This window comes from Rhodamnia argentea, chromosome 1 (assembly GCF_020921035.1).
Source record: "Rhodamnia argentea isolate NSW1041297 chromosome 1, ASM2092103v1, whole genome shotgun sequence".
Lineage (NCBI taxonomy): Eukaryota > Viridiplantae > Streptophyta > Magnoliopsida > Myrtales > Myrtaceae > Rhodamnia > Rhodamnia argentea.
This window is the reverse complement of record NC_063150.1, coordinates 33171417-33232588: the sequence shown is the minus strand read 5'-3', so window position 1 is coordinate 33232588 and position 61172 is coordinate 33171417. Positions and strand designations below refer to the sequence as shown.

The 61172-nt window shown below is 43.2% G+C and overlaps 6 protein-coding genes and 1 pseudogene across 12 annotated transcripts; 4 read left to right on the top strand and 3 right to left on the bottom strand.

Moving 5' to 3' along the window:
• Positions 1–1672: 1672 nt before the first annotated feature.
• Positions 1673–24132, bottom strand: LOC115738987 (GEM-like protein 5). The gene is made up of 5 exons (XM_030671823.2): positions 24108–24132; positions 7628–7636; positions 2845–3270; positions 2239–2513; positions 1673–2111 (listed from the first exon to the last, which is right to left on the bottom strand). Exons 3-5 carry the CDS (start codon positions 3227–3229, stop codon positions 1899–1901), a joined length of 873 nt encoding a protein of 290 aa, XP_030527683.1. The 5' UTR covers positions 3230–3270; positions 7628–7636; positions 24108–24132; the 3' UTR covers positions 1673–1898.
• On the top strand, positions 5241–6965 carry LOC115738925 (uncharacterized proline-rich protein-like). 2 transcript variants are annotated; one of them, XM_048281320.1, is made up of 3 exons: positions 5241–5390; positions 5812–6013; positions 6576–6965. In XM_048281320.1, exons 1-3 carry the CDS (start codon positions 5246–5248, stop codon positions 6622–6624), a joined length of 396 nt encoding a protein of 131 aa, XP_048137277.1. In that variant the 5' UTR covers positions 5241–5245; the 3' UTR covers positions 6625–6965. The 2 variants fall into 2 exon arrangements, with proteins under 2 accessions (XP_048137277.1, XP_030527596.1); XM_030671736.2 differs by lacking the exon at positions 5241–5390 and adding an exon at positions 5439–5636.
• On the top strand, positions 15339–17413 carry LOC115739027. Its single transcript, XM_030671883.2, has one exon. It carries the CDS (start codon positions 15397–15399, stop codon positions 17341–17343), a length of 1947 nt encoding a protein of 648 aa, XP_030527743.2. The 5' UTR covers positions 15339–15396; the 3' UTR covers positions 17344–17413.
• A 467-nt stretch (positions 24133–24599) lies between the features above and the next one.
• On the top strand, positions 24600–26531 carry LOC115739026. 2 transcript variants are annotated; one of them, XM_048281315.1, is made up of 2 exons: positions 24600–26141; positions 26208–26531. In XM_048281315.1, exons 1-2 carry the CDS (start codon positions 24600–24602, stop codon positions 26529–26531), a joined length of 1866 nt encoding a protein of 621 aa, XP_048137272.1. The 2 variants fall into 2 exon arrangements, with proteins under 2 accessions (XP_048137272.1, XP_048137270.1); XM_048281313.1 differs by having other exon boundaries at positions 24600–26531.
• Positions 26532–31437: 4906 nt separating this feature from the next.
• LOC115739004 lies at positions 31438–35086 on the top strand. Of its 5 annotated transcripts, none has more exons than XM_048285835.1 (12): positions 31438–31642; positions 32168–32398; positions 32656–32730; positions 32821–32879; positions 32965–33100; positions 33188–33284; positions 33369–33435; positions 33628–33726; positions 33867–33956; positions 34062–34216; positions 34317–34418; positions 34519–35086. In XM_048285835.1, the coding sequence occupies exons 2-12, from the start codon at positions 32197–32199 to the stop codon at positions 34682–34684; spliced, it is 1248 nt and encodes a 415-aa protein (XP_048141792.1). In that variant the 5' UTR covers positions 31438–31642; positions 32168–32196; the 3' UTR covers positions 34685–35086. The 5 variants fall into 5 exon arrangements, with proteins under 5 accessions (XP_048141792.1, XP_030527706.1, XP_030527703.1 ...); XM_030671846.2 differs by having other exon boundaries at positions 31438–31661; XM_030671843.2 differs by lacking the exon at positions 31438–31642 and adding an exon at positions 31662–31816.
• Positions 35087–37481: 2395 nt separating this feature from the next.
• Positions 37482–38022, bottom strand: LOC115738804 (zinc finger protein 2-like). Its single transcript, XM_030671533.2, has one exon. It carries the CDS (start codon positions 37986–37988, stop codon positions 37482–37484), a length of 507 nt encoding a protein of 168 aa, XP_030527393.1. The 5' UTR covers positions 37989–38022.
• A 14387-nt stretch (positions 38023–52409) lies between these two features.
• LOC115739008 lies at positions 52410–55045 on the bottom strand (annotated as a pseudogene).
• Between the last annotated feature and the right edge of the window lie 6127 nt (positions 55046–61172).

The window sequence follows — 61172 nt, the reverse complement described above, 5'->3', positions numbered from 1 at the left end:
GAGTCTCTGTCAGACAAGGCAAGTGCTCTGTTCTTGTGTGCTGTTTGGGAGGTCAATCGGTCTGTTTAAGAACATTCCTCCCAAGTCCTAAGTCCTAAATATTCGCTGTCCCGGTGACTCTCATCTGCTCTCAGTTGACATCTCACTGAGACATTACAGATCATGTTCAAGCTCAAGACTTAACCATTACCCATGTTTAATCCCAGCTCCAAGCTTCGGTTCACATTCACCGGGTGCATCCATCCAAGTTCAGACAAGACAGAAACATGGAATCCATCATATTTGACAGGGGATTGATGGTTTAAATGGGTTTTGGTACATAAACCCTGTGGTGAATTTTAGCAAGATTTCACCTTTTTTGTTTCTTTTGCAGAACAAAAAAGGAGAATGCCGCGTTGGGCTTTTTCAATGGGTAGAGGTGTCAATATGGGTCACAAATCCATTTTTTTAACTCGGGCCAGGTCGAATATGGGTAATTTAAAATTTTAAAACACATCAAAAATGTGTTCAAAACACTGGAGCCCAACTTTATATGGATTGAAATTGAATATGGGTCTATTATAGACCCAAATTCAACCCTTTTAAGTTGTTAACTTAAACCCACATGTAACACTGTGGAACGAATCTTTGACAAGGAACGTGAAGCTCAGGTCAAGGGACTCCACTCGCTGTTGTTGCTCATTCCTCGAGCATCGCCATCGTCGCCCATCGCTCGTAGCTTGTCACTCGGACACAGTCACCTTCCTCAATCGCTCGTTGCTGTTATTGCTCGATCCTTAAGCATTGCGGCCATTGTCTGTTCTGTTTTACATCTCTCTCCCAGACTCAACTCTCGGATCTAATGCCGGCAAAAGGTTTGCGACCTCGGATTAGAGTTTTTGGACCTCCAGATCAGCAAAGATGGAGGTTCACGATGTCCGATTTGAGGTCGAGGTCCTCCACCGGTTTCAAATGATAGGCCGAGGACCTCCATCTTCTTCGGCTATGGCGTTGGGCTCGGTTTTCCAAGGGTCCTTTAACACGGGTTGGAAAAAAGGCGACCACTTGAGGAGGTGGTGTGCATATGCTAGTTGGGGGAGAAGACAACATTCTGCAACAACCATGCCGTGGAGTTGTCTTCACTGTTTCAAACTTCGCTCACCTGGCTAGGCCGGCGAGCTATGGGGATGCGGCTGGTGGCCTGGCTACCGGCCGTTGCCAAGACCTTGCAACCGGCAAAGGGAGGGAGGAGGAGTAAAAGAAAAAAGGAAAAAAGAAAAGAAATAAAAGATACCTTTTAAAAAATTTTAAATGAAAAAACTCACTAAATTTGTATTACATAAAAGTATTTTAACAATATCATTTTTTTAATCAAATTATAAGAAACAAGTATTGTATTATTTGATTAAATATAGCAATGTTTAAGAAATATGGATGGGTATGTGTTGGGTATGGGTCGGGGAATTTTGTATTATATGAAAATGGATCAAAACGGATTAAATGGGTTAATATGAGTCGGATCATATTTGACTCGACTCAAATCCAATCCAACCCGACCCACTCCGTTTGACACCTCTACCTATGCATTCTATCAAACGTCAGCCCAATAAAGCTCAGAAACTAGGAGGATTCCTTGGGCTAAGCTTTTGCATTTATTAGAATCATGCATCTGCAAGCAAGTTCTGTAGCCTTAGACAAAAACTGCATAGGTCTAATCCACTGTTCTATTACCAACAAGATTTACAACAAACATGAATATCTCTGTAGTATAGACTGAACAAACAGGGGGAAGAAAAAGAGTAGCAACACACAAACAATGAAGCACCGTCACACCCTCAAGACTGCTGTACACCATGTCGAAATTTCTCTGCTTACAAGAACCGCAGAAGACGCAACAAAACTGATTGACGAGCTCAAAATCAAGGTGCATTCGATGGGTGCGTAACTGGTGGGACAGTCCTGAATTCCGAGAGGCTGTTTAGAAGGTGGTGTGATGCCTTGTCGAAATTAACGAATCCCATGAACCAGAAGTCGTGACCATCGGCCGTGACGATCTGAATGTACTTCTCAGGGGGGTTCTCCTTCATGACAACCGGATTCACCGTCCCAATGTTCGCTAAAGGAATCATGACCTGTTCGAAACATAACCAATTAGACAGTCAGTGAGTATGAAAACATTCAGATCAGGATCTGTTATGGCATAACGATTCGTCTGAATGTTTGATGATTTCCATCTTTTAGAATTTGTACGAATTTTATCTTGTAGTAGCTCCAAGCCTCCTGACCCGATGGTGCAGTGAAGGACAGGGGACGGTCGCTGCAGAACGCTGCGCGAGCGGTAGACAGGTACAACGTTCCCGCGACTGGGCCTGTTGATGTCGAGAGGTAACAAGCGAACATCTTCTTCAGCTTCTCATTTGGATCGGTCGTGAAAATCTGCTTGAAAAGCGACTCGAATCCTCCTTCCGATATCGCTTTCGCCGTCAGGTTCACCTTGCCCCACGCAGCTCCGGACACCGATTGCCCAGTTTTCACTGCAGATTTATGCGCACAGCAATTATCAATATCGATGAAGCAAAAGAACATTGAACTTAGTTCATCGATGGCGTAGTGGATCTTCTGCTGGTTAATGTCCAAAATTTTCATACGAGAATCAACATACGATTGTGCGAGAAGTCGCAGACTCTAGTCTCCACACCTTCCTAAATTGTAATCCTCACAACAGCATCTTAAGCTTCAACTAGGTCATAATTCAGCTCAGTTCTAGTATCTTGGCATAATTAGATTCTAAATTCAAGACCTACCCATCAGTATGTAAATATGTTGGAAGAATTTAAGTACCGGGGTGAGAACTTAGGTACTTACAATTGTGCCAGACGTTGCGGGCAATGGTCTCGGCCCTCTTGCTCCAGGTATTGAACATGTTGATCACGGATTCGAGCGGGCTGCTGTTCGACCTATCGATGGGCTCGTACTGGACGTAGGGCTGGTGGCTGATCTGCTGGTGGTCGGCGGCGTTCCAGGAGGCAGCCTTCTGGTTGTCCGGGTGGACGGTGGGGACGGCGGGCGTGCCCATGACGTGGGTGCCCCATTTCTTGGCCTCCTCTTCACTCAGCGGCTGTGCCTGAGAGGAGGAGGAGGAGGAGGAGGATGGCGCCGGCTCGGTCGGAGCGAACGGAGAAGAGGGCTGCTGTGGCACTGGCGCAGCTGCCTTGGGAGACGACGGTTTCTCAGGAGTGCTGCCTGTCATGGCTGGTCGCGACGAGGAAAGCAGAAGCGATTCGGCTAAGGTCCAAAGATGGTATGCTTTTGTCTGAACAAGAAGACTTCGTTTGCTCTATTGCAGGAAGAAGACACAGTCGATTTTATAGAGGAGGCGATTTGTGGACTCCTGTGATGCAATCTGCAGCTTTTTTTTCGGCTCACACGGTTCTCTCGATTTCTTTGCGATTAAGAATGAAATGGGAACCTTCATAAAAGCTTAAAACGTAAGGATTTAAGATAGATAAGATCAAACTTGGCATACAGTTCTTTTCCTTCGAGAAGGGGCGTTTGAGCAAACGGATTGGCCAAAAGAAGAAGCGTTTCTTCGACGTGGCCCGTTGACCCGCGGCTGCTTTCGTCTTACCAAAGCCATAGAAAGGAAGCTTCCACGCGCCTCGTGAAATCAAGATCAGCAACAGCAGCCAATCTTGTATAGAGCCATCTCAGCTTACATGGGTTTTTGCCTCGTGGTCGGTTACATTGACAAGGTGGGTCCGTGTGTCTCGAGCTACCATATGAAAATAATAATAACAACAATAGTCAAAAGCTAAGAACACGGAGCTAATTACAGGTGTCAAAATGAAAATATGGTCGCACAAGCTGCTGTAGAAAGTCTCGGAAAATACTGTGTTCCTGGAAAATTAGACCTGATCTTGGGCCTGCGCAGGCCCGGCCTGTATCACAAGGGCCCGAAGACTTTTGGGTGTGGATAACGGTGTTTTGATCAGAAAGCCCAGCCCAAATATTTGCCTATAAAGAAATTTACAGTGGGCAATAATTTAGAGTTGCTTGGACCGGCCCGACCTCACCCATGATCACCTCTATTGGAAAATTGAGGTTGGGGTGAATTAGGAGTTGAAAGGCACGCGGTATCCACGTGTCCGTAATTGGGTAACCACCTCAGCCGGTAAAAAGAACCCGTTAAAAGCACGTTCGGAGCAAGTATACTCCACGCCCAGTGCGAGTCTGCGATTCCTAGGAGGCATGGCATGGCGTGTCGTGTGCTTCTCACCGTTGGATCGAAATGCCCCCCCCCAATTAAAAAAGGGCCTCTCACTAATTAATTAGAGGCATTTTTGTCATTTACTTTTTTGAATTTTTGAATTTCTTTCTTTGTTTATTCATCTTATAGTTTTCTAAAAATTAAAATAAAAAAAAAACATACAAGCGAGAGGGGTTGTCTCTCACCCGTGGGGCGGCGTAGGTTGTTGTCTAGGTCACGGATGCCTCGGCGAGGCCGGCAACCCCGTCGATCGGCCCTCGCCACAACCGCAAGAGAGTCGTGAGAGGGAGAGGGTCGTCGGCTCTCGCCTAGGTCCAAGGAAGGGCCGCCGCCCTAGCCCAGATCTAGAAGAGGGTCACGACCCTCTTGCAATAGCGGCGAGGGCCTGCCGGCCCTCAATACCGGTAGGCGGGGTTGCCGGCCCCTACCGAGAGGCCGGCGACTCCCACGACAACCTTTGCCACCCCACCACCGATGGGGCGACGCCACGGGTGGGAGGCGACCCCTCCCGCCCATGTATGTGTGTGTGTTTTTTTAATTTAATTTAACTAAAATATTAATTAAAATCGTATTTTGATGAAAATATCCCTAGCCGGCTTGAATATTTAGTCGGGCGGCTTGCCGACGAGGAGAGACCCTTATTTGAAACATGCATAATCACTTTATGCCCTTGGTTAGGAGGGCACTTCAGGCTTTTATTTGAAACAAAAATCACTTCAAGCCCTTATTTGAAAAAAAAAAGGTATTTCGGGCCTTTAATTGAAATTTTCTCTAAAATATTATGTGATATCGTAGTCGGGTTCTGCCCAGGTTATTCCGCATGTTCGCCCCGGTCTGTCAACTTTCATGCGTCGTTCCGAATTCGGCTTGCACATGAGAGGGAGTGTTAAATATTTCAGGATTTATGTATAGTCCTCCTTCAACTAATAACTTAAATTCTTGGATTGGACTTTTCTTTTTTTTTTTTTACAAAATTAATGAGTACACTTAGAACAGATCATGGGCGTGCCGCGGGTAGCTGGGTTGAATGTTTGTTGCGCTCAACCACCGAGAGACATCGTTGAGACATGTGTACCGCGGCGTCTTTATGCCGCTCAGAGGAAAAGCAGAGTCAGCCACGAACTTTCCTGCAACCTTCCTACTGATAAGTACGTTACGACAGTTTCACTAACCTCGTTATTTATGCGGTGAATCGATTGTTTGTTTGTTCCTTCCCAGGGCTTGATCCCATTTCTTGCCCGCGTTCATAAAAAAATTGAATCTTTTGTCATTCGATTGCTCACTCAGCTCTCCGGACGCTCGCTAGTCTCGTCCCCTGAAGCTCCTCGGCAAATGAGTTATCACCCGGTTCCTCCCGATCCATACGGCCCGCCGCCTCCGCCCCCTCCGGGTACGCCTGCTAGTTGTGTTCTACGTTTGTTATTAGCGCTGTGATCGCTAGGAATTTTCTTAGTTCGAGTTTAGGAAGTACGAGTGTGGCTGTGGTTGAGAAGTTAGTTAGAGAAGCTGGGGCTTCACCTTCATGCGATTGCTGAAGATTTTGACATCTGGTCATCGGAAATCAGGTCTCGAAGAGCCCTATCCACCGCCACCTGGGTACCCGCCTCCGCCACCACCTCCGGGATACCCGCCTCCGCCGCTGCCTTCTGGTGGGTACCAAGGATACTTTGATCCCCCACCTCCTCTGCCTCCACCGCCGCCGGCGCCTCCACAAGAGGATGAGCGAGATGATTTCTACTGCGGCTGTACTAATCTCATTAAAGGATGGTATGCATAATCTGTCTCTAAAAAAATATAAAGATTACAATGCATAGATCTATCCAATCAATCATGTTTCCTTCCGAGATTGAATGTGGCATGGGGGTGTTGTGGTTTCTCCATCTTATTGGCTTGAGCTAGGCAGAATAGTCTCGACAATAATCAAATCATCTGCATCTGTTTTTCCACTTGCACACGACAGAATTGGTGTTTGAGCAAACGGTGTGGGCAAGGGAGTACATACATAGCAGTAGCTGCTTGATTTCACCGCCCTGTATCCACGTTATTCAGGAGTAGATGATAAATGTAGAAGCAAATTGTACTTGTCAGTTCGTTTTTGAGAACCAAGGTTTCCGAAAAGGGCCACCTTAAACTGAATCAAATCATGAAAAACTGTGCTTGGTTCAATTTGGTTCGGCCTTTTTAAGTATTTGTTGGCTCGAGTCCAAGGTTCAACTTGAAGAACCCGTGTGTCACAATGTACTAGGACTGTTTGCTTCTTAGCGTCATTCTGGTTATGGATAGGTCCTGGAGTCTCCAATTTCTCATAGCGGGCGTTTTGTATTTGCAGCTTGGCTGCAATCTGTTGCTGCTGTGTACTGGAGGAGTGCTGCTTTTAGGCGAAATTTGCCTATCTTTCGCAGTTGAGACCACCTCTTTTAGATTGATTTCCTTAAAATCTGGACTCGTTAGACTTTTCCGGGCTGTTGATGGGGAGCGGCGATAAAGGCCAAGATCGGTTAGTGTATTTTCATCTACTGTCGAAGCAGCACAGCCATCTGGGCAAGAAGATGATGTCCAGGGCTTGTTCATGAGAGTATATCTTCCAATATTGATCTGAACTGGCTTCAATCTGCAGAAGAAAACAACAGAACCTGCATTTTAGTCTCGTTTGTGATTGCATTGTGGGATAGAAGAGTTTATTGGATGCTCAAATAGATTAACGCTCGGCTCTTAAAAAGCCGTTAATCTTCGCTTAACGATCGGCCGCGGCTGCGTAGGTTCTCATTCGACGAGCTTCAATCCAATCAGTGCCTCTTCCTAATCTATGTTGAAATAAGCCTAATCAAAGGAAAGGGTCTTTCCTTGGGTTCTCTATATTGACTTGAGGAATGAGTCCATATTTACCGGTGCTGGGCTGGGCAATAATACTTTTCTCAGCATTGCCGCACACCCCACTTCTAGAAAACTGTCCTCTTCTAGATAACTTAATGGTCGAGATCGATCGCTTGATATGATTCGTACGGTCATGTCCCCTCTTCCGCTTCCACCTTAACCCTTTTTTGTTTTTTTTAAGGGAAGACTTTCGTTTGAATCCTCAATTTCTCGTGTCCATACGTCTCTCCAGATTCTTGTTAAACATGCAAAATAAAAAAGGGTCTAATATCCTAAAGAAACCTTAAACTTTAGTTCTTATCCTAACTTGATCTTTTGTCTCATAAAATATCTTCAACTTTAGGTCCAGTCCCACATTTACTATGAATTTTTTGTTGTCCCATAAAAAATCCTCGGTTTTAGGTTATGCCCCAATTTTACCATGAGCTTTTTTCATCCAGTGAAATACTCTCTTCTTTAGGTCTTGTCTCAATTTTACTGTCTGTTGCAACCTCTCCTTTCCCCTCCCGAGGATCATTTAGATTTAGAGGCATTACCTATCGGTTTAGGTGTATATTCTTCCAAATCTTACCTCGCACGACATTTGACTTCATTTTTATGAACTAACATTCCAAACCATTAAGAGTCGCCACTAGCCTTTGGGATCGACTAGAAACCAATCGAGACACGAGAGTATTATTTCAATTTCTACGCAACCAAAGCATCTAGGTTCGGGGACTTATTTACGCTAATTATTTTAACGAACGCCCTTTCGGTACCTAACGAATTGGTATTCCTAAAATGACCATGCATTTTACCCATTACATCGAAACTTAAAGACGTTTAACCAGAACTAGGTGACTAAGCATGATTTTTTTTTTTTTTGTCATTTTCATGTAATTATCTATTTAGTTCTCGGGCTAACATTCATAAGAAGGAGTTTTAATAGAAAGGAAACCTCAATGCAATTTTACTGAGATGCTGGACGTTAACTAAAAGGAAAAAAGAAAATGACTATTCATTAACGAAAAAGTAAACATGCGGATCAATCTAAATGAAATGCAAATTCAAATAATCTGACACGCAAAATGGTATATAACGAACCGGACCGGAATGGACATCGGTCAACTCTCATTGCAAAATAATGACAAAAGAAACTAATTCGGCGGAAATGCAAAAGCAAAGATTGTTTGGTTCTTCCAAATTTTTTTTTTTTTTCGAAATTTTTTTACTTTTCTTCTATAAAAAAAAAGTTTCCGATTCTACGCTAAAAAAGGGCTTCGTATTAGAAGAGTGTGAAAAGGGATGTAAAACCTAAGTCAGGTATGAAAATAAAAAAAAAAGGGCAAGATTGCACAAAAAAAGAAAAGGTTCCGTCTCTCCCTTTTTGGACATTTGCTCAACACTTGTTAATCACCAATTACTTAAAGATGGTCTGCAGGATGTTTTTCATGGCCATGTACTTTGAACCTTGAGGACCAAATACAGTAAGTTCAAGTATGCAAGCAAATTAGTATGTACACAGAATGGTGCGGGCTAAGTAGCTGTAATTATATCGAACGAAGTCGGAACAAAAAGTCATCTTTATGCGGTGAGTTCAACAGGTTTTAAGAATGCTGAGTTTGAAATCGGACAAATGAACAGGTTTAAAAGGTTTGATTCAAGTTAAAAATCTTTCATATGTGCATCACAAAAAATAGAACGTTTGGTCCGAATGAAACTAGGTAACTTGTAGTTTCCAATGCATCAATCGGTTTGGGAAAGAATTGGACAGACGCACGTAAAAAGCATTGTGAAGGCGACAATGCGAGAGACCTCTACATCGGGCCATATAACTACTGATCTACATATTTGCAACAGCAAAAATCACACGCAACAATCAAAAACAGAACATTACCAAGAGAAAATGAAGCAATACGCAATCACATCACAACATGAACAAATTCCACCTTACAAGAACTATGGTATCAACTTGAGTACAAGTTCGTCGAATCGAGAAAAATAGGGGTCTCGACCCGGCGAACCCGAGTAATAAAAAAAATAAAAAGACCCAACAACGAGTATACTACCTGTTGAAAATTGGAACAAGCGTAAACGATGGCGAACTCGACCTCGGGAATCGTAGGGACCTTCCTTGTCTTTTGTTATATTCGGGTCTCCCTCATTCTCTCTTTGTTTTTTCCATTTGTTACCGTCCTCTTTTGTTGCCGAGGGAGAGTCAATTAGAGAGAGCCCCCCTTTTTTACATTTTGTCTCCTCTTTTATAGTCTCCTTCAGCTAGAAATATATTGTTCTCATCATTTCGGGAATCACCTTTCTCGCATTGCAAGAGCCGACGCCCTCCAAATCCTCTGCTCCTATGTCATTTCAACCGAAAAAATCCTGCAGCTCATTCTTTGTAGATTTTTTTTTGAAACAGTTGCCTCAATCTGGCTCCAAAAGTAGCCCACCTCAGCTCCACATCATCTCCAAATCTCGCTACTTGTGTGGTTGGTCATCACTCTGTCTTGCTGAAGGTGTTCTGCATCTAGTCTTGAGCCGAAATTTTCTGCTCCTCGTTCTCCGAGAAGTACCCCAAGCTAACCTCTAAGAGCCATCCACATCAGCTTCACGTCGGTTCCATATCAATCCCGACTTGCTTGCTGATCTAAATCATCATTCCTTTTGCTGCAACGGATATTCTCCAGCTCCAAGTCCCATTCACCTCTCTCAAGAACCAACTGGGTGGTTTGCAGCTTCTTGGGAACAAGCTAAACTCCTAGCCACTCGCCTCCGTAATTTGCTTCAACCATTTGTTGCGACCCTCCTCGATTCGAAGAGGAAGAGGGCTAATGGGTCGCCCTTCCGGTCCAGTTGCGTGTGGACCTTCAGACGCAGGCCTCTCCCAAGACCCATTACCCAAATCGCAACGGAAGATAAAATTGGGTCGACCTTTCAGTGTGGTCTAATGATATGTATTACATGTGCATGCCAATGAGTCGCCACCAATCGTTTCGTGGAAGGTACGATTGGAAACCCTATCAAATAGTCGGGAGTTTCTATTTGATTCTCACGAGAACCGAGAAGTGGGTTTGGGGAGTTAGTTACGCCGATTACCTTAATTGATGTCCTTTCGGTACCTGAGTTGAATGAATTTTTCTAATCTCGGATTTCATACAGACGAGTGGAGTACGAATTCTAAATCTAGGAATTCATGTAGATGAGAGTGACTATCCTAGCAATCACAATCAATTAAAGTAAATACGCAAATCAAAGAATCCATAACATGCGGATAAATCGCATCAAATCGACATGGCATTTCTAGTATAACCCTATTGGCTTAGGGAAAGGACAGTTAAAGCATAAGAGGAAGTCGGGAGTGATTTGGAAGCGATTCGCCCATGAGGGGCAAAATCGTAATTTTGAAAAAATATGGTGACGATTTGCCGAAAGGGAAAAAATCGTCATTTTGGAAAAGATATGGAGTGAGAAATATTGAAAATAGGATTGGCCGTCTAAACTAACCCATTTCCTAATTTTCGAGTTTTTTTAGAAACTCGCGGGAAATTTTTGGAGACAAATTACCCCTAAAGGATAAAATTGTCATTTTTGAAAAGATCGGGAAAATAAATCTCAAAAATAGGATTGGCCAGTTGATTGTAGCCATTCCTCAATTTTTAAGAATTTCTAGAATTTTTTTTAGGAATTTTCTACAATTTTTCCTAATTTTTTTTTGGATTTTCTATTATTATTATTTATTCCAAGTTGGACCGGGTCAACCCGGTCAACAGACCGGTCAACCAGATCCAAACCCGCGCTCGGCCCGACTCCCCTTCCAAAACGGCATCGCTTCTGCATATTATATTCGGATTTTCAAAAATCCCGCCCAAAGTTGAACAATGCTCTAGATTGTGCCACGTGGTGCACGCCCGTCGGTCCGATTTCCCGACTAAAATTGACCGTCCATATCAAAAGGAGACTCAATTGCCACCGCACGATCTGATTACCGAGATCAACGGTTGAGATCAAATAGCGCGACCAAATGTGACCGTTCGATCTCAAGCGACGATGAACGGTTCGGATCGAAAGGGTTTGATTAAATCTCAACCGTTCGATCCGAGAATTTTTTTTATTTTCTGAAAATGAATTTTATTTATTATTTGAATTTCCGAAAATTTGATCCAACGATCGCAATAGTGACATGTTGCCAAACCCGATCAAAAAAATAGGATTTTTTATTTTTCGAAAAATGAATAATCTCGAAAAATCATTTTATTTTCCAAAAATCTAGGATCGTGACACGTGGCATTATTTCAACCGTCGGATCTAAATTCTATTTTTCATTCTGTTATAACAACTTGCCGACGTGGCTGCCACGTCGGCGACACATGGACGTTGACCAGGTCAACTTTCGTTGATCGGTCAACATCTTCGCTCGAGAAGACGACCGGCGCCGATAGATCTTGCCGGTGCCTCGTCGGAAGGCCATTTCCAACGTCCAAACTCGCGTGAAATCGTTCGATTTTTACGTCAATCTAAACCTCTTCTATTCTATATCAACATATGTCATAACTTGAAGAAACTAACAATAGAATCGCTATGAACAAAGCTCGAGAAAGCTCTCGGCCATGGCGGATATACAGTGAACCATTAGTCTAAAATCAAGCTAACAAACATCAATAATAGATCTATGAAGGTCTAGAGAGTTTACCTACGGGCCGGATTGGCCCCCGGAAGTCTGTGAAGACCGAGAGACCGAGTTGCAAGTTTGGGCATGCCGATGAAATGGAGGTTGACTCGATACATTTTTGTGTAGAGATCATGCAAATCAAGCACCGAAATGCAAATAGAAGAACATAAGAACCAACAAGAACCAATAATCTCGAAGAAACAATAGCACGTTTGAGCTAGGTTGTCGGAAATCGAAGCTTCGAAAAAACAATGAAGCTTACCTGTTTCGGAAGTTGCAGAAGAGTTGGTCGTGCTCGGCCTATTCCTAGGGTTGAGGTGGAGCTAAAGGAGGCAGCGACGTCGCCTAGCGTTGTTTGGATCGTCGTGAACTGAAGCTCCAAGCCCCCCAGGTTGCGGAGCTCCAATGGCCTAAAAAAAATGATTCCCTCTCTCTCTCCCTCTTCGGTTCTTTTCGTCCTTCCTCCTCCCCCTTTTTCATTTGTGAGCCCCCCCTATATCTCGTTAACCTCTCCTCTAACCGCCCGCTCCTAACCTTCTCGAAGCTTCTTTTTGTTGAGAAAAACCTTTCGAGCAACCGACCTCCTCCCTCTATCTTGCGCTCATGGAATTTTGGGGAAGACGATGAACAGTGCCGGGTTGTCGGGTCGGATCCACCCAACCCGACCGACCTAGTTCGTGCGAAGGAATGTCAAATTGACATAGTAATTAGCATTTTTTTCACAAAATTGAAGTCAAAAAATGTTTTCCCAACATGGATTACCTCTAAAAACATGATTTTCATGAGAAATACCCTAGGAATTGAGTGAAATCCCCAAATGTTGGGTAGGATCCGAAAGTGATTTTTACAAAATCGAAGTCCTTAGTGAAAGAATTAGCGTCAATTGAGCCCGTCATTAGATTCAAAAGGTCGAAAACTATAGGATAGGAGTCTTAGGGTTCCATGGGTATCTCTTGAGAAGATTTAATTTCGGATTTGGTGTGATAGGGACTAAAATGAAAGAATTTTTTGTGCAATTAAGTCCCTAGTGCTGAAATTGAGCAAATTGAAGTGCAATTGGATCAGAAGGTGACATGGAATGTTGAAGAAACATGTCACTATTCATAAGAAGTAAAAAAAAGAAATGAAATGACTCGGATGGTGTTTTTTATGTCCAATTCGAAGGGTGCGTTTGTAAAAGAACATACAAATCCGAATTGAAATTTTCAGATTTTGAGAGATCAAGATGAAAAGGGAATTAAAAGAAAAATGATGGCTATTTTTCTGTATTTTTGAGACCTCGAATGGTATTTTTCTTGATTTTTTGAGAATTTTCCTATTCTTTGAAAAATATCAAAAAATGTGAAAAATATGAAAAATTAATTTTTTGATAAAAAAAAAAATGGTTCCTTGAGCTTGGCCAGGGCTACCAAAGTTGATTTTGCAATTTTCCAATTTTTTATGAATTTTTTATGAATTTCCCAAAAATAAATTGAAAAAAAGGTTAATTAAAAACCAGGTGTCAACACCATCATTTCATTTTTTTTTTGTTTTCTTCCTCTAGCAAGCGCGAAGGGGGGAAGAAATGAATGATTCAACTACAATTTGTTCTTATCTTTTGTTGGAAATCTTATCCACTATTGAAGCGGACATTCTTTGCTGCAAGCATTCTTCCTTTCTAGTCCTTCAACCGAACTTGGCAATCAATCTTCATGCCAACTTGCTTTGCAATTTCCTTATGTAGCAGATATTTTGCTGTAAATCCTTCTGCTCTAGCTTGCTTCTCTGCTCTAGCTTGATCCTCAATAATCATTCCTCTCTGCCACGGATATATATATTTTTTTGCGGCAACTTGCTTTGTAACTTGGCTTTGCAACTTGCTCTTTATCCATGCTATGCAACCGATATTCGTATTCAATATTATACGCTACAAATATTATCTCATGATGTAGATAATATTTTCATATATTCTCGGTAGATGATATTCTCACCTGTAGATACGGATCTCTCTCTCTCTCTCTCTCTCTCTCTCTCTCTCTCTCTCTCTCTCTCTTAACCGTGGCATCATCTTTTCTTTTCCGACTTTGTCTTTGTCTCACTCAATGACTCGATCCGACAACCTTCTTCTTTTTTCCATTGTTCTCTTTCTCTTTTTCACTTTCTCTTTTTCTTTTTAAAAGCACAATGGGTGTATTTACATGAATTGACTTATTCTATTTTGCAGTGAAAAATAAAATACAAGACCGATAAAATTAGCATTCAACACCATCCAATCCCAATTTTACTTTAATTTTTTTACAGTCTCGTAAAAAACTACAAACTTTTACTTGAGTAACAAATTTGCCCTTATTAACCCTCCATCCAAAATTTCTCATTGACAATTGAGAAACGGAACATTCCGAAGCACGAGAGATTGATGATCGAGTGCAAAATTACTAAGGGCGATTTTGGTAGAAGGTTAATGGAGGCAGATTAAAACTCAGGCAAAAATTGATGATCTTTTGTGAGACAAAAAAAATAGCGTTAAATTGAAACTGGACATAAAATTGAGATTTTTTATGAGACAAAAAAAAAGTTTAGGGTAGAATTGGTACCGGACCTGAAGTTGAGAGTTTTTTATGAGACCCAAAAAAAAAAAAAAAACTTTGGGATAGAATTGATATTGAGCCTAAAGTTGCGGTGCTTTTTATAAGACAAACATAAAGTTTATGGTAGAATTGAAATTGAACCTAAAGTTGAAAGTTTTTAATGGGACCCAAAAACAAAAAAAGTTTAGGGTGAAATTTGGATTGCACTTGAAATTGAATTTTTTTTTTATAAGATAAAAGGTGAAATTGAGACTAAGAGTTAAAATTAAAGGTTTTTCAGGGTATCAGACAGGCAAAGAAGTGCTCGACTTTTAAAAGCATTAGTTGTGCGTGTCGTGGAGAAGGCTTATGCACTAAAAGTTGCAACATATTTATTTATAGAGATGACTTATGCACTAAGTTGTCACAAAGATCCGACAACATAGGCTGATGGAGAACGCCAACCCCGAATCATCAAAAACTTCGAATGCCCAACTAGTTGATACCAAGTCATCACCACTCATCAAACAAAGGGTGACGGGTGCGGCCATTCTCTCAAAAGAAAATCAAAAGGCCTTTGGGAAGAAGAAATTAACGAATCTTTATCCATAATTATGACTTAATCGATTACAAAATTTTACCATAATAAAAAGCTCAAAGCATGTGGGATTATTACAAAACCTTTATTTGGAAACAATATTCAGCTAATGTTATTCTTTGGTTGAAGAATAATATCCGTCATTTCAAAAATTACAACTAAATTGTAGATAATATCTCTTATCGTTTAAATATTTTGATTAGTTTCTTTAAATAAGGCAAGTAAATCGTTCCCTCTCTTTTCCATCAACAAAAATTTCGTGGCTGAATTTTGACCGTCCCTTTCTAATATTAGGGGGGCACGGTTACGCAAGCAATTTTCTTTGAAGTCAATCCCAAAGGAAATTCCCAAAACGCACTCTCCTTTCGCGGCTTCGCTCTTAAGTCAGTCCAAATCCTTGGCCTCCAAGGAAACCAGTCCACTATAAAACGTAACCACCGAAGCCAAACCCACCAATCCAATCCCCTCAATTTATTCCTCATCAATGGCTCCTCCTCCTCCTTATTCTCCATCGTCTCCCCACCCCCTCCTCGGCCCCCCCGAATGCCGCAACCCGCCGCCGCCTCCCGAAGCCCGGCCCGCTCCCACCGACCCCTTCACCGACCTGATGGTCGCCAACTTCAACCACGACGGCCACGGCAACTGGCCTCGGAAGGGCTACACAGAGAACAACTCGGCCACGTTCTACTCGACCGGCAACCCGTGCCTCGACTTCTTCTTCCACGTGGTCCCCGACACCCAGCCCGAGTCCCTGACCCAGAGGCTCGAGTCAGCCTGGGCCCACGACCCGCTTACCGCCCTCAAGCTCGTCTGCAACCTCCGGGGCGTGCGCGGGACCGGGAAGTCGGACAAGGAAGGCTTCCATGCTGTGGCAAGGTGGCTATTCAAGAACCACCCCCGCACCCTGGCCTGCAACGTTGGGGCATTCGCGGGGTTTGGATACTTCAAGGACTTGCCGGAGATCCTCTACCGCCTCCTCGAGGGCCCTGACATCAGGGCGAGGCAGAAGCGCGAGTGGCAACAGCGGAAAGGCACCAAAATTGGGAGGCGATTCCGATGCCACAATAAATCCAGAAGAAAGAAAGGGAGAAATAGCTCGAGGGCGGCCACAACTTCGGTGCCAAAGGAAGTGAGGGTCGCAAACTCGGCAGCGCGTGACCGGGAGCTGAAGCAGAAGGCAAGCGAGATGAGGAACGAGAAAAGGATCGCCATGTCAATGAAGCTCCTGGAGCGGTACAAGCGTGACGGAGACTTTCGGTTCCTCCACGACGCGGTGTCTGGGCACTTCGCGCATTGCCTGACGGCTGACATGGAGTTCCTGAAATCCGGTGAGACCAACAAGATCAGCCTCGCAGCCAAGTGGTGCCCGTCGCTCGACTCGTCCTTCGACCTAGCGACGCTGCTCTGCGAGAGCATTGCGAAACGGGTCTTCCCGCGGGACCGGTTCCCTGAGTATGAGGGCCTCGAGGAGGCGCACTACGCGTATAGGGTCCGGGACCGGCTCCGGAAGGACGCCCTCGTCCCACTCCGGAGGGTCCTGGAGCTGCCGGAGGTGTACATGAGTGCGGGGCGGTGGGGCGACGTCCCGTACAACCGGGTCCCCTCCGTGGCCATGAAACTCCACAAGAACAAGTTCATGAAGCACGACGGAGAGCGGTTCCAGAGCTACCTGGCCGACGTGAAGTCCGGGAAGGCGACGATCGCTGCCGGCGCACTGCTCCCTCACGAGATTGTAGCCTCACTCAACGACCCAGACGGGGGCGAGGTCGCGGAGCTTCAGTGGAGGAGGATGGTGGAGGATCTATCCAAGGAGGGGAAGTTGGAGAACTGCATCGCTGTGTGCGACGTTTCGGGGAGCATGTCAGGTACGCCGATGGAGGTGTCAGTGGCGCTCGGGCTGTTGGTGTCGGAGCTCAGCCAAGAGCCGTGGAGGGGCAAGGTGATCACATTCAGCGAGTGCCCTCAGCTCCACGCCATACGAGGCGACGGCTTGCGCTCCAAGACCGAATTCATCAGGAGGATGGAATGGGGCATGAACACCGACTTCCAGAGGGTGTTCGATAGGATACTAGAGGTGGCCACCGCGGGGAAGCTGAGGGCTGAGGAGATGGTGCAGAAGGTGTTTGTGTTCAGCGACATGGAGTTCGACCAGGCGTCCTCGAACCCGTGGGAGACGGACTACGAGGCGATCGCGAGGAAGTTCAGGGAGCGCGGGTACGGGGCGGCGGTGCCGCAGATCGTGTTCTGGAACCTGAGGGACTCGAGGTCGACGCCGGTGGGGGCGAAGCAGGCGGGGGTGGCGCTGGTGAGCGGGTTCTCGAAGAACCTGATGAAGATGTTCCTGGACAAGGCGGGGGACATAAGCCCCGTGGCCGTCATGGAGGCCGCCATCTCGGGCGAGGAGTACCGAGAACTGGTCGTGGTTGATTGATTCAGTCCTTTCTTTTGTTTACTTAGGAGTCTTGGGAAAGAACGACAAAAGCCAGCGAAGACCGGGCTGCCGCTGCCATGTGGTTAAAATCGTATTTTTCCTTGGTCAGATTGATGAGGTCACGAGCGATGAACCCCAAGAGCTAAGCTTTGTGTGGATTTTTCACCGTTGCTAATTTATGATCAGACCGTGAAGTGATCCGATTTCCTCGGTTTCAGAAACAATGCTTTCACGTTAATTCCTGATCACGAGCTTTCTAAATCCCTGAAGATCGGGGTAGATCTTGAGTCTAATTTGGGCCATAAGAACGGTCACGTAATCTTTTTTGGATTTGCTAAAATTCAGCGAAAGCATCGACCTTGGAACTGGTAAACCGGGAAGCCGTTGAAAAGAAGGATTCGTCGTATTTTGAGGAGGCCTTGTGCACGTTGCAAGCAAAGACTACTTTCAATTCGGTTACTCAAATGAAGTTCAACCAATTTCAGGTTCCTTAATTTACTTCAATTTCATCCATTCACATCGATGGAGTTTCAAATATATTTAATCCGGTGCTGAAATGAACCTTGTCGCCTCACGTAAAAGGAAAAAAACGGGGTCTAGCATGGATGACAAGAGCTCGGCAACTTAGGAAAGAACACTGTACCGCAAAACAAGCATCGAGTTTTTTCCCGACCTACCTACCTTGAAGATCTTATTGCTAGAGAAGCCAAGTGATCACCGGCCGCCAAATGAAACTTATCCTCAGAACAATCTACCTCTAATACCACCGCGGAAGATAGAGCCCAACATGAAAGAGAAGAGCCCGTCTAGCTTAGCCAAGGAGACTGCCTGAAACCAAGCCCCCAAAACATTTCCAAAAAGGGTTTTCTCCGTTTGTGTTGGCAACATTTCTCACGTTGGAGCAGGCAAAGCCATGCTTGGCTACCAAACAGAGACTCTTTATCTTCATGTCGAGGCCTCTCTTCCCAATCAAATCCGAACTTCTTGCTGTTCATAGGCCTTTGACTCCTGCATAGTTCATATAGACAATCAGAGAATAAAGATCAGATCCAAATTGCTGCATCAATTTGCCCAGAATTTTCTCTCCCTCCTATTTTCAAAGGTGACGAATTTAATGATTGGAATATATATATATATATATTCAGCATAGAGAGAAAAAGTGAGGGAGTTCTTGCATGACTACTTGTCCCTCCAAAATTGATATGCCTCTTCTAAAAAAGTATCAGCCCGCTGATTTGATCAGAGGAATTTTTGTACATTAGAACCACAATTCTCCGTAAATAATACTTCCAGCTTGAAGTAAAATAAGATAAAGGGGAAATTTTCAAATAAGAACCAGAAATACTTTCATTTTCTCAAATAAGGGTCCGAAATGGATTTTGTTTCAAATAAGCGCATAAAATGGCATAGCAAATTTCAAATAAGGGTATAAATTGGCCATCTAGCCTCAAAAAGTGGCCATGTATTTTTTTTTTTTTAACTTTTATCCTTTTAAATTATAAAAAAAAATAAAAAAGATAAATGATGAAAATGCCTTTTTTTAATTTTTTTATCCTTTTTTAATTTTTTAACTCTTTTACTTAAAAAATAAAAAAGGAAAAAATTTAAATTTTAAATTTTAAAAATAAAATGATGAAAATGCCCTTGAGGTCAACCTCTTTTTTGAGATTACATGGTCACTTCAGTCTTTTATTTGATACAAGGTTCATCTTAGGCCCTTATTTGAGCCAAAGACCATTTCAGGTTCTTATTTGAAAAAATAAGGGTATTTTAGGATCTCATCTGTAATTTTCCGTAACATACATACACGTGAAGAAACTTTTGGCTATTAATTGTTTTGTTGATGGATTGTAGTCATTTCCATTTATGCTGGTGTTAGTTTTCATGTCATTAAAAAAAAAAAAAGAGAGAGTCAAAGTTTGGTTCAATATGATGAAATGATTTTCATCATTAAAAGGCCCAAAATTGTAAAGTCATATCACTGTCAAGTTATTTATGTTTATGCTATGTCCGGTTGGGAATCGGGATTCTCTCCATAAGGTTGTCCTGTCGAAGTTTGTTACCCCTACTATATCGTCACACTCTCAAATTAAGTCACGAGTGTTAAGCCAAAATTAAAGAAATGTTTTTTGAATGATCGGTGAGATTAGCTCATGGGCTCGAGAAATATATGTGAAGTGCGTTAGAGGCCTAAGGCATCCCGAAAAGAGAAGCCTAGATGGCCTCACCTCCTTCGTAACCAAACGAATATGCAGCCTTACTTGAGCATAGTCAAGCGTCGGGGAGACTGCGTGCCTATTTGGGAGAAAATTACTAAAGAAGTCATAATATACCTGTTACACTTGTGCCAGTTTACTCCTAAGCCCTTTGACGACTTTTCAATATTGTCCTTTCGGCCTATTTTGACCAGAAAATACCGACATGGTGATCCAATCGGCTTCGGCCGAGTAGTGTGGCGTAACGACGCTTACATGGATAGCTTTGAATATTTGTTTTTATTTATTTATTCCTTTCTTTTTTCCTTTTTTTCTTTCCTTTTTTGGTTGATGCTCGATTGATTGAGTGAGGGAGGGCCTCACTTAGGCAAGGCGACCATTGGGTACCCAGGCGAGGCCGGCCTCCATGACCACGAGCAAGGGTCACCCTTGCCAGATCTGGGAGAGCGTCATGACCCTCACGGCGGCCGGTGTGGGTCACGGGCCCTTGCAACAACGGAATAATAAAGAAAAGAGAAAAATAAAAAATAAATGATTTAAAATGTAAAAGAAATTCAATTTTTTTTAAACTACAAAAATAGTCCATGTCGGCATCGACGATTTTAGGATGGTCGATGCCTATGTCATCGATTTCCAGTCAAAATTGGCCGAATAAACTAAATTAACAAATTATCAAAAGGTCTAGGACTAAATTTGTCAAATTAAAGAGTTTAAGACTAAATTGACGCAAATGCCATAATTGGTAATTTTTCCACCTATTGAGAGGCCTCTTTTTTTTCACTTGTGCACACTCAATCAATGTGGGCGCTCCGTCCCAACCTAGAGTGATTTTGATAATTGATAAACTAGTACCAAGTTTGAGAGAGTTATTGAGACTAGCTCGCGGGCTTGAAAAACGCATGTAAACATGCTTATGGAAGTTTAATGCACGCTAAAAGGAGATTTTTAGACGGTACTACCTTTTGTAATTTAAATGTATATGGGAGCGGCTACGATGATAGTAGAGTGAGGGCTGACAGCATAACGGTGAAATTCCAGCCACATAATCAGAAAAGGGCTCTGCTTTGACTTTTATTTTTTCTTTTCCATAATTGCAATTAGTTGTTGAGATTTGACCATGCCGCTTTCTAAGCAAACATCATGATCATGCAAGCATTTCCCTATATATTATTTGTGCACAGTCAAGCCACGAGGCTACTGGCCTTGCGGCGTCGTGGAGATCGAAATTCTCAATAGGCCGAAAATGATTGGTTGACTTCTGATTTTTGCGAAATGAAAGGCAGAATGAAATCTCGTGAAAGGCTTGGTGGGTATTATGCTTAAAAGGAGCTTTTTTAACGACTTCACGATGATCGGGTTACTACGTTTCATAATCTCTAGGTACTCAAAAACTAAATCTTTTGTCGTTTCATAATTGCACACGTGGCTCGCTGGTCCCTCGCCAGTCTCGTGCCGTGAAAATCCTCAGCCTACAAGTTACCACCCGATTCCTCCTGATCCATACGGCTTGCCACCACCGCCTCCTTTGCCGCTCGTTGTGTTTTACATTAATAAGTAGGGGTGAGTATGGTCAAGATGGGTAAGTTCTAGACTTAGAACCTATACCCGGACCGATTTGAACATGAACTGATTCCCGGATCTGTTTTTCAGATGATCCGATCCGGTTTCCGAGTAAACCCGGTCCGGTTGTACAGTAATACCATGATTGCTAGTGATTCAAGTTCAAGAAGTACAATTGTGATTATGTGGTCGAGAACTTAGTTAGAGAAGCAGGGGGCTTCATGCAATAGCCAAAGATTTTGACTTCCGATCATCGAAATTCAAGTGTCCAAGCGCCTTATCCACTGCTGCCGCCGCCGCCGCCATCTGGATGCCTGCCTCAGCCACCGCTTCCTGGTGGCTGCAAATGATACTTCTATCCTCCACCTGCTCTGCCTCCGCCCCCACTGGCGCCTTCACAAAGAGGATGAACGAGATGATTTCTACTGCAATTGTGCTAATCTCATGAAAGGATGGTACGCATAACATGTCCTTCAAAAAGGGGAAAAAAAGGAAAAGAGATTACTACGAATAGATCGATCCAATCAATTATGTTTGCTTCCGAGATTCATCTGCTGTCTAAGCACTAAGCAGTCCTACCATCTGGGAAAAATTATAATTTCATGATAATAGATCCTTCAATATTCATCTGAACTAGCTTCAATCGGCAGAAGAGAACGAGACCCGCATTTTAACCTCAGATACTGCGATGCACGAGACGACAGTTCTTGAGCCGCGTCAAAGGTGATTGGCGTTCAGTCTCATTTGTGATCGCATTGTGTGATAGAAGACTTCATTGGATGCTCAAGCTCGGTTCTTAAAAGCTTAACCTTCTCTTAAGGATCGGCCGAGGCTGCGTAGGTTCTCACTCGATGAGCTTGGGTGCGGGGCGGCAGTGCCGCAGATCGTATTCTGGAACCTGAGGGCCTCGAGCTTGACACCGGTGGTGGCGAAGCAGGCGGGGGTGGCCCTGGTGAGCGGGTTCTCGAAGAACTTGATGAAGTTGTTCCTGGACGAGGAGGGGCACATAAGCACCGTGGCTGCCATGGAGGCTGCCGCCATCTCAGGCGAGGAGTTCCGGGGACAAGGGGCACGTAAGCCCTGTGGCCATCTTAGAGGCTGCCATCTCGGGCGAGGAGTAGCGGGACCTCATCTTGGTTGATTGATTGATTCGGCTCCTTCCTTTGTTTATTTAGGAGTCTTAGGAAAGAACGAAGAAAATGTAAAAAAATAAAAATAAAAAGAGATGATTAGGTTACAAGCTCTTATATTTATGAGGAAATAATGTAAATATCTTCATGAAAAGTTGAACCAAACGCACCAAGCCAAGCTTGCAAGGATTTTTAATCATACTAAGTCGATTTCCCCAGTTTCACATTATTTTCTGATCACGAGCTTTCTCATTCCCTGAAGATCAGGGTTAAGAGTCTAATTTGGTCATAAGAAAAGTCATATGTTCCCTAGTTTTTTTTCCCAATTTTAAAGCAAATATTTAGTTATGCGACCGTTTAGGATCTCTAAAATTCAGGAAAAGCATCAACAGTTGTCGCCTCTGAATCCGGACTTGCGTCGGACAAATGAGATTTTCAAATATTTTTAATGTTGTCTTGGATTGCAGCAAACATACGATGGGATATTCGAACCACGACAAATGAGAATTTCAAGTACTTTTAATTCTGTCTTGGATATCATGGGGAGATTGCCTTGGGCAAATGCGAATTTCAAACATTTTCAAATATTTTTAAACCTCTTGGGAATTACACCAAATAGATGATGGGATTTTTTTACAATCCAGAGGATATTAGGAAGAATCCTAATTCTATCTTATCCCGACTATTGTCAAATACGTTCAATGAGGAAATACTCGATACCCAAAAAATATTGATCGCACACAATGATCAACAGAGATTTTTTTTTTTTTTTTCGGGGTCGGGGATCAAGAGAGTTTATACATTGAAAATTGTATTGTTTTCTTGCATAAGTGCTTAACAATTCGTTGAGCCGGAGTCCTTTCCATCCAAATCCTATAAATATTGAGAAATATTGGGTGCTCCTGGAGTGCCACGTCATCTCTAAGACACCCCATTTAATGATCGACACGTGTCCAGCGAAGCCCACATTTCAGATTTTTTAAAATCTGTTTTTCTCTCACATTTTTCTTTCCGTAAACGCCCCCACAGCCAGCCCCCTCTCTCTCCAAGTTTCTGCAAAACGTAGGACGGCATTTCTGGGCGGTGAAATCATAGGCGCCGCCGTCGACCGGAGAGGGGGGCAACCACCGCCTACGGCGGGCCACCCAGGACACCCTCCGGGAGCAAAGCCTCCTTCACACTAATCAGTCCCCTCACCTTCATCTTCACATCTTCAACCAACAGCCGGCCGCAAGGGAGCCGCGGGCTGAGCCGCCGAAATCGCGGGCGGCGAGGACACGGCGGCGGCGAGGCCGAGGTGGAGGCGGCGGCGAGGCCGAGGTGGAGGCGGCGGCGGGGGTCAAGATGTGGTTGAGGGCGAGCTTCGCGTTCGAGATCGCTGCTCATCGCGGCTGAAGCGACCTTGCACCCGTCTGCGGCGGGCGACGAGAGAGCCGCGAGCCGAGCGGCCGAGATCGCGGGGCGGAGAGGCCGAGGCGGGGGTCCTCGCGCCCGTTTGCAGCTCACGGCCCACTTTCTCTCTCCAAGTTTTTGCAAAATCTCTTCTCGCCGCCCCCGATATCTCTCTTCTAATCTCTGTTCAAGTACTCGGCCTTGCCTCCCGCGATCTCAGTGGCTCAGCCCGCGGCTCCCTTGCCACCGGCTCCCTCGCCGCCCACTCCCTCGCTGCCGGCTCCCTTGCCGCTGGCCACAGATTCGGGCACGAAAAAAAAAAAAAAAAGATGAAGGTGAGGGATCCTGTCACTTGAAGAGGGAGAGAGTGGGCCGTCGCCATCGTTGGAAATGCTTCTGGTTTTGCTTATGCTTCGCATTCATTTTCCTCGCAATCTTCATCATCTTCTTCTTTTTGCAGATACTTGGAGAGAGAGAGAGAGAGAGAGAGAGAGTGTGGGCCGTGGGGGTGTTTAAAAAATGTGAGAGAAAAACAGATTTTAAAAAAATCAGAAATGTGGGCCCCGCGGAACAAGTGTCGTTCATTGAATGAGGTGTCTTAGAGATGACGTGGCACTCTAGGATCACCTAATATTTTCTCCTATAAATATTACTCTCGAAAGCCAAAACCCTCGGTGGTCAAATCCTTGACCTCCAAGGAAGCCATTCCCTATAAATAAACTCTACCAAAACCCTAAATCCGATTTCGAAGATGTCTCTTAGAGGCATATCAAACACCTTTTCTAGGAGACGACCTAAGATACTCCAGAATTCCTTGATCCCCCTCATGTATTCTCCATCTATGGCTCCTCCTCCTCCGTATACCCAGTCATCCCTCCACACCCTCCTCGGTCCGCCGGAATGCCAAAACCCACCCCCTCCCCGAGCCACGCCTGCTTGCGCCGCCTTCACGGACCTGATGGTTGCCAACTTCAATAACGACGGCCAATTGCCTCAGAAGGGCTACACAGAGAACAACTCGGCCACGTTCCAGTCCACCGGCAACCCATGCCTCGACTTCTTCTTCCACGTGGTCCCTGACACCCCGCCCGAGTCCCTGACCCGGAGGCTCGAGTCAGCCTGGGCCCACGACCCGCTTACCGCCCTCAAGCTCGTGTGCAACCTCCGGGGCGTGCGCGGGACCGGGAAGTCGGACAAGGAAGGGTTCCACGCAGCGGCCAGGTGGCTATTCAAGAACCACCCCCGCACCCTGGCCTGCAACGCTGGGGCCCTCGCGGGGTTCGGGTACTTCAAGGACTTGCCAGAGATCCTCTACCGCCTCCTCGAGGGCCCTGACATCAGGGCAAGGCAGAAGTGCGAGTGGCTACAGCGGAAAGGCCCCAAAATTGTTAGGTGGCGATTGCAATCGCGACTTAGATGCCGCAATCAGTCCAGAAGAAAGAAGGGGAGAAAGACGTTGAGGGCAGCGCCCCAGGAAGTGAGGGTTGCAAACGCGGCAGCGCATGACCAGGAGCTGAAGCAGAAGGCAAGCGAGCTGAGGAAGAAGAGGAGGATCGCCATGGCAGGGAAGCTCCTGGAGCGGTACAAGTGCGATGGGGACTTCCGGTTCCTCCACGATGCAGTGTCTAGGCACTTTGCGCATTGCCTGACGGCTGACCTGGAGTTTCTGAAATCCGGGGAGATCAACAAGATCAGCCTCGCAGCCAAGTGGTGCCCATCGCTCGACTCGTCCTTCGACCTCGCTACACTGCTCTGTGAGAGCATTGCGAAGCGGGTCTTCCCGCAGGACCGGTTTCCTGAGTATGAGGGGCTCGAGGAGGCGCATTACGTGTACAGGGTCCGGGACCGGCTCCGGAAGAAAGCCCTCGTCCCACTCCGGAGGGTCCTGGAGTTGCCGGAGGTGTACATGAGTGCGGGGCAGTGGGGTGACATTCCATACAACCGGGTGGCCTCCGTGGCCATGAAACTCAACAAGAACAAGTTCCTGAAGCATGATGGCGAGCGGTTCCAGAGCTACCTGGCCGACGTGAAGTCTGGCAAAGCCACGATGGCCGCTGGCGCACTGCTCCCTCACGAGATTGTAGCCTCACTTGAGGACCCCGACGGGGGCGAGGTCGCGGAGCTCCAGTGGAAGCGGATGGTGGAGGATCTATCCAAGGAGGGGAAGTTGGAGAGTTGCATCGCTGTGTGCGACGTCTCAGGGAGCATGTCAGGTACGCCGATGGATGTGTCGGTGGCGCTCGGGCTGTTGGTGTCAGAGCTCAGCCGAGAGCCATGGAAGGGTAAGGTGATCACATTCAGCGAGCGCCCTCAGCTCCACGCAATACAAGGCAACTGCTTGCGCTCCAAGACCGAATTCATCCGGAGGATGGAATGTGGTATGAACACCGACTTCCAGAGAGTGTTCGATAGGATACTTGAGGTGGCCACCGCGGGGAAACTGAGTGCGGAGGAGATGGTCAAAAAGGTGTTTGTGTTCAGCGACATGGAGTTCGACCAGGCGTCCTCGAAACCGAGGGGAATGTACTACTGGGGGAACCCGTACCCGTGGCAACCGTACTACGAGGCGTCCTCCTCGAACCCGAGCCCGTGGCAACCGTACTACGGGGCGTCCTCCTCGGACCCATGGGAAACAGACTACGAGGTGATCACGAGGAAGTTCAGAGAGCACGGTTATGGGGCGGCGGTGCCGCAGATCGTGTTCTGGAACCTGAGGGACTCGAGCTCGACCCCGGTGGTGGCGAAGCAGGTGGGGGTGGCGCTGGTTAGCGGGTTCTCGAAGAACCTGATGAAGGTTTTCCTGGACGACGAGGGGGTCATAAGCCCCGAAGCCCTCATGGAGGCCGCCATCTCAGGGGAGGAGTACCGGGATCTCGTGGTGGTTGATTGATTGATTCACTTCTTTCCTTCTTTATTTAAATCAAATATTCATTTTCACATTATCATGACTAGCTGTGAGAGAGAGAGATCCGGTTATGTAAATCTTTTAGGATCTCTAAATGTTGGAACTGGTTAATGGCGAAGCAAATAGGGATATGTTGTCAGCAAGCTGGTTACAAGCACTATAGACAGGTCAACAACAACAACGAGGAACCAAAGTTCCGATACTCATTCAGGCGCGACTCACTACTATATGAGCCTATCAGTAACCATCCGAAGCATGGAGTCTCCCTTCTCTACCGTCATCCCCAAGTTGAAAGAAAATATTTTTCTTCCGGAGTAGCGTCGAATTTTACATATCCCAAAGTTTAGATGAAATAGTTTAAAGACTTGTTCGGGTCCAAAATTCAAGAAACTAGTGAATCGGGAAGCCTTTGAAGAGAAGGATTCGTTTATAGTCAAGCTGGGACTAGCGTAGTTGGTAATTTGAGACCATAATCTACTGCAATGAAATTCAAGCAAAGAGTACTTTCAATTAGGTTTTTTGTTACCACAATCAACTTCAAGCGATCCATCAAAATCGATGTAGTTTCAAGAAAAATCTTTAATTTGGTGCTGAAATGAACCTTGTTGCCCTACGACATACGTGCGAGGTAGCGAAACCCCATTTTGGGACCATTGGATAAAAAAAAAAAAAAAAAAACAGGGTCTAGCATAAGAGCTCAGAAACTTAGCAAGGAACAACATACCCCCAAAACAGTCCTCAAGTTTTCCCCGACGCAGGAGCCGAATCATCGCCAGCCGCCAAACGAAACTCGTCATTTCACAAATGGACATCTTTTCCTTAGACGGACAATTCCGTTCCTCGACGAACTATTTTTCTTGATGAACAATCTCGTAACGATTTCGACGAAACCTCTAATTCTGGCGCGAGGAGAATGGATTTTTCTCCCTCATCAATTTGCCCCCAATTTCCTCTCCATCATTTTCAAGTTATTCATGTTTATGCTATGTCTGGTTGAGATTCTACTCATAAGTTTGTCTTGTAGAAGTCTGTGTTATTGACCGCTGCCTGGTTACCAGCCTCTGCCACCACCACCTGGATACCCGCCGCCGATCCTCCATCTCCTCTGCCTCCGCCGCCACCAATGCCTCCACAAGTGGATGAGCGAGGTGCGCCAAATTGCGACGCATGAGACGCGAGTTCCTGAGCCGTGTCAAATGCGATTGATGTTTGGTCCCATTTGTCACCGCATTGTGTGATAGAAGAGTTCATTGGATGCTCAAATAGATAAACGTTATGTTCCTAAATTCTTAATCTTCTCTTAAGGATTGCCCCTAAGTGTGTGGGTTCTCATTCGACGATCTTCCAAGAGTCGAGCTTCACAACAATTCAGTGCTTCTTCTTAATCTATGTCGAAATAAGCTACTCAAGGAACATGAAAAACCAGGACGATGAGTTTATGCAATATTTGGCAGGAAAACATAGAAGAAAACGGGAAAAGATTGTGATCACGTGGCTCGGACGTATGCGACTCATCCGCCTTGTAATTTCTCCTTTTCAACCTCGGTTTTTTAACTTTTCTTTAAGGGAGGTGGTTTTTTTTTTTTTTGGTCGATTTGAGGGAGGTGTTGACCTGCTTAGTTTTTTTTGTGGTCCGTGTTTTGTAGTCCGAATAAAACAACAAAATATTATATCCGATATTCAGCAGCATCATTTGGACAGGATAAATCCATATTTATCTTGATAAATTCACGGATAAAAAATTCAGACTAGGAGGTGGGATAAATCGGAATTGTACTAAATAGTTACAAAATAATAATTAGGGCGAGGCAGAAGTGCGAGTGGCCAGAGCGGAAACGCACCAAAAGTAGGCGGCGGCGATTGCAATCGTTTCCAATGTCCAGCCGTCCTAATAAATTCAGAAGAAAGAAGGGGAGAAATAGCTTGTCTTCGTTGCCCGAGGAAGTGAGGGTTCGGTCGCGGCAGCGCGTGGCCGGGAGCTGAAGCGGAAAGGCACCATAGTTGGGCGGGGATTGCTATCAATTTCAGTGTTCAGCTGCCGCAATAAATCGAGAAGAAAAAAGGGGAGAAATAGCTCGGGGGCGGCGACGTCTTCGTTGCCCAAGCAAGTGAGGGTTGCGATCGCGGCGGCGCGTGACCGGGAGCTGAAGCAGCGTGACCAGGAGCAGAAGCGGAAGGCAAGCGAGCTGGGGAACAAGAAGAGGATCGCCATGGCCGCGAAGCTCCTGGAGCGATACAAGCACGATGGGGACTTCCGGTTCCTCCACGACAAGGTGTCTGGGCACTTCGCGAATTGCCTGACTGCCGATCTGGAGTTCCTGAAATCCGGTGAGATCAACAAGATCAGCCTCGCACCCAAGTGGTGCCCGTCACTAGACTCTTCTTTTGACCTGGCTACGCTGCTATTTGAGAGCATTGCGAAGCTGGTCTTCCCGCGAAACCGGTTCCCTGAGTACGAGGGCCTCAAGGAGGCGCACTACCCGTACAGGGTTCGGGACTGGCTCCGGAAGGACGCCCTTGTCCCACTCCGGAGGATCCTGGAGCTGCCGGAGGTGTACATGAGTGCAGGGCAGTGGGGAGACATCCCGTGCAACCGGGTCCCCTCCGTGGCCATGAAACTCCATAAGAACAAGTTCCTGAAGCACGACCACGAGAGGTTCCAGAGCTACCTGGTTGACGTGAAGTATGGGAAGGCCACGATCGCCGCCGGCGCACTGCTCCCTCATGAGATTGTAGCCTCACTCGAGGACCCCGACGGGGGAGAGGTCGTGGAGCTTCAGTGGAAGCGGATGGTGAGGATCTATCCAGGGAGGGGAAATTGGAGAACTGCATCGCTGTGTGCGACGTGTCGGGGAGTATGGAGGGCACTCTGATGGAGGTGTCGGTGGCGCTCGGGCTGTTGGTGTCGGAGCTCAGCCGAGAGCTGTGGAAGGGCAGGGGGATCACATTCAGCTCGCGCCCTCAGCTCCATGCGATACAAGGTGACGGCTTGAGCTCCAAGACCGAATTCATCAGGAGGATGGAATGGGGCACGGACACTGACTTCCAGAGGGCGTTCGATAGGATACTAGAGGTGGCCACCGCAGGGAAGCTGAGGGCTGAGGAGATGGTGCAGAAGGTGTTTGTGTTCAGCGACATGGAGCTCAACCAGGCGTCCTCGAACCCGTGGGAGACGGACTATGAGGCTATCACGAGGAAGTTCGGGGAGCGTGGGTACGGGGCAGCGGTGCCACAGATCGTGTTCTGGAAACTGAGGGACTCGAGGTTGACGCCAGTGGCGGCGAAGCAGGCGGGGGTGGCGCTGGTGAGCGGGCTCTCGAAGAACCTGATGAAGATGTTCCTGGATGACGAGGGGGACATAAGCCCCGTGGCCGTCATGGAGGCTGCCATCTCAGGCGAGGAGTACCGGGACCTCGCCGTGGTTGATTGATTCAGTTCTTTCCTTGGTTTATTTAGGTTATAGATGATGAGATGACGAGCGATGGGATCCAAGAGCTAATTATGTCAATAGCAAGCTAAGCTTGCTAGGACTTTTAGTTTGGATTAATTTATGCTCAAGGTGATACGATTTTCCCATTATAAATCTTTTAGGATCTCTAAAATTCACTTGAGATCTCTGTGCACGTTGCAAGCAAAGAAAACTTTCAATTAGGAACTCAAATGAAACTATCTGTTTTATTTTCAACTAATTTCTGCTCCAAAGTTTTACTTCAATAGATCCATCAACATCGTTGCAGCTTCCAAAATACTTTGTTTCTTAAATGAACCTTGTTGCCCCACTAGATATTATTCCAAACCCCATTTTCGGACCATAGGATAAAAAAGAAAAAGGAAAAAAAAAAACGGGGTCTAGCATGGACGACGTGAGCTCGGCAACTTAGCAAAGAACACCATACCTCAAAACAGGCATCAAGTTTTTTCGACCTGTCTTGAGGATCTCATTGCTAGAGAAGCCGAGTCATCACCGGTTGCCAAATAGGAACTCTTCCTTTCCAAATGGACATTGTTTAGCGAATGTATCATAGTTCCTTGCTCTTTGACCTATTGAAAGAGGTGGTTTTTGACCTATACACTATGCTATAAATTCACACAGTATAAATTGAATTAAGAAATCACAACCTTAGCCGTAAAGTATGTGGCACCTAAGCTTTTCTCTTTATGTCTAAATGTGAAAGGTCTTCCAATTAGTGATGTTATGCTGAACGCCTCGATTATCGATTCCCGAATTGCGAATGTGCAATTTTGATTCACAACTCATTTATCAATTTACATTGGACTAATGGTTATATGTATTGGTTCAATGCACAAAGCGTGTACCAAAAGCACGCAAGGCCCCGCATTTGAAGATGACTCTAGACGATGCACCGATCCACAGTTGCTCCTTCCGAGATTAAATTAGAGTGTGAATTATGGGGCGACGAAAGACTGAACACGCTCACTTCTTGTAGATGCCATCCTTTTATGCATATGCAGCGTAAGAAATTATTACACTAGTTAGAGTATGTACAAAATTGAATCTGGACCATTAAAACTCAACGCGGATCTTATCAGATCTGACGGTCCAAATATACCGATCTGATCGAACGCCCCCCTCGTTCGGTGTACATTGATAATAAGTCCGCACCAAGAAAGAAAAGCAGTGAAAGAGTACACTCGAAGATGGTCATAAAAACCAAAAAGAGTACACTTGAAGAGGTAAATCAGCAAAAGCGATACGGGGGAAATCAGGGGCCCAGATTTCATGGGAGAAAGCAGAGACCGGTCAACCAATCGCCGGGCGCCACTTGTTTTTTCGGCCCATCACTCCAGCCCACTAGTCAAGAATGGTCCCACTCTTTAAAATCTTTCCATCTTCCACATGCTTACTACAGAAGTCGCAGCTCCCTCTTCAAGAGCCCCATTAAAGTAAAAAGAAGATAAAAATCGATCAGAAAACCAACTGTACGAAGCAAGGATTCACACCAATCACGCGAAGGTGGAGTTGAGGGATTAAACTGGATTAAAGAAGCGACCCAAGTTGAGTTGTCCAGCAGCTGATTGATCGAAGTTTCAACGACTTGCCTTTAAACAAATTTGGCATATGTACCTTGCTTCAGGTTCCTGCGTCTCCGCCATGTGAGCTGCGTCTCGATCTCTGAGCTTCTCTCTCTCTCTCACTCTCTCTCTCTCCCTCTCCCTCTGGGCCTTATGGGATGCAGGGTCTCGACTCTTTCAGTGCATCCTCGAAGCGTCACTGCCATCTCTGTCCTCTCTCCCACACCGTGTTGTCAGTAAGACAATTTCAAGATCCTCTGTGCTGTTTTTGCCATTATTTTTCTTCTTGCTTCTTGTTTTTTCACCTGTCATTTTGCTTTCACCCAGATGATCATAATGCATAGTGAAGGATGCTTCTTTTTCACCTCCATTTAATGCTTCTTCAACCATAAAAGTAGAAGTTTGCTTGGAGTTTGCATAGTCGGACTTCTCGGTCGCTTCATGTGCTCTTCCCCTATAGAGTTGCACCACCACGCTTACACAAAATCTAGTTCTTCAGGGAAAGAAAAATAGAAAATTCATTCCAAGTCGATGTTGCTGTGTTATGGAATTAAAAGGGTAAGCTTGAATGATTGATTTTTGCTTAGGATGCTGAAGGGCGAGCGCTGCCGAAACAATGGGTTGCACTGCTTCTGTTTGCATGGTTGGGACGAGGAGGAAGAAGTTGAGCATCCCGGAAATCGCCGTGTTCGTCCCTTCGATGCGAGTGCCGGTCCAATCCAATCTTCAGAGGGCTCTCAAAGGACTGGTCCCCCGGTATCTCGTCGATAGGTTGTCAGCGCTGCGGAATCAGATACTGTTACTAGCAGAGGACACTGGTTAGTGCTCTTAGAAATTGCTTTTGATCGCAACACCATTTGAAAGTTCCGGCATTGTTTGATCGATGAGGAATTGGGGCAAGGGTTAAGTTTTAATTGGATTCTGAATTTTAGATTAGAATCAAAAGAGTAGTACCATGATTGATTCTGTTTCAGTTTCAGAGATTGTAGCCAGTTGATGAAAAATTCACCTTCATAGCATTTGCAGAGAGTGAAATGATTTCTGTTTTTTTTTTTTTTTTTTTTTGGGAAATTAGATGGATCGGCCGCCAATGAATTGAAACGACCTCTAGAGGAATACTTGTCTCTTGTCATTGGGCTGACAAAGAAAGGTTTGTATTTTGCAATTGCAACCTCTTTTTTGCAATGTGAATGCTGCTGGACTTCACTCTGCCCAACTCAACTACGGGTTTGATTTGCAGAACACGGTCTCGTTGAGTCGGTGGAATTTAAGTGGAAAAACCTTTGCGATGGATGGCAAGTAAGAAGCTTATGTAGATTTTGGATCCTTTAAGTTCTGTCTTTTGAGTTGTAAGTGATAAGCAGGGCCAAAATTTGATGAGCAGGAATCCTCCATGGCGAACTCCTGGTTAGAATTGCTGTCCATCATTCACATGATGGCCATGGTGGCACTATTCGAGGCGGATTCGCTGATGATCCCCAAGGATTGTCCTGGCTCTGAAGTGAGGACTGTTTCTGCAGGTACAGGATTTGAATTCTTGCCTGAGCAGCTATTACTGATTACCATTATCTTTATTAATTTGCATGGAATTTTTTTTTTTATATCAGATTGCAAGAGGAATGCTGTCGACTTGTTACTGAAGGCGTCTGGGTACTTGGACTTTTGCATCCGGGAGGTACTAATACACATCCCGCCCGGGCTAAAGTATGCCACTTGACCCAAATCCCGGATTTTTCGTCTTTGACGCTCAATACTTATATGATGTTTCGGGGCTATCTTCTTCGACAGGGATAGATTGCCAATAGATTTGCAGGACGGTGTACTGGAGGCTACATACATTCAAGCTCTAGGCCAGGTAAATATGTTGCATTACAGATCCCAGAACTGAGGTGGGTTCAGGTGAATAAATTTTAGTACAGGCTCTTTACTGTGTAATTAAATATGGCAATGTTCGAAGGAAAATCGGTAATCATAGGATTCTAAAAAGCTCAAATGCAGGTAGATATTTTAGTGTGCTCATGCTCGTGTACTGTGTTGACACATTCAGGGAACTGAAATACAACTGGGATTGGCTGTTGAGAGCCAAACAGCCAGCTTGTCGGTCAAGAGGAGGTTGGCGTGCGAGCAATTAACCTATTTTAGCCAGGTCTGTGAGAATTCGTGCTGCCTCATTTCAACTTTGGATTGACGAACCACATCGTTTTGGTAGAAAAGCTGTTCCGTTTTATTTGATCGTAGTACGAATTTAATTTATATTATGAATGAGGTCTCTCCTCTGTTGGTTAGGCTTATACCTGCTTGTCCGAGTGTGATCTGAGTAACGGCTATGGAAAGAAGCAACTGCTGTTCATCAAGTGGAAATACCTCGAAGCAAAGGTTCCTAATTCTGTGTATTTTCATTCTTTTCACTTCAATTTAAAGAACTTCGGTCCACGTCAATTGTGCAGCAGTGCAAAGTCTAATTGCTGTGAAAATTATCAGGCCGCCTCTTACTACTACCATGGACAAATCGTTGATAAGGCAAACGAACCGTCCTGTCATGTTAGCGCCTTTTTTTGTTTTCTGGCCGCTGAAGAACTCCTAGCAGAAAGCAAGAAAGCATGCCTAAGCTTTTGCCTTGCAGTTCCCGTCTCTAGGTTGGTTTCCGCAACGCTGCCTTAGTTCCAGTATGTCGCTTTTCCTTATTCTCTTGCACCCATTCGTCATCGATTGGCTCCTCTTTTCCCTTGGCAACAGGATCCCTCCGCTCTGGGGTGTAATGAAGTACTTATATCAGAAGATTCCCGAAGTCGTGTCGAGGAAATCACAAACGTATGGATACCTTTTAGAACAAGAAAAGTAAGGGCTTTTCCTAGTACTCGCATTCCGGACAGATTACACAGCTTTGGGCGATTCGTGTCATGATTTCAGAGAACTCTTTCTTATTTTGGTGTCACAGGGCCCTGCAGACTCTGCCGGACCTGCCCGAGTTTCAGTTGTCTTTGAGACCTGACGACTACGAACTACCCGAGATCGATCCCGTGTGGGACTGTGGAAAGTGGGAGATCGAAAGCCAGACCCTCAAAGAACACCTCAAGGATTATGAAGACGAGATCGAATCTTGAGGACTCGGCTTGTATGACCGGCCGAACCTGCGACCGTTCCTCGTTACTCACTTTCCACGAGAGTTTTAGAGGAGCTGATAGATATACTTGAGGAGAGCAACACATAGCATCAAGCAATAATCTGTCATGAAAGGACCTATTTCATGACCGGTGAGATTGTGAAGAATTGACTCAAGCAATCATCTCAAGACAGCCCCTTCAGCAATCATAAGCCTATGCATATACTGGAGATAGCCAACAAAGCAATCTGCTCGAGTTTTTGTTTGTTTGACGGTTTGGTTTGGATCGGCTTCTGTACTCGGGACAATGTTACTACGCCGTACCTTTGTAAATTAGGGGACTGGTTGACTATTAACATGGTCATGTCACAAGTTTATGATACTAAGAATGATGCTTGTTGGATCTTCTCCTTCCTCTTGCTACCGATGATCTTGTCTTTAACCTTGTTCCGACTGAATGAGCAATCAAATCCATAGGCCGGTATATGGAATTTCAGAATTTGGTCCACCCGCACGCGATGTGGCTGCTTTAACCTTATTACTGAATGAGGCGAAGTACAGATTTAGTCCCCTGAAATTTCAGCATTATATGCCCTGTTAAGTTTTATTTCGTGCAATCAAGTCTTTTAACTTTCTGGATTTGTGTAGTTTCGTCTTTTTAAGTTTTATTTCGTGCAATCAAGTCGTTTAACTTTCTTGATTTGTGCAATCAGGTGCATTGCTTTCTTCTCGATTGATTTATGCTCATTTGGCGTCATAATGAGCATTATGTGTCATTTTCTATCGCATAGGCAATGTCACGCCGTTAACTGACATGACAATTTAGACGCGGATGGTTGATTGACGGATTTGATTGCACAAATTAAGAAAGTTAAAGTACTTGATTACACGAATTAAAACTTAGAGGATCAAATCACGCAAATCCAGAAAGTTACAAGATAGAAGTTAAGAGGACCCAATTGGACGAACGCTGAAATCTAAAGGATCGAATCTTTACTAACCCTCATCGAATTGAGCAACCCACGACTTCGAGTTTGCTTCTTTGTTTCTAGAGATGAATTGGATGGGCCTCAACCATGAGTCGGCCCAACTCCCCTTTCCTCCCCATCTTCTATTTTTATTTTTCTTTCCCTTTCACAATAACAAATGGGATAATCTTTTCAGTGACGGAGTTTAATTAATTAGAATATTCACTTAATTGTATTACCTAACTAAACTAAGTATAAAAGGGCCCCTGCTTGTATTTTCTCATGTACTTCAATAGAAAGAGACAGACAAGCAGATTTTTTCGTTTTTTGTCTGATTAAGCCGGGATAAAAATCGGTTTAGTTTCACGCGTTGCATTATTTGTCAAAGGAAATAGCTAGACGCTTTGCACGCGGCGATGCCGTTTACTAGGCTTCATTGTAACTACGAAAAAGGGGGGGGAGGGGGGGGGAGGGGCGACTTGGCTGAGAAAAATTTTCAAGTGCTTGATCTTAACCCGACAATGCTTGATGAAAGAAATAATTTTTTTCTTACCATCAATAAACAAGTACCGATGGAATGAGTGTGTCGAACAAGATGAGAAGACGGACCGAAACGAAATCCAATTGTCGCGAAAGCTAAAGCTATGAGAAAATGGTACTCGTCCTAACGCGCGGAGTTTTTTTTTGTTCCCATTATAATGAAATAAATTTGGTTTTTGGTTAAAAAAAAAAGTAAATGACTTATTAGCTGGATTTTTCACAAGCAAAGATTAATTTTACTTGTAGAGCAATGTGTAGTCAAAATGCCCAAGATCGACATAATGTAAACGTGACAAATTAAGCTTAGCCGAAGTAATTACGAGATCATCACGTCTTGGCAAAAGGAAGCCTAAGAGAAAAGGACGTGGCCGATGCTAGTGCTGTAATAATATTACATTAGATGCACTTCCTTCCTCGATGGAAAAGCACTTTTTTTTTTATTTAATTAAATTTTTTTGGAAAATTTATTTTCTGGCCATGCATAAACCAGGTAATTATTTACAATTACCAGCAAAGAAAAGACAACTACCTAATACGAACATGCATCCACATCCGCAGACGCAGATCACACTTGAAGCCTTCGGTTCGGCGACATGATCCGGGTGGAGATCCGATGATCATACGATGAAAAGAAGCGAGGGATTCGTGAACCCCAAAGAGACTTTCAAAGCAAAGAAGGTGTGTGTTTCGAGCCTCCTGCAACTTTCCCCGTCAGAACCTGCAGAAACGATCGAGAGCTTCAACACTTTTTGGTTGAACGTTCCCTCCGCCTCTGCTGCAGGTATCGGCAGAGATTTCGGTGGCTCGCTGTAGCGCGAACTGTGTGACTCCCTTGTGTGCCATCGTTGCCAGAAAACGAAGGAAGGAAACAGCGGAGTTCCGTAAATCGTCGAGAAAAGAAAGAAGAGGAAGAAGAACGTGCATATGAAAACCCACTTATATGGCTACTTTCGTTTTCTATCTTCTGGTTCTTTTTCCCCTTGTTTTGAGTTTTTTTAAGGTGAATAAAAAGAGCGACGGAATGCATCAGAGTTGCAGAAAATTAGGGAAGGAATGAACCATGTTCATCGACTTGATTGACATTTCCTATTTCGGAGAGTATCATCATGTGCAATGAGTTCATCAACAATCAGCATAGACATATCAAACCCTGGTCTCTTCACATGTTCGATGTACTCCAACCTCCAACCGAAAGAAAGAAAAAGCAAAAACTGAAAAACCCAGAAAGTCCTGAAGTCGTTTTAAGGGAAGAAAGCAGAAAGGACGCTCTTTTTTTTTCACTTCTTTTCTCTATAGATGCAGAGAGAGGTCGAGGTTTACTCTGTCGTCATCAACGTCGTCGTCATCCTCGCCGCCATAGTCCATTGGGGAGCTCATCTCCACGAACCCGTGGAGAACCGGGCTGTGGCCGTGGACTGTCTGAAGAGGGTCGAGCCATGCGGGCTGAGGAGGCGTTGGGAGAAGCGCTGGCGGCGGCATTCCGCGGCCCGGCACGACGTCAACGAGGAGCGGCTGGTGGCCGCGGGCGGCGGCGCGCTCTCTCTTGTGGGCGTTCTGGTGGCCGCCCAGGGCCTGGGAGGTGACGAACTTGCGCGAGCAGTATAGGCACGAGAAGACCCTCGGCGGCTGCGAAGGCGGAGAAGGGGGCTGGGATGGCGGAGGAGGAGGGTAACTGACGGGGTGTTGGTGCATTGGCAGCTTGGGGTTGGAGTGGTGGTGGCCGGTGTGTTTCGAAGCTGGCTTGGAGGAAGGAGATGTGTGGCTAAGGAAGTCGTAGAAGTTGTAGGAGTCCGCCATTGATTTCTCCAGTGGATTCTAACGACTACTTCTCTGAGTTTGCAGAGGAGGAGGAGGAGAGGATGAAGAAGAAGAGAAGGAGAGATAGAGAGAGAGGCGAAAGAGGAAGGAGGAGAGAGGGGTTTAAATGGGGGTTTAAGTGTGGAAGGACGAAAAGACCCCGGCTTCCGGATAAGAAGTTTCATAAAATAGGAATCCTTTTTTCTCAACTTTCCCTAATTTTATTTTAGAGACAAGGTTTCTTTTTTATTTTTTTTTTCATTTTTGTAGACAAATTTCAAAACCTATATGTTAAGTGGTTTAAGATAACAAATTATTCATCGGTCTTGTGAAGGATGTTTGTCCCGTTGAAACTTTCTATGTGAGTAATCTCATTTAAATTTCTGTCTGGAATATTTTCTCTACAATCTATGACCTCAACCTTTCAAATTTAAATAAGGGTGTAAAATGATCGAGCGGATAGGACTAATTTGGCCCAACTTGACCTAATTGGGCTCGACTTTTTTGGTCGCGATCTATAAGTCCGACCCGTGATAAGGAAAAACAAGGCCAGGGCCGAAATTACCCGATTTAGTTCAAGCCAGTTCGAGTTTTAGCTCGATTCATCTTGCCTATCATTTTTTTTCTGCAAGAAAGCATGATCCATTATCAACTTTAAAGGTTTACCATACAACTCTCCTAATTTTTATTCCTTCTTTGATCCGTCAAAGGAACCGAATTCGCACGGGCTCAATTTTAACAAGGAATAAATTTTCATCGCCCCCATTGAAGTTTAACAGTTAATTTGATGTACTTACGCTGTTTATTGAGGTTTATAGGTACCAAAATGACTAATCTTTTGAGTCTAATACCACCCCACTATTTAAGTTTGAGAAGCCAAGGACTTGAAAGGGGGAGAGAATGTGCGGGGATCTCCATGGAATTACCAAACAAGAAATGGGAATTGGAATCCGTATCGAAACGGAATGATGACAGGAAAGGACATGAACTCTCTCTCTCTCTCTCTCTCTCTCTCTCTCTCTCTCTACAACTGTGGTACGGCCACGTCTCCCTCTGTCTCCCCTCATACGCTGCTCGGCCTGAAACGGCGAGAGACGGCTACGAGCAGACGCGTGGACGAGGAGGGATTGGCTGAACCTCCACCCTTTTTCGAACGCTTTCCTTCGTCCACCTTCTCGCCAATCCCCCACCTGCGGAATCTGTTCGTCAGCCTTCATCACACGCGGTTCAGACCTCCCCACCCAAACTAGATTAACCGACAATAATCACCCTCCATTAGCGTCACAATCATCATTGTCTAACTCTCTTCTTCTTAGGCTTAACTCTCTCTTCTTGCACGTTCAATATCCGAACGATGTCGCATCACAATGAAAGTGCAGACAACCCACCCAGAAGGAGCCGTGTCATGACATTTTAAGATGGATTTGCAAAGTTGGTCTTTTTATTATCTTTTTCCTCCTCAGAAAAATAAAAATCAGAACTTTTTCAGGAAGTGGGTGCTCTTGATTTAAGTATTTCGCGTCTCTTTCAGAATGACACTACTTAGCGTATGGACTATTGGAGAGAGTCCCCCCTAGATGAAATCCACTCTGTTAAGCAGCACATTCATACCAACCATTTGTGGTGGGATCCTGTAGAGAGAGAGAGAGAGAGAGAGAGAGAGAGAGAGAGAGAGAGCATCACAAAGGACAATACGTTTCCTTAAAATGTGGACACAATCATCCAATGTTTGAACCGGGTATGCATAAAGGAAAAGTCGTCCCACTTATGGCATGCTTTCAGATAGGTTTCACTCGTTTTGTTTCTTCTGCTGATTTGGTCTATACTACCTATTTGCACATTCGAAAAGGGCAGAATCCTAGTTTCCAATTACTCCATCATTCGACCCTTTTCTCCCCCTCAACACCACACAAGCACACATTGCACTTCCCAAAAGCTTGTGAGAGGTGATGAGTTTGTTTTGTTGATGCAAACATATCCCTTGTTCCATCACTTGAGTTACAGTGAGCTTTTATATTGGTCCATGTACTCCCCCCCTTCCCCCTCCATCCAATAGTTTCAAGTCTTTTCAGACGGAACAGTCACGTACATAACTTTATCTCAATGTGCATTGTGCAGGCCGTTGCAACCTTGTATTTAAGTGACAGGAGATATGCTTTAGCAGGAGGGGTTCAAGATCCAATATGATTCGGAGTTGATCGAAATCGTTTAGGCCAATAATGTCTGCAATTTTCCGCGTCTCGTCTCGCGCTCGAGGAGATTGACAGTAATAAACAAGACAAAGTAGGTCCTTTTCAAGTGTATTTATCAATCGTCTATCAGGAAGACTCTTGTTTCAATAGAGTCATTCCCAATCTTGAAAGTGCAAAAGGACAATTGTCACTTTTACTTAACACAAAACTTTTCAATCGCGAGTACTTAATTCTAGATGAAAGTGATGCATGTTCTAGGATGAGAGAGAGAGAGAGAGAGAGAGAGAGAGTAGGAACGAAATTTCACAACAAAAAAAAAAAAAGGATTAGACGATGGAGAGGAAAGACAAGTGCGGGTTAATTTGTAATCCATTCGAAGAAAGTAATCTATATTTAAGGGATAGATTCGCACTTATTACAAGCATATTTGTGAGTTTTTGCAATAGTGGTGTTCAAAAGAGATGATGTATCAAGACGCTAATCGTGAGATTGAAAAGTAAAATTTTTAATCGGGATGTAAAATGTTGTCTTCCCTCTTTCTCTATTAAGAATCCCTAATTAGTATTTTCCACTCATTGCCCTCATTAGGGCTTCATTAAACCAGGTCAGTTTCACCTTTTGAAGAAAGAGAGACAGAGAGAGAGAGACGTGTGATGTGGCGACGGATCCTGTTGCTAAGGTAGGGGCTCAAAAGCGAGGCCCCAAGGGACTGCCGTCATGTCCAGTGACCAACCTAGGATCATTACACTCGACTGAGGATGATCCTCCATCGTGGGGTCACGATCAAACAGTCCCCCCAAAGGAAAACAACAAAAGCCTGAGAGTAACAACAAAAACAGTCTACTCTCACTCCCACCATCAGCATCGAATGGGGATTACAGAACAAGAACCGTCCCTGGGGCTAACTAGAGGACACGTACCCTACTCAAATTCCTGTCGGGAGTTTCTTTTCCCCCCTTCCTGGTGACATTCCTTTGACGAGATTGGTGAACAAAAAAAGATGGCATCTTGTCAAAAAAAAAAAAAAAAACGAAGAAGAAGAGCTGAATTGGGTGATGGCCAATCCCAAAGGCCTTGAACAAAAAAAGTTGAAGTTTTCTTTTTTTTAGTTCCTTGGAGAAGATGTGGCTCTCGTGGATGAAGAAACTAGGGACGTGTGATCTGAGGGAGGGGGGGCATCGTGGGGGTGTTTTTGCAGCCTTTTTCCTCAAATGGTTTGGTCTTAGGAGGGTTGTTCTTTTCTAGGAGTCGCCCAAAGGTTGGAGAAACGGTGCAAGTTTTGGCAAGTTCCTATGATGTGCAGGCCGAGTTGTGTCGCCCATCTTTTCATTGAGCTTGGCTAGCAGTTTGAGGACTAAAGGGAGGGTACACCAGCAGGTAGGGCAGATAGCTAATTATGGAAATATTCGGTCAAGTTTTGTCTGTCACCATAATTTAACGTTTGATCCCTTCAAAGTTGTCTACTAGTTTAAAGTCTCAGTAGATCAGTAGACAGAGACTTTGCCAGTAAGTCCTGGACTTATCAGCACATTGAAGATTGGAATCCCCTTCAAAAGTGTGTGTGCTCAACTTGTAGTCCTGCAACAAGACTAAGAGATCTTAGACTAGTAGTTTCGGACCGAGCAGATCGGTCGTGTAAAGAAATTCTTTTTTTTTTTTATGTTTTTACGGGCGAATCTAGACAGGATTTTCTCGGCTCGACCTTGGAGCCTATGCTTTTTCCCAGGCGTGGCAAAAGGCTGCGTAAGTCCGTCCATTCGAAGGTGTATAATCACCTTAAAGATAGTGGTGTCGTCGTGGAGATGCCTTTGTTGTAGGCCTGATCATGTAAGACTGGCGTCCCACGGGCACGTCCAAGCACTTATCACCTCTAGTTTTATGATTGGTTGTGGTGATGTGTCGTCATTTCAAGAGAGTAATTTCATCTCCCGGGAGAATTTTAATCAAATCTTTCCAGAATTCATTTTCAAGCCTTACATATAAGAACAACAATACATCGATTTTGCCTTTCGGCAATCTAAACCTGCTTCCTTCGTTAGTCGAGTGGTGAGTTGCCGCGGCGATACGAGTATCAAGGAAAGCAGTTTGATTTGTTTCATTGTCGTTGTTCTTGAGCACTCCTCTGACGGAAGGCTGGCTTTGGTGACTGATATTTCCACAAGCAATTTATTCAGTGAGTCGCTTTATGGGAAAAGAACGATACCGCAAGCAGCAGTTCAGCCTACCTTAACAAGTCCGGGACATGGGCGCCTAAGAGTTCTTACTACACTAAATTATGGTTTCGAGGGTCGTCCGCTACGAAAAGATCTTCCTCTGAGCGGATACATGGAAGTATGCATTCGATCCGGTCCCATTCGGCCCTTCCTAGCACGGAGCTCGAATTGCCGTATCCATTTTCCTTTTCCGATACGTAGGCCTTTTCTAAACTAATGTGAATACTCCAATGTTGCTCCTTGCGCTCAATCTCAACGACACGGAACGTCATTTTCTTGTAAGGCTTGGGAACACTTTACGATGAACTCGTGCTCGTAGTTGGAGCCATCGAGGAGGATCGTCTCCTTGGGAAGGCGGTTGCTCCAGTTGGGCGATGGGTCCTTCAGGGGTGAGTTTAGGCGGGTCGGGTCCGGGTCTTGGCAAGGGCAAGGCGTTGATGAGAGGAATGGGGAGGCAAGAGCGAGACGATGAAGTGGAGTTGGGGAAGGAGCATTCGAGCTATTGGAGAAAGTATATCTCAACAGCAAAGTAATTTTAAAGATTGCTCTCAATTAGATCAAGACCAACCAAGCAATTCCAATACTTATGGCAAGTGCAGCGAGAGTTTCCAAAGTTGACAAATACTTTTCTTTCTTTGTATATAGGATTTTATTTTTCCATATATAAAATTCATAGCTTAGGATAGATATTGTATTACATTTATTCTAACTGATATCTTTCCATAAAGTATTAGCTATCATGTACTTTAAATACTTGTAAAAAATAAAGTAATATCATCTCGTTTAATTCTTACATGGTATCGAGCCTACTTGCTCACAAGCATATCGTTCATTTTTTTTTTCAATGGCAGAAGGATCCTCAAACACTCCTACGATAGTCACCGGCCCTTCTTCAAATAACGCCACCATGCTTGTATTGATCAATGCAGCTGTGCAACTATCTTTCAAGTTAACTTCGATGAATCATCCGTCCTGGTTGGCTCAATTTAATTCTCTGCTCTTGGGCTACGACTTAATGGGACATGTAGATGGAACGCTATTGTGTCTGTTTAGCACCATCATTACCGATGGAAAAACTACCGTCAATCCATCTTATTCTCATTGGGTACGCCAAGATCAACTATTGCTTCATGCAATCATTGTTTCCACTTCAGACACAATCGTTCCTCTCATTGCTTCTGCCAAAATAGCACATAAGGCGTGGAACAAACTCTCGCATCTCTTTGCTAATAGGACACGTTCGCATGTTATGAGTTTCAAGGAAAGCTTAATGCTCACAAAACGCGATACTCGATCAGTAGCTGAGTATTTGCAAGTCGTCAAAGGTATTGCCGATGAACTTGCCATCATCAATTCTCTCACTAGTGATAATGATTTAATAATACACTTTCTAAATGGGCTTCGCTTCAAATTCAAGGAAATTTCTATTGCCATTAGAGCACATGAATCACCCATTTCCTTCAAGGAACTCCATGATAAATTTGTCAATTTCGAGCAATATCTAAAAAGGGAAGAGAGTTGGGGTGAATCGACTATTATCACTACAAATTTTTCCAACAGTGGTTCTTACAAGAACACTAATCGGGGCTATATTTCGAATCGAGGTTCGAAATTCTACCCATCTACGCGACAACCTCATTGGAGAAGGAGCAATAATTATGATCATAACCAGCCCATTCAAAAAGCTTGAGTCGGGTGCCAATTATGTGAACAGGTAGGTCACTCGGCCAAGCAATGCTATCAGGCCAAACAATATTTCTCCTCTCCTCCTACTACAAATAGCATAGTGTTATCTCACCAAGCCAAAGAAGGATAGCTCATGGACTCTAGAGCATCTCATCACGTCACTTCAAGCCTGGAAAATCTCTCTTTGCATTCCAATTATGAAGGCGCGGACGAAATCGTTATTGGTGATGGCTCGGGTTTGCAAATAACACACATAGGTTCAACTAAACTTTCCTCCTCCACTGCTTCATATTTATTATCGAATGTTCTATGTGTTCTTGATATTAGTATAAACCTGATATCTATTTCAAAGTTTTGCAAGACTAACCAAACGTCCGTGGAATTTTTTCCCAACCATTTTTTGGTGAAGGATTTGCGCACGGGGGTGACTCTCACACAAGGCCTGAATAACAATGATGTTTATGAACCTCCATCTTCCCTCCATGTCACTCATACACCACCCTCAATTATGATTGGTGTCCGTGCATCCTCTAGTGATTGGCATCCACATCTTGGTCATCCCTCTCATCATATCTTAGAGTTTCTTTTCAAGTGAAAGTCAATTCATTCTCTTTCCAAGTCTAGTTCTAGATTTTCTGTGAGTCGTGTTAATGTAATAAAAGTCATAAACTTCTGTTTGGTGATTCTACATTGTCTAGCCGACGACCTCTTGATCTCATTTACACTAACGTCCGGGGTCCCACTATAGTGAAATCAATAGATGGTTTTTCGTATTATGTTATTTTTGTGGATCATTATACCACATATATGATAACTCTATTTTATATAGAGTTTATTTATTATTTTAGACTTAATATTTGCTTAGTTTCAATTGAATTTGATGTCTACTTTATTTATTTTTAATTGATTTTGTAGGTAATTCGATCTTCAGCCATGCAAATTTGAAATCAACGAGAATCAAGCTTTTCTTGGGGAGAAATTCAAAATCCAAGCTAAATTAGGAGTTTTATTATTGAGAGAAGTCTATTTTTGGGAAGAATCTTTGATTGCAATCCTATTCTGGTGTGATCGAGATTTCTTTTTTTCAAAACAAGAAGATGGCCATATGCAGAAAAAAGAACGTGATATTTTTTGAAGAAGAGAGGTAGAGGAGACGTTCACATCATACGACGTTTAGGGTTTTGCTTCTATTCTTCCTTTCAATGCCGAATGCCAAGTGAAGAAGAAGAAGGCGAATTCAAAGTCAATCCTTGATTATTCTTGGTGAACTTGTTCTTGTTTTTCATCATGTTTAGTTTATTCATCGTTTTTAATTTAAGCTTCATTATGTTCTAGACTACTTCTTGTTAGAGCTACGATGTAGCTTAACTATGATTGATTAATTTTCTTGACTCGTTTATGCAATTTTAGAATTCATATGTGGGAGTTATATATCATGTTCTTAATGCTTTTAAGTGTTTGATCACCACTTGAATGATTTTTGTTGCATGTTTGAGACCGAAAGGAGATTCCATGCGAGTGCTTTATGATATATAGCCATGAATTCATTATAGATAGAGATATCTTAAGTTTTTGTGTGGTTTCGGTATTATGTAAATCGAGGGTGGTTTATTGAATCCGGGAACGTTCATAGATCTTACTGTGTTTGGATTTACTTAAATTCACATGGAACAAGTGTGGGTTGCTAAATCCAAGTAGGGTCGCTATACCGGATCAAGGATAGTGATTTAAATTAAGAAGTTCTACCATCACACTATGAATTCAATTTGATTGCATGACGAGATTGGTTAATTAATCTTGATTGGTTAAGTGAAATCGGATGCTCTAACGTTTTTTTTATCCTTAATAGAAATACGTTGTTCTTTGCTTCTTTATATTCGAAATTTCTACGTTTAGTTTGTGCATTCTGCCTCGGTTAATTTATTTTTCTTTAGAATTTTGATTCCTTCGTTAAATTTTTAATTGGTTAGATAAATTTGAGAATTGTTCACCTTTAGTAAGTAATTTGATTGATTTGTCTACAATCTCTGTGGGAACGATACTTTTATTCATCACTTTATTACTTGTTCGATACGTGCACTTGCGTTGCTAATCAAGAGAACAATATATCTAGCTATACCCAATTAAATAGAAATCTGACATTTTCTCTCTATTTCCAAAATTCAAGAAGCTGGTGGAAAAGTACTTTCAAAATCCCATTGTATCAATTTATTCTGATGGTGGAGGAGAGTATAAAAAATTAAAAGGATTTTTCTTATATTATGGGATTACACATTTACAAACACCTCCAACACAATGGGATTGTTGAGCGTCATCATAGGCATGTTGTTGAAACCGGTCTCACATTGCTTCATCAAGCGTCTCTTCCATCGTCATTTTGGTCTTACGCTTTTCAAGCCGTAACATTTCTTATAAATCGTCTGTCTACACAGGTCTTAGGACTCAAAACTCCTTTTGAGTCTCTATTCAACTCATGTCCAAATTACTCGAAACTTCGATTTTTTGGTTGTTTGTGTTATCAACCATATGCAAAACACAAACTTGAAAATTGATCGAAACCTTGTATCTTTCTTGGTTACTCTCTCAATCAAAGGTATGTTACGGGGTGGGTCACGTGTCTACCCATGATCAACTCGCGGATGCACTAACAAAACCTCTTGCACGATAACGGTTTACTCATTTATGGTCCAAGATCGGCATTCGCGATGGAACGCCTCTCTTGCGGGGGCGTATTGGAGAAAGTATATCTCAATAGCAAAGCAATTTTAAAGATTGCTCTCAATCAGATCAAGACCAGCCAAGCAATTTTGATACTCATGGCAAGTGAAGTGAGAGTTTTCAAAGTTAACAAATACTTGTCCTTCTTTGTACATAGGATTTTATTTTTCCATGTATAAAAGTCATAGCTTATGATAGATATTGTATTACATTTATTCTAGCTGATAACTTTCCATAAAGTATTAGTTATCCTGTACTTTGAATACTTGTAAGAAATAAAGTAATATCATCTTGTCCAATTCTTACACGAGCGAGGAGCATGGTATTTTATTTAATTACAATACTTTTCCACGAGTCAAACCACGGGTGGGATTTGACTAGATAAAAACGCGTCACATGCACCGCCGACATGGCGCTTTGATGCCACTGAATATTTGTTTCTATTATTCAAATCTCTCTCTCGCTTCTCCCCGTGAAACATATCCCTCATTTGCTTACAAAGGAAAGTCGTGGGGGCGTCTCCGCAATTTGTTATCCCAGGTGGTCGGAAACTTCTTGACGGTGGTGGTGACCGCGGTGGAATATGAGGCCCGGTTTGTTCTTCATTCTTCTCGGCGGACCAACTCCCCGGCCATGATTGGTTGGACGGCTCCATACGGACCCTCTCCGAAGGTCCAATTTACATTGGGGACCACCACCTGACCATTGTACGGTGGGACAGAGTACACCAAGTGCTGCTCTATAGTCTCTATCTTATAATTTCAAAAATAAAAATTTTAGGCAATTTCAATAATCAAATTCGCTAAATGATCCGCTTGCTCCAAAATGACCTAGCCCAATAGAAAAATCCTAAAGGAAAAAAACTGTTCGCTATCCATATATCTCATCTTCTTAACAGAGAAAACACACTGAAAATATAGCATTGGGGATGTTTATCTTATCGAATCGCTATTCCCTATTAAAGAAAAGAGGAATATAATAAGATATGACTCGCGGCATATCAAGCCCCGATAAGGTTCTTCGCTTTGCATCGACCTTGTGGAAAGGTTTTATGCATCTGTCCTTTCTCAATGTATTTCTTAAGACAAAGACTCGGTTTTTCCTCTTTTCGGATGGTAAATATTTCTCTACTCATTTAAGAATTGTTTCAAATGAAAAATTACTTATTGTATTTCAAAATTATTAACATCTGAATATTTGCAAAATTATTTCTAACCTTGAGGAGTTGGTATTCATGATAAAATTAATAGTCACTTACCGGGAAAAACTTATTTTTGAATAAAAAGGCTAATAAAAAAATAAACAAATAATATGCCCGCAATACGTTGAGAATTGCTCATTTAAATGAAATTTGCCAACCACGACTAAAAGTTACTAAATTCTGATAGTTTCAAAATTACGTTCATGTTAAAAGGTTATTAACGGTACGGCAAAGTTACTCAATTCTGATGGGAGAAACTTACTTTGCAATAGGGGTGTCAACGGGCCAGGTCTCGGCCCCGCCCAAACCTACCCGAAACTTAACAGTACCAAGCTTGGTCCGGCCCCAACCCGGCCCGAGCCCGAATTACATGTGCCCCAACTCTTCGGGTCGGGTCGGGTCGGGTCGGATTCTTTTTTTCTTTTATTTATTTTTTATTTTTTGAAATCAAAATCACTTAACAAACCCATCAAATGAAAGAATATGAAAAAGGAAAAATAAAAATAAATTAAATTAAAAAGAAAACATGGGTGTTAAAAAAAGCTAGAGCCGCCCGGGTCGGACCAGCGAGACCTCACCGGGCCCAAGTACCAAGCCCGGCCAGAAAAAGCTAGAAAATTAGGTGAATTTTCGGGCTAAGCCAGGTCGGGTCGGGTTGATCCCGGTCGGGCCGGCGCGGGCTTTTCTGACACCCCTACTTTGCAATAAAAAGAATGGACCAAACTCTTTCTATGCACTAAAAAAACTTTCAATATATCTACGAATCAATGGTTTTACTACAAGGGAGTAACTTTTATAGAATTATGAGGAAATCATGGTTATGCAACTTTCAATGCTTCTCCACCGCACTCTTTCGGCACCACATTTTTAATTAAGTCCTTGTAAATACTGATGCGAGGCCGCCTTCGCCCGCGGTCGCAAAGCCGTGGCTCGCAAGAAAAAGAAAGAGAAAAAATAAAAATAAAAATTTCAAAATTCACTATTAGCATTATTCAGGGTTTTGTAATTTTTCTATTTTTTTTGGATTCCGAGACCTCTTGATATGTTTTTGGGTTCAGATATATTTCCGAAATTTCCGAAATTCACTGTATATTTTTTTTAATTATGCCTTTTATATCGGTGAAACTTTGGTTAACTCTAGGTCGACAATTATGTGTTTACAGACCTCCAAAGTTGATTGGAATGTCGTAGGCGCCACTGGATGGCTATGAAACTCGAACAAAACCAAACAGCTCCGCTTCTCTTCGAACACTGTTTGGAGAGATCGTGTGTGAAGAAACTCCATAGGCATCTTTTTTTTTTTTTTTTTTTTTTTTTGCATGTCCTACTCTAACATCCTCTCTTCCAGACTTTTATTCCGCTTCTTTGCAAAGCATGAAAGTCGAACCCAGCGCCTGAAAATTAGTTATAGGTTCAGACTTTCGACCGTATCCGTACATGCGCTATTGGCAACAATTTATGTTCTCTGTAAGCGGTCTTCAGAATTACAGGGTTGATGTATTCTTCGAATGTCCCTATTCTCAACAAATTCGACACTTCTCTTCTTCGACTCTGCAATGTAAACAAGGAGCTGGGATGTTAAATTTCAATCTTAGGGAAATCCTCATGCCCTTCACGTCTTGCAATATGAGTTGCCTTCTGTATTGCTACTGTCATTTGTTGGTAATATAGATACACGCAAGGACATCATACCTCGTACAATTCCTCGTGACGGGGATTACTTCGTTCTCGTAGCTTTGGTTTCTCTCGCGACTTGTCATATAAGCTGAAGAGAGTTGGAAGTTGGGGGACTAGCGACAAGAGTTTCACGTTGCTAGGAAGCCAGAGAAAGTATTGGGTACTCTAGAGTGCCACATTGGATTTACACATTGTACGTTTTGATTTGAGATGTAAATGCCAAGTAAGACTCGCTCCACCTAATTTGAACAAGACAAAGATGCTGTGCACAACTCGGACCGTACGAACAAGCTATTACCCTAGAACTAGGCAGGGTATCTGCTAATTATCTTTCAAGTGGAATTGTTGACGTCCACGACATCTTCTCCATTTTGCTCTTCTTTTTCGATGCTTTAGTCAAAAGAGCAAACTTCTCTTCATTTCTTTTTCTCAATCTTTCAAAGGCCTTTTTTCTCACAAAACCAACTTCTCTGCATAGAAAAAAAAAATCATGCTCGCTCAAGCTCTGAAACCGGAGCTTTCACCGTCACTCATCGATATTGCTCTGTACATCTCTCTCCATGTACAAGCTAAAAGATTCATCAGGTCACACCGATGCTATGTTGTCAAATTTTGAATACTAGTGATATATCCCATGTCCCGATATGCAGATTAGATTGACTTTTTGTTTGCCAAAAAGAGGATTAGTGAAAATTGGTTTCAAATTTATAGTACCATCACGTACTACATAATGCGAACAAAATTGTTTCCATCATATTCAGTGAGATAATCTTTGGGGTCGAACTCGATTTACATGACTTTTGTCGGGCCAAGTAGTTTATTATCACGTTTTCCATAATCTAATCTTACCTAAAGTCCAATCTGACCAAACATATAAGAACATTTAACTCCATGGAAAAAGCTATGCATGTATGTGAAACAAATGGATCTCTCTCGTCTCACCGGAACGACATCAAGGACTATGACACGGCCACATCAAGTGCTAACCACACAAAAGTCCAATTGACTGCCAAACAAAAATTAGTGCATTTGCCGAGCATGACACAAATTAATCTTGGTCATAAGTAACAGACTAACAACCATTCCGTCTAAGTCTTGCATTATCTACTGCATTTCGAAAAATAGCATTAACATCAGGAAAGAACCTGGCGTCATGAACTCTTCTATTTCCAGCTTTCCATAGATGATAAACCACTGCGCACCAACATTCAAAGTTTAAGCAATTTTTGCCAGTAATAAAAAGAGTCAGTACAACAATAAAAGACCAGAAGCTCATTCCCTTCAGACTATAAGCCCTGATCCCAGCAACCTAAAGAAACCCTGCCTAGAGAAGAAGATTCCAAATGTGTGTTGAAAAACAGGCAGTGTTCCAAGACCACCCCCTCATCTTTGGGCAATATGCTTAATAACTCTCTTAGGAAGAACAAAGATATCAAACTAGTAGTTAATTACACCATGTATGATAGTAGAAATAAGCTGGAGTCTTGCAATACAAGAGAGTTTCTAATGCCGAAATTTCTAAGAATTTGATCGGAAAGTAGTTTGCATTCACTATCTTTAAGACTTCTAGGGATTAAAGGAAGACGTGAGTACCTTACTACGTAGAGTAAGTAGCCAAAATCCAAAATTTCTTTTTACGTGACTTGGCACAAACCAATGGCCAATGGAACATATTGCACCACATTTCGACTAATTTTAGAATCAGTAATCAGATTGAAAGTTTCCTTTATTAGATATTTAATCAGAATTTAAACAGATCAAACTTTCTCAGTCCTATTGTAAGGGAAAAAAAGATAAAGCAAGCATCAGTCAGCCCTCTTTATAGCTCCCCCTCCCCCCCAAAGAGAGAGGAATACAGTGAAGCCCTGGCTACGAAAACATAGGACTTAAAGAGAACGTGGATTAATCATGAAAGTCCAAAACCCTTGAAACATGGAAGAATTAACAGACTGTGCCTTCTTCATATACTTTGAGGAAGACAGACGTTAGGTGAGATGTTAAATGACAATTGAAATAACACTGCACAGGGAAGTATTCAGTCAAGTGTCAAATGCCACCATGGTTATGCCACGCATGATATTTGGAGAACAGCCAGTAAAAGCACTTCAACAAAAGTAAAGGCATACTGTAAGTGAAAGATAGAAAACCTACCCTGCCTTCATCAGCATCCGAATTTCGTTGAGCAAATACAACCCTCATGCCATTGTCTGAATGGAATCTTCTTTCACTATCTAACGACCTTTCCTTTGGTAAAGAGAGGGGATTAGATTTTCATCTTACGACTGACCTATTACTCTCGATGAATTACCAAATGACCATGGCCATCACCTGCCATTCTAGGTTTGCTTTTCTTCAAGCCATAGTCACCCGAGCAAATTTGGATACTAGGATTGAATGTTTTTGGTACTCTAAGACCAATCAGAATCCACACCCATCAATTTGATAAAAAGGAGTAAGATGAATGATGACGATGATGACGATGATGACGATGATCAATCCAGGCCTACCAAAAATATAGACTCCAGCATCACAAGGACCTAAAAGGTTTTCATAGTAAAACTAGTAGCAGCACATAGTTCTGCATAACATCAGTCATCAAGACCAAGTGGGAAAGGCACTACCCACTTTCCCGTGGAGTGAAGGGCGTGGTCTGACAAAAGGATTCTGCATAACATCAATCACTGATAACCTGGCAATATCAGAAGTACACTGCAGATGGTTGCAGCTTCATGTATTTTGACTCGTGTAAACCTATACGGCCTCAAAATTTAAATTAAGACACGAGAATCAACGCCTTCCAACAACTTTTGCGCATTCCAATGATAAAGCCGTAAAACAAGGAAAAAAAAAAGAGGGCTACAGAGTAATGTCCACACTGCACAGCAATGATCGTTCATGTAGAAGAAAGAGGAGCATAGTAAAATTCCTCTGTTAATCTGTCACCAAAGAAGCGGCTGATACACAAACATAGGAAGATTGGAGTTGGACTAGCACTGGAAACAAAGAGAGAGGCACATAATACACCAAGCAGGCACGTCACAACTAACCATTTCTCCAGATTGTCCACTAAGCTTGATCCGTGGTTAAAAAGTGTATATGTATTTAGCTCCACACCGAGGTTTTATGAAATGCTCCTTACATATTGGTCAAGATTTGTATTGAAAAGGTCACACCTTCAAAAAGGATAAGAAAAGGTGTAACAAGAGAAAATAACAGCTTCTGCAGTTATGCAAATATAACTCACGGAAAGAAAAGCAATGGTCACTAAGAAATGTCTTCATCCCAAATTCCGAATCACATGTCCACAAAAGTACTGAAAAAAAGATGCAACCTAACCGATTACTTGTATGAAAAAGCATTGGGACAGTGCAGGGTTTATTATCCAAAATGACAAAAAAGTATCATTGATGATTTTAACAGACAGATATTTCTAGCAGACAATCTCACTATTTTTTGACAAAAAAAAAATCTCACTATTTTGGCCCCTTATAGAACTATATTTCAACCAATGATCATCAACATTGACGTATGTCATCTAATCAACCAGTTTCAACCAACAAAAAGTTCATCAGTCACCTGATAGGAGTTCCTGGAGAGTAGAGAGGGTTTTTAGCCACATATTCAACATATAGACTGTATATATACTTCAAAGCTTCCCGTAGATCACCAGTCCTAGGATGTGTAACCAATATTATCTGCAAAGGCATGACGAATAAGATGAAAAAAAAAACAAAAGAAAAAGCAGATTGATGGTTGGTGAGAGCCTTCTAAAGATAAGTACACTAATGAGCCAAGATCTGATCCAAGAATGCATTGACATTAATATATTTGCTGAAGTTGCAAGCAACAGAAGCATAAGGCAAATCCACAACACTGTAAAAGTAAGATGATCTCGCAATGTGATTTTCAGCATATTCATTTTGCATTACTGAGCATAAATAATAGGTAGTCAGTCCACAGATAATAGAAGTTAACACGAGCAAACCATTTTTCTCTTGTATTATGCGATTAAGGAACCACAAACACCTTCTAATTGTGTGGTCCCTTTAGACATATCATTAGAGGTGTCAGTTTATTAATAATGCTCAGTTCAACAGGTCTACCTAATTTGCTAAGATCATATAAGTTTTTTAGTGCAAGCTCATTATAAGCAACATCTGAGGTAGAAAAGTACTCCGAGATTGCAGAATTCGTTTAACTAACCTTTATACCAGAAGAACTTTCCATGAAACTAAGTTTGTACGTGTTAGTGTGGAAACTGTGAAATGAACAACCCTGGCCTGGTAACTGCGGCACCCCAAGATTTCCTTTCTCTGCACTGCAAGAGGAAAAAACAGAGTGGGTGTAAGTTAATCACTGATCATCCGGTTCTCCCGTATCTTCTCCTGCATACTTGGCACTTGGCAACTTTAAGCTCACGGTACAAAAAACTCCTCCTACTTACTAGCTACTTGAGCTTGACTAAGTGACTACACGAATGTTCAGTTCAGTTGAGTTTTTCGAGGTTTGCAATGCTTAACTTGTGCAACCAATGAGTTACCGAGTAGTTATGTCTTATGTGCTTGTCATATGTTTGCATGTACGAGGGAGCCTGTGAATGCGCACAAACAAAAGAAACGCAGATATCATATATTCCAAAAATTTCTACTGCAGGTTCGACTTCTTTCAGATTTTTCTTTTTCTTTGAGCCCGAACTCAACTTGAAAACCTTCAAAGTCATTTCTATCAAAGGTTCGCTGAACATTAGCGAGGATCAACAGCAATTTAGCGAAGAACAAGTAAATTACCGAATAAAAAAACTGGTTTACCATCAAATGGTGCCTGAATTAAATATACATGATTCAAAAGGTCACTCATCTCAGCAATTTCGGCGATATTTAATCTCATTTAATCATCTGGGAGAGTGTTGAGAGACCAATGACGTGGGGATCAAAGTCAAAAGCAGATCATCAAGCAGCAGGACATCATATACATTCTTAAGACAGTGCATAAAGATCTACATTCCTACACTAGGCATGTAAACCACCCCCACCCAACCAACCCATTTTCGACGGACCGGAATCCAAGGAAGAACAACGAAAAGATCGAAGACATAGTTTAAGCATGGAATACCTGGTGGGATCCATCTTAGCGGCCAGCGATTTGAGGTCGGAGGGGGCGATTCCACTCCCGGTAGAACAGGCACACGCCGTTCCGATTGAACATGTACATCACGTCGGCATTGTGCCCGGACGCCGTCGGCGCAGGCGGCGAGGGGCTGATGTCGGAGCCTCCGAAGAATTGCATCTCCTTCCGGACCGCGATTTCACCTGAAGACTCCCGCAAAACCAGTTTGCAAGAACGATAGCGTTCAATCAGTCAAGAGATGTCCAAAGCCAGAGCGCTTCGTTTAAGCTTTCTTTCGTCTTCACATCAAAAAATGGAAGTGTACAAATGTTTTCCCGTTATCTTTTAGAATTTAACGCAGTTTTACTTGGAGACCGCAGACCAAGTTCTTAACCTTCTTAATCTTGCGATTTTCTTCTGACCAACTTATAAAATAAAATAAAATGTTACATTACTCTAAATTGATTTAGATGGGTGGAGAATTATAAACATAATCATCCAGCTAACGAGGCCATACTTATGGATTGTCAGAACGCACATGACAACATTTCCGAAGTCGAATTCCTGCTCCATAAGTGCTTCTGAAATAAAAATCCGTTTGGTAACGCAATTTCTGAAATATAAATCCGTTTGACAACGTAATATCCACACGCTCCCTAAAATTGATTTCTTAATAGGACATATTGAATTTTTGTGTTTTATTTAATGGATAATTATACGAGTTATCTTTAAAGTATAAATTAATTTTTAGAGCAGAAGTGTAGCTATACGCTCCCTAAAATTGCTTTCTTAATAAGACATATTAAATTTATGTGTTTTATTTAATGGATAATTATACGAGTTGTTTCTAAAATTTGGCCTAACATATAATATGATCCCTAAGCTTAAACACTGGATGCGGGATTGGTTTCTCGATACGCTTCTACGTCGGATTATTCAATGGCATCAAAATACATGAGAATGTTGACAATAGTAATCCTCGCCGAGTGGCAATGGCTGACCAAGTTTTTTTTTTTTTTTTTGGTCGAAAAGCTGACCAAGTTTGACATGTCGAACCTTTCCAAATCCGAAAACTGGTACGAGGCAATGCGATCCGGAACAGCCCACCGTCTTCAAGAATCAAAACCTAACCGCTGCTGTGGATGAACCCATCACCACCACCTGACTGCTAAACTGCCAACAGATTCTCTCTCTCTTTCGCTCATGCACACGCCTACTCACCAACGCAAAACAGCCCAGGGGCTTGAACCGTTCTATCTCAGCATTTGTATCTGTCAATCCGCACATCTTCCGTTCCAAGCCTCCCATTTTTTAGGGCAACTCAAGAGCCTGAAACGCTCGCGGATATAGTCGGCTAACCCACCACTCGGATTTTCAATCAAGTTTAGTCTTCTGACGGTGTACGTAGTATGCTCATAGTTGCCAGGGATCTCTGACCAACTTACAAGTCATGATCTTGGTGTATCATGTCTAGGATCAGCCAAGTTCGCATCCAGACATTCCCATCTCTGAACCATACCGCTGAAATGCTCTTAGAAAAATGGGACTAACTAAGAATCTTAACTTAAAATCATAACAAATGTGGATCGGCAATTTCATTTGATACAATTGGCCAAGCTCAGGTCGAAGTCATAAAATACATATAATCTCGAAACAGAAGAGCTAAAATGATTTTGAAATTCCACACTACATGCAAGAGCAAGTCCTGCATGCACTCGGTGCATATGCCCATTCCATCTCAATCAGTAGATCATGTGGATCTCACGTGAGGTCTCTACCACTTAATGGTTGAGATGAAGTGGACTCGCATGCTCCGGGTGCGTACAAGAATTTTTCGATGAGCGAAACATGTTTTCAACAGCTAGTACACCCCCATTCCAGTTCTTCGACCACATATGCACCATACTTATGGCCCGTTTCAAGTCTCATACCGCATGTAGTTCTTGTTTGTTCTATGACATCTGTTATTTTAACATGCTGTTCTTCATCCAATGTGCTCATGAGTGGGGTGCCGATATTTCATGTCACTTATCCATAGGCTTCATACGAGCATTAATCATATATTCTTCTTCCGCCTAGTTGCTTAAGCTTTTAAATTGGAAATCAAATAGTTACATAGAGTACTTTCTTCATGACTGCAACAAAAGAAGTAAAGAAGGATCCATGAATGTGAAATAATATTAGCCACTTGTGGCGTACGAGCTAAAAGCTGTATTTACCTTCTTCTTTTTTAGTGAAGTGCTGCAACCACAAAATCAATAAACATATGTGAAGCAATTTGGATAAAGTCCTAGGGGGTCGAGATAAAAAGACAACCGTAACTAGTAAAATTTTGAAAAGACCAACTAGAGAACTTCGACACCTTGGGGAGTCGGTCTTCATAAAAGAGCGCAAAAAGCACGGGGAAAGATCTTCTTTTTGGCAAGGTCTCCAGAGGCCCCAACCACCGTGATGCGGGAAGTATATATACTCGTTCTCGATTTTACTTTCCACCTCGGGCAAGGTCAATGACAAGGAGTCTTTTGTTTTCTTCAATGGAAGTTCATTTTCTGCACCTATGATTTAACAAAAGCTGAATAAGAAGCTAAGAACCAAGTTCCCCATCAGTGGATAAAATCTGAAGTTGGAAGGTAGAGATACATTCATTGGGCAGAAGAAGATGTGCAAGAAACTCTCACTTCCTATTTTAGTCTTCTGTTCAGCTCACCGAAAAAAGAAAAAAATTTGTCTACCCATCTTAAACCTACTTCAACGAAAATCTAATTTCATACAAATCGAAAGTGCCAATGCAAATAAGCTACAGCTGAATCTACTCCTGTCAAGTTCGATTCACATTCCCGCCATGACTTGCAGCACCAGATTGATTACTTCCACTGCCTCAATCATCTCGAATCTTTTGGAGAATTAACTTTCTGAAAATGGTAGATATGAACACCATGTCTTTCTTTATAATTTACCCCCATGACTTGCAGCGCCAGATTGACTACTTTTCATTATGATACGATGATACGGCAAATTAGGAGATCGTTCTTCTTTTCGCATGGTGCAACACGTCAATGCTGGCAAAGTTGCTAAATACTGGCTAGAAGCAAGTCAGATGAGGCAATTAGGTTGATATTTTGTTTCCTTCTATATTTCATAGAGATGGCTTGGCGACTCAATCAAAGAAAGAAAAGATGGCAGAGATGGATTTGGCGTTATATAGCAGATGTTATTTCACTTGGTGCTGCTGTGTAGGTGTGGTCGTACCTCCCAACAGGACAAGGATCCTCCAACACCACTAGCCATTCTCTGGTTACTGCGCAAAGTAATGAAGCCAAACAGCGAATCCCTTCTTCTGGACTTCACACAGTTGCAAAAGGGAAGGGTGCTCTCAACTCTGCGTATGATTTTTTGAACTACATTGATGCATCGTACGACAAATAATAAAGGAGACATAAGCTATTGCAATGCATCATCTAGAGGCTGATGAAGGGTGTGACTATTTTTAAGAGATCACACCCAGTTCATGTGCTTTCATTGATGCATGAGACAGGTCGCCATTGTGTTCCAAATGTGGCTTTTACGGGAAAGTTTCAGCACAGGACATAGTACAGATCGTTGCAGTTATTGCTGCGATCCTAAGGAAAATTTGTGGAAGGATTATGTGCTAGAGTGGCTGGTCAACGTGTCCAGGCAATTGTTTCAGGAAGCTTTTACGTTGTTAGGATAACTCGTTGCTTTCATGGTGGGGTCGGCTGGTTAGAACCATAGGTCGAAGTTCAACTTTCACCACAAAGCCAGTGCTGAATCACGTACAAAAAAAACCCGAAGCAGAAGCAAGACGCACCCAGAACAACCACGATTCTAACCCACAAAAATGATTCGAAAGCTCTCGGCATGAAAGCACTCCAAGACCAAAACCATAACGCTGAGAAGCCGATCTCAGGAAGGCGGCACCCACGACCACCTGGCTGATTGTATGGAGTTGCTGTGACACCCGTAACCATGACTGCCAAAACAAGTTAAGTTAAAAATATCAGAATCCAAGCAACATTCTCAGTTTACGTTTAGCAGAAAATTCAGCCCTCCAGGGAAGAGTTGTTCCAATAAGGTAAAAGATGGTTATACCAAGCACTGTTTATAGGTAAGAATTCTTAGATTCTTCACTTTAAGAGTAAGTGGTTAGAGTCGAGATAGATTCAAAAAGCTAAAAATGTGCTTCTTTGGGATTTCACCCGATAAAATGAATTAGTTATACAGCTGACAGGTACATTTCTTTGAAACTCTTGCGTTATCATGCATGCAATTCCATGAAACTCAATCAGACTTCCAGTCTTGCAGGAATTTTGGAACTGTACCAAGCATGAGATTTAATACTAATCATCGGAACATTTATAAGTCAAGTGTATGAACGAAACCATGGGCTAGTTGAGGAAAATCATAACATACATTGACTTCCTAAGAACTGAGAACTACTTCACACGTAACTACAACACTCTCAATTTGATTCTATGCTTCTGCATAAGAAACTCCATACGATCTGGACGACAACTTTTAAACACTACAATAAGTATTTATTTGGCTGAACAAAGTTTGAAAAAATTGACACTAGTGTATGCATATGCGAGAATACAACTTTTCAGAGTTTCGGCATACTTAGAACTTACGAAATTCCAGCTTTAGGATTATTTATGGAGATAAAAGTTGAAACATTTGAAACTCTTGAAGCTGCAAACACGACTACACTAGGCAAAAGGGGAAACACAGGAATACTTACTAGGTATGAACCAAATGCCAAAACAAGCCCACTGATAATCACAGTAATCTCGTTAATTCCAAGCCATTCGCCTACTGCATGAGCATACAGGAAAGCCAACATCAGAACCTCAAAATTACGATAAACAATATTGAACTTCACAAAATTGAGGTTCTGAGACTATCGCCCAAAGTTCATCTGGAAAAAGTCGAATGATGCATAAAAGCTTCCTTGTGCGGTTGGGATCAAGTGGAACACCTAGGGGAAAAATTCACAACAAAGTGTTGTCGCGACCCATCTCGGGAGCGAGAGCGGGTTTAGAGGCGATCGCGAATTTCTATAGATCCATGGTGATCCATAAATCGGTTTGGACTCTCCCAAGTCCTCACCTCGCGCGACGACGATTTACGTACAGTTTCGACCTTTTAGTGCGTGGTCGGGTGGCATGTGCGTAAGTGTACATGCTTTGGAGTCGCCATCAAATTTTGAGAAAGACAGATTGAAAATCTCGTCGAGCGATGGGAGAAGTCGCCCAACTCATACGGAATCAGAGATTTGGAAATGGAGACTTAATTACGTCAATGTCGTTATTGACGCCTTTTCGGTACCTAAGTTGAACGATTTTTCTAACTCAAGTACATGCAGATGATTTGGGGTGAGGAGAGTCCTAAAATTTAGGAGTTCATGCAAATGGGAATGTCTAACCTATCAAACACAATCAGTAAAGAAAGTACGCAAATCAAGGATCCAAACATGTGGATAAAACGCATGAAAGCAATGCATGGCATCCCTAGTAAAGCCCTAATGGCTTAACGAAGGGGTATTTGGAGATCGGGAGGAGTTTGGTAACGATTTGGAGACGATCTGCCCATAAGGGGCGAGATCGTCATTTCGAAAAGAATCGGAAGGCAAAATCGCCACTCATTTCCTAATTTTTGGGATTTTCTAAAATTTTCGAGAAAATTTGAGACAATTTACCCTTAAGGGACAAAATCATCTTTTTTTAGAAGAAAGATGGGGCAAAATCACCAAAAATAGGATTAGCCTGACCCATTTCCTAATTTTTGGAAATTTTTTATTTTTTTGGAAACTGATTTTTTCCCTTTTTTTATGATTTTCTCGGAATTTTCCTGTTTTTTTTTTTTCAAATTCTTTATTAAAAAAAATATCCCGACTGGGTTGACCCAGCCCACGCCTCAAATGTACATTTTTTCAAATTTTTAAATGTCCAGGGCAGCCAACACCATATGTCTTCACTGGCGTAAGTGTTAATGCTATTTTTTTTTTTCGGTTGTTCGTTTTAGATGCACATTTTTCTTTCTCCTAGATGTTCATTGTTCGTTTCCGGGTGGAGGGAGACCCTCTGTCCGGTGTGTTCATTAATAGACTCATATTTTACGGCGAGGCCCCGAAACCTAGGAGAGGAACTAAAACTGGACGATGGGAAGACACTTCTTTCTGCCTTCGAATTTACCCCACAAGCAGCAGGTGCCGGTGTCGAGGAAGAGGAAGAGGCGACACCCTGGTTGAGGAAAACATAGTCGAGGGTGGAGGCGGCGGAGGGAGAAGCAGAGGCGGAGGCGGAGGCAAAGTTCTATTGCTTGTGTCATGCCTCCGTAATATGCTTCCATCTCTATTGCTTGTGTCTTGAGA

What these genes read in the sequence shown, in the direction of transcription:
- LOC115738987 (XM_030671823.2), bottom strand. Translation starts at nt 3,229, where the DNA reads ATGACAGGCAGCACTCCTGAGAAACCGTCGTCTCCCAAGGCAGCTGCG. An exon ending in CCGCAACGTCTGGCACAATT is followed by an intron (nt 2,514 to 2,844) that starts GTAAGTACCTAA and finishes ATAAATCTGCAG; the next exon opens with TGAAAACTGGGCAATCGGTG. An exon ending in AGGCTTGGAGCTACTACAAG is followed by an intron (nt 2,112 to 2,238) that starts ATAAAATTCGTA and finishes TGTTTCGAACAG; the next exon opens with GTCATGATTCCTTTAGCGAA.
- LOC115738804 (XM_030671533.2), bottom strand. Translation starts at nt 37,988, where the DNA reads ATGGCGGACTCCTACAACTTCTACGACTTCCTTAGCCACACATCTCCT.
- LOC115739027 (XM_030671883.2), top strand. Translation starts at nt 15,397, where the DNA reads ATGGCTCCTCCTCCTCCTTATTCTCCATCGTCTCCCCACCCCCTCCTC.
- LOC115739026 (XM_048281313.1), top strand. Translation starts at nt 24,600, where the DNA reads ATGGTTGCCAACTTCAATAACGACGGCCAATTGCCTCAGAAGGGCTAC.
- LOC115738925 (XM_048281320.1), top strand. Translation starts at nt 5,246, where the DNA reads ATGGGCGTGCCGCGGGTAGCTGGGTTGAATGTTTGTTGCGCTCAACCA. An exon ending in TTCCTGCAACCTTCCTACTG is followed by an intron (nt 5,391 to 5,811) that starts ATAAGTACGTTA and finishes ATCGGAAATCAG; the next exon opens with GTCTCGAAGAGCCCTATCCA. An exon ending in ACTAATCTCATTAAAGGATG is followed by an intron (nt 6,014 to 6,575) that starts GTATGCATAATC and finishes TTGTATTTGCAG; the next exon opens with CTTGGCTGCAATCTGTTGCT.
- LOC115739004 (XM_048285835.1), top strand. Translation starts at nt 32,197, where the DNA reads ATGGGTTGCACTGCTTCTGTTTGCATGGTTGGGACGAGGAGGAAGAAG. An exon ending in AATTAACCTATTTTAGCCAG is followed by an intron (nt 33,727 to 33,866) that starts GTCTGTGAGAAT and finishes TCTGTTGGTTAG; the next exon opens with GCTTATACCTGCTTGTCCGA. An exon ending in CTTGCAGTTCCCGTCTCTAG is followed by an intron (nt 34,217 to 34,316) that starts GTTGGTTTCCGC and finishes CCTTGGCAACAG; the next exon opens with GATCCCTCCGCTCTGGGGTG.